The sequence below is a fragment of the Haliotis rubra genome, unplaced genomic scaffold, assembly GCF_003918875.1.
Source record: "Haliotis rubra isolate DU_JTF1 unplaced genomic scaffold, ASM391887v1 Scf387, whole genome shotgun sequence".
Classification (NCBI taxonomy): domain Eukaryota; kingdom Metazoa; phylum Mollusca; class Gastropoda; order Lepetellida; family Haliotidae; genus Haliotis; species Haliotis rubra.
The window spans coordinates 916,645-988,733 of record NW_025767065.1 but is presented as its reverse complement, the minus strand read 5'-3'; the positions used below and the strand labels follow the sequence as shown (position 1 = coordinate 988,733).

General features: G+C 41.4%; 4 protein-coding genes across 9 annotated transcripts in view; 2 read left to right on the top strand and 2 right to left on the bottom strand.

Moving 5' to 3' along the window:
• Nucleotides 1-16,915, top strand: part of LOC124286609 — a 67,529-nt gene extending 50,614 nt beyond the window's left edge. For 5 of the 6 annotated variants that reach the window (XM_046722985.1, XM_046722984.1, XM_046722983.1 and 2 more), the window contains exon 3: nt 16,429-16,915. In XM_046722985.1, the coding sequence (XP_046578941.1) occupies nt 16,429-16,613 (185 nt within the window). In that variant the 3' untranslated portion in view covers nt 16,614-16,915. Of the gene's footprint in view, nt 1-1,866; nt 2,245-16,428 lie in introns of those variants that run through there. The other variant, XR_006901079.1, reaches the window with a different exon arrangement.
• LOC124286607 (general transcriptional corepressor trfA-like) lies at nt 16,627-31,521 on the top strand. Its single transcript, XM_046722982.1, has 3 exons — nt 16,627-19,445; nt 27,992-28,024; nt 28,520-31,521. The coding sequence occupies exon 1, from the start codon at nt 17,099-17,101 to the stop codon at nt 18,782-18,784; it is 1,686 nt and encodes a 561-aa protein (XP_046578938.1). The 5' UTR covers nt 16,627-17,098; the 3' UTR covers nt 18,785-19,445; nt 27,992-28,024; nt 28,520-31,521.
• On the bottom strand, nt 23,318-24,691 carry LOC124286578 (leucine-rich repeat extensin-like protein 3). The gene has a single exon (XM_046722947.1). The coding sequence runs from the start codon at nt 24,689-24,691 to the stop codon at nt 23,318-23,320; it is 1,374 nt and encodes a 457-aa protein (XP_046578903.1).
• Nucleotides 31,522-54,939: 23,418 nt separating the features above from the next.
• Nucleotides 54,940-69,821, bottom strand: LOC124286586 (PHD finger protein 12-like). The gene is made up of 16 exons (XM_046722960.1): nt 69,465-69,821; nt 69,118-69,299; nt 68,380-68,455; nt 67,797-67,983; nt 67,479-67,587; nt 66,954-67,086; nt 66,025-66,195; nt 65,119-65,256; nt 63,952-64,732; nt 62,028-62,159; nt 59,467-59,607; nt 58,663-58,758; nt 57,839-57,921; nt 57,413-57,628; nt 56,220-56,908; nt 54,940-56,041 (listed from the first exon to the last, which is right to left on the bottom strand). Exons 1-15 carry the CDS (start codon nt 69,510-69,512, stop codon nt 56,684-56,686), a joined length of 2,718 nt encoding a protein of 905 aa, XP_046578916.1. The 5' UTR covers nt 69,513-69,821; the 3' UTR covers nt 54,940-56,041; nt 56,220-56,683.
• Nucleotides 69,822-72,089: the final 2,268 nt, after the last annotated feature.

Below are 72,089 nucleotides of genomic sequence, written 5' to 3'. Positions count from 1 at the left end.
CTCCTTCTCCTAGACTGGAACTACAGCAGTGATTATTAGTTGACATCATGATTTCTAGATTATATAATTGACAAGAACAAGATGTCCATATATAATTCAGCCATGATGTCTGCTTACCTAAACATACTGGTTATATGGATAGAATTACCAAATATTCATGGACTTATCACTCAGTACAGACTTCAGTCAGGGCTACCACTCTTCTTAATCTGGATTTGAATAAGCTGTTAGAACTACATGTTGTTGGCTTTGGTATCACACAATGTTAGCATTGTCCAAAACAAACTTGTAAGTGAAATGGGCAGTGAATATATGACTGTGTATTCATATACAAACAAAGCTGTAGCAAGAGTCACACTGTCTGTTGTAATGCTCCTGTCTAGTCCTCTGGAACACTGAGCCAGAGCTGATCCAGCATGTTCAGGTAAAAAACAAAGCAGTTGTCTGTCCAGTAGGGCTTCCGTGGATTGGTATGATGCTAGTTACCTGTGCTTGACAATTGGGACAACTATAATGACAGTGTTTTACCTGGTTGATGTGAGGTGTTGATTTTTGCTCTTGCTATCAACCACTGGTTTTTCTTGTCCGGAATAGATGGAAGGAAACTTTCTTACAAATTGGAATAAGATTCTTGAGAGGCATTTAGAAATTAGAAGAAGTCCTCAATCTGACATAAGAGTGCTCACTCACTCACTCAGTCAGTCAGTCGGTGGTATACATCCCCTGTCATATGATGGTATTTGTTACATCCCTCCTCTCTGCTCCACTCCTCCTCAATTCACAAGTTTTTCAAATTGAATACAACCCTTCTCTTCCGCTAAGGCAAATAAGTCCAATGCTTCACGACCATGATGAAATGTTTAGCCCAGAATATCTCTGTCTCTAAATGGGTAGATAATGGCTTTAGTTTCTAGTCCACATGAAGTTGTGGTGGGCAGATTCTCCCTGCTCATATGGAGATGCTATTCATCGATAGAGAGATATAGAGTGGTGTTTTCATCGTGCCATGTGATGTGGAAACTAGCATCAGTCAGTGTCCCAGTGAAAACTGAACCTCTTAGTCTGTTTTGCTCTGCATCACTGGTTTTAGATTCAGATTCGATCATGGGAAATAGCCATCAGAATAGTCTACAGAAACATTTCATGTGAAGATATTGTCATCGTGACATTCGTCTCCCACAGATTGCTGAAATTATGTGAATCAAGGTTCCTTAAGTGTTTAGCTTAAAATGAAGTGAAAATCAATATTCCGGACAGTTTGATTGGACCCAGTTCTTGTTAAGTATGTTTTTTGAAAGTGGAGTTAAGGGGAACTCCTGGCAGAGAATACAGACCACTGATATTTCTACCTGCCCTTGGGGGCTTTGTGTTTAACATGTTTGCTCATGATATCAAAGGTCCCGGCTCTAGTCCCCTCATTAATCTTTATTTCTGGGGTCCTGTGCCTGTGATATTGCTGGATTATTGCTTAAAGAAGTGTAAAAACATACTTCGACATTAATGGATAATCATTGTTGCCCCTTTTATTGTGTGTTTGACGATAAACCGAGTTTCAACTGTGTGTGCTTGGATTGATAGTGTGGATGTACTTGGCTATATTATGTATAATTAGTGCAACTGAGCTATTTATAGGTACTACAAGAGCTATGTGCACTGGTGACTAGTCTTAAAAATGGTTCATTATGAAGCCATGCTCCACATTCATCTGCTGACTCAGCTAATTTGTGGTGTGGTATTTCATATTGCAACAACATGGTACATTAGAAAGGCCATGAAACCATCTTATGTGTCCCTCCCTGCACCATGGTGTAGGTACATAGATAACAGTCATGTGACAAGCTGGGTGACATGACCAGGTCACATGACTGCACAGCCAGGAATAAGACTGTCCAAATATAGCTCTCGAGCTGCCTGTCATTGAGCTGAAGGTGTTGGTAGCAAGTCATCTCAACATGGCAGTAGACAATGTCCTGAATGTCGGGGATCCCTCAGCTGTTGCAACATAGAAAGGCTGTGGCTCTGCCTTCTCCTCCTCTCCCTAGTGAGAGAGAATGAGTGAGGACTGCACCAGCCCACCAGCCCTAAACCGCCCCACACCAGCTAGCCTCAACAAGCTCTCAGGTCTGCCTGCCTGCCTGCCTGCCTGCCTGCCTGCCTTGAGTATTGATTCTGTGGCTGAGTGGCCTTAGCGTGTATTATCATCAGCTCCGATCATTCTTCTGCCATCCACTCCCTACCTGAATTGTAAGTACAACATGATTTTCTCTGTGTGTGTCATGGAGTGTGTGTTCAGCACCCAGTTGGTACAGTGTGGACATCAGGTAGAGCAACCTTGGAGGTACTGACAAGGTCTAGTCCGTACCAGCCGGCATCAGACAGACTCGCCAGCTCACTCCATATGTTTACCTAACCCTGTGTGTGTTGTCGGATGTTACTCCTCAGAACACCCTTTCTTCACCCTGTCCCCATCTCTTTCCCTCCCCTCCCTATTCTGACCACCCACAGCCATGTCACTTTTACCTGGAACAGCCCAACTGTGTTGGCCTCCCACACATACCTCCAATTGCAGACAGTTGCAGTCACGCCCTACCCCTGTGTAATCAGGCTGTGGCAGCTATATATCATATCTATTCATAGCAGTGTCTCATGTATACTGGGCTCAAAGTACAAGTCATGCTGCTGCTGTAGACCACATGGACAGAGGCAACCATACTGTAGAAGACGATGTTTGATTGTAAAGCCCAGTTGCTTGAATATCTCGGTGTGATTGGTGAGTGTGATAGGACAGTGATGTGCGAGTGTTAACTGAGGCATGAGGGATTGGGCTATACAGGTGTGTACATCCATCCCCGACATCACTGCCTCGAGGGGATAGGATGTTCCCTTCAGTGGTGCTGTAGTGGTGACCTCGCACATTCCTCACAACGATAATAAAGGCTCCATGCATGCCGACACATGCCTTGTGTACAAGGACGGACACACAAGTGGAGAGGGACACAGGGCACAGACAGACTTGTATACAGCAACACAGGTGGACAGGAACAAACACACTTACAGGTGGAGAGACAGACCTGGTCGACAGACACAGACACTTTCACAGGTGCTAACAGACATGTATACAGGGATGAACAGACATACAACAGATGCAACAGACATACATATTTACATGTGGCGAGACCTACACAGGTGGGCAGACCAACCTGTACAGACAGTTAGACAAACTTAATCTGTTGGGACAAACACATTTACAGGTGGACAGACACAGCCAGATGGGTACACTTGTACACAGGAACACACAGACAGGCTTGACATTCAGGGATGGACAGGTAAACAGATACATTGACAGACACGTGCTTGTTAAGGACATACACACATGTACAGGGAGACATACATACCCTGACTACAGACATGACAAATGTACCTTAACAATCAGACAGGTACACTCAGGTAGACAGACACTTGTACAGAAACACACTTAGGTACTCACAAAGGTCTCTTAACTAAATATTTCAGTGTTTGGCATAAAATATTTCAGTGTTTGGCATAAAATATTTCAGTGTTTGGCATAAAATATTTGAGATGAATGTTTAGAAAAACAAAATATTGTCACCAGTGTGGTTATGGTGATATGAGCTAATGGCCACTGTAAGTACATACCATGATGCTGTGTCAGGGGCTGATCCTGTCAGCTACAGGGTCAGTCATAATAAACAGACGAGTCTAACTACAGTGTCTGTCATGCAGTCAGGTAGTAAAGGCAGTGTGTCAAGGTGACAATTATAGTTTTGTTAGATATTTGGCTGGATTGTACTAGTGGCCTGGACCTATCTGTGTATGCTCCTGCCAAGTCTCCTGCCATAGTAGTACAGTTTATCCAACTGTTTATGTAAGTAAAACTCTTAACTCCTAAGTTGTTATCAAATATGTCTATTCTGTACATGCTTTGCATTGTGGTGTTTCTTTGATTGTCTTATGACTTGTTATGATTCCTCTGAATAATCAACCTCTAAAACATCCCAGCCATAGATTCCCAGTTGTAGCTGTCGATGTTTATTATTTGAAGGAAGTGAATATTCCTGTCTCCACATGTGCAGTTGCTTTGTCCCAAGGATTGGGTTTACCTAAAACAAATCATGAGACAGTTTGGCTGTAAAGAGGTCTTAGAGGTTGTTGATGCTGTGGTAAGATTAGGATGTAGTTTGGGCAGGACCTGATGACAGTGTATAAATTTTCATTTCTGAACCAATTATTCGAGAGATTGACATCATGAGCACCAATATCTGTAATTGGGCTATGATAAAGCCACTAGTTTCATCTTATGGCAAATACGGGTTGCTGACCACCAGTTTTAACACAGATCCTCACAGAGGGTTAGAGGATGTAGACAATGGTCTAATAATTAAATCATACTGGACGTAATCTAACAGGAATATTAACATTTTTCAAAAAAGATTTAAACATTATCTGTATTTCGGACATTATATCTTTCACTGCATTTGACAGGGAACATGTTCCAGCTGTGTAAGGTGGGGTAGCCCAGTGGTTACAGCATTCTCTCGTCACGCCGGAGGCCTGGGTTCGATTCCCCACTTGGGTACAATGTGTGAAGCCAATTCTGGTGTCCCCTGCTGTGATATTGCTGGAATATTGCTGTCGTCCATATCTAGGCTATCTTTGAAGCACGAACTTTACTCTCTCCATTGATGTAATGCCCAGGCAGGGTTGATAGAAGGGACTTCGCAGAAATAAACAGCTGCTCTGTTTGATATGGCATTGTGATGATTGTTTTGCATGTGAAAAGGAAGACATAGTATATCAGATTACAGAACAGGATTTTAGATTACCAGTGAGTTTCCTTCACTGTAAGCAGCTAAATCAACAATGAAAATCATCGACCATTGTTCAGATGTTGTACAGACTATTGATGTGCTGGAGTAATCATTGGGTTTTCTTGTCATTGTTGAGAAGACTCCAGGCATGAAGAACTATTTACCTTCATGTTCTACTTTTTGTATTTGAATCAATGAAATGATTTAGAAGGGACTGGATTGTAGAAGGGACCTGGTCAATAAGGAAACAGCTTGCATATTAGAACTTTTTTGTTATTTTAATTATTTTGTCCTGAAAGTGACATGGTAGTGTTGTACATGTGTCAGTGTTGTACATGTGTCAGTGTTGTACACGTCTCAGTGTTGTACACGTCTCAGTGTTGTACATGTGTCAGTGTTGTACATGTGTCAGTGTTGTACATGTGTCAGTGTTGTACACGTGTCAGTGTTGTACACGTGTCAGTGTTGTACACGTGTCAGTGTTGTACACGTGTCAGTGTTGTACACGTCAGTGTTGTACATGTGTCAGTGTTGTACACGTCAGTGTTGTACACGTGTCAGTGTTGTACACGTCTCAGTGTTGTACACGTCAGTGTTGTACATGTGTCAGTGTTGTACACGTCAGTGTTGTACACGTGTCAGTGTTGTCCACGTCAGTGTTGTGCATGTGTCAGTGTTGTGCACGTCTCAGTGTTGTACATGTGTCAGTGTTGTACATGTGTCAGTGTTGTACATGTGTCAGTGTTGTACACGCCAGTGTTGTACATGTGTCAGTGTTGTACATGTGTCAGTGTTGTACACGTGTCAGTGTTGTACATACAGTGGTGATGTTGATCACAGATTATATTTGATCAGAAGCTGTACTCAAGGACACACTGAACTGGTTATGTGGCCCTCAAAACATTATTCACATTTTAATGCATAAAAATATTCTATCATAATTTGCCATAGAATTGCAATGCCTTTTTGTGGGTTTTATCACTGACCTGACTTTCATGTCAGTGTATTTAAACCTGACTCTGTTGACCCAGTTATGTTTTATGTTTATATAAACAAACTGTTCAAGTCATTTCCTGATCTGTGTACAGTCATCAACGGATGTGATTCACATTGAACCTGAATGTTCTGGTGGACTTTGTGTGTTGTGTTGTGTAGGTCATTAATACCAAAAGGGTAACATATAAAACCGATGTCTTTGCCTGCAGGCAATTTGGGAGAATAAGATAATATGTAGCTACTTGGACAGGGATGCACAATACTGTTATTTCCCTAAAACATATCTCAGTCCCTCTCTCTCTTTCTCTCCAGCCCCCTCTTCTCCCTCCTTCCCTCCCTCCCTCTCCTTCTCTCACTTTCTCTTTCACTCTCTCTCTCTTCTTTTCCCCCAAATTCCTATCCATCCTAATTTCCTCTTCTTCCAACCCTGGTCCACTCTGCATATTCCCTCCTCCCACCAAACATTTACCTACATTCCACCCTGCCCCACATGGTAACAGTTTAACTATATTGTTTATCCCCACCCCACATCCCATCCCATCAACTTTAATGTAATCATGGTCATACAATTAATTATATCCACCACACATTGTAATCTACATTATCCCTGGAGTTTGGCAAAGGTTGGCAGTAAATTGATATAACTGGTTCCTTAAGCTACCAGTAGGTGTCCCTTGTGTAGAACAGATTGTTAGTCAGGCAGGCATGGGGTCCGGCCTAGTCATCCTGGACAGACACTGGTACAGGTACGGTAGATAGCGTTATTCATGTTTAATTATAATGATGAAGGAGAGTTAGCTCTCAGATTATATTGACTTCAATGGAGCTAGTGTATTTGTCATTTACACAAGAAAGATACTGTTACACTTGATGGATGTGTACGTTTCAGGTTGCAGCCAACTTATTGATGATGTTAAGTGTACACAGGATTAGCCACTGCATCGTCCATGGGATCTGTGTTCTGTTGTGTATGTAGCATTTAGATGGTTATAGATGACGCCAGACAGGGAGGCGTAATACAGAACAGGATGCGGTATTGATTGTACTCCGACATTGATTGAATACAACTCCCATGTTGAAATGCCACCATACATTTTATGTAGGTGTTGTATTAATCATTCATTTTAGGCTATATCTCTCAAGGGCAGTCAACTGCTTCACCGGCCCTGTACCTGAGTGTGGGTTGTCTGCAGGCAGTGGCGGTGTCTGATACGTCTTGTATCGCATGCTCATGATATGTCTTATATCACATATCTTTACTCCTTGATATATTTTAATGGTGTGTGGTCTTGTGCATAGAGCCAATGTCACAAATCAGTTGAAGTTAAGCAATGTTGATCATGGAGTGTCCTTGGATTGGCCAGATCTGTCCTACCCCACAACGAAGCACTTATGACACATGTGATCTCACCTTAGGCAAGTGAGGTTTTTCAAAATTGCCTCTCTTCATCCAGCAATGAATGCGTACCCGGTGGGATAAGTCATATGACTATTAACCTTGTACTGCCTCACATACAGCTTGGGTTATCCGCGGTAATAATGTCCGTGATAATGTGTGCTCTAGGAGCATGCCCATGTGGCGTGGAGTTCATTGCTACATAAATGGCCTCGTCATTATTATTTTCAGTTACATGCCTTTTGTCACTGATTTTCTGTACTTATGCTATTTAGAATTTTGAGAGCTCTTGTTGTAATATATATGCTGATATATTTAATGGTGACGAAACTTCCCTGTTTTCACATAAGATACATGAAACATGATATACTGACATTTTGTAAATGAAGACATTTCTTTAAGGTAATTGCAGTGTTTGTGTTCTCAAAAGAACCTATACTCGCCTGCTGTTGGCTCAAGGAGACTAGAAATGGTTTAGGTTTAACTAGACTTGCCCTGGCTTTTAATATAAATAAATGTAAATATATGTATTGTCCCTGCAGAGGACTACGATTATAACATGTTGCTATTTTTCTCTAAATGTTTGTGTATGTATCTGCAGACATAGCCTCTGGCACTCAGTCGTTGCTCCAGTATATTACCTCCTGCTCATGTGTGACAAGAAAGTAAAATCTATTTTCAACTGCAAGAAGTAGTTGAGGCTGTTTAAAGACTGCAAAGATGTAATCTGCTGAGTGAGGATTTCTAATCTGGTATTTACATCAGTTCAGAATTTTTTTACAGCATCCAGAGAGGATGATGGTTTGCTTCCCCACATTCAGCTGCTCTGAAATTGATTATGATAAAACTGTTGACATTTGTACAAAAGCATTATCATCAATAAAGAAAGACTATTGATTCCCTGGAGAAAAATCTAATTGGAATCTGTAGAATGTAAGAGAATTTAGGCTTAACAGGACCTGCGCTATCGATTTTTCATCAAGGCAAGACAGGAATATCATAAGGTCAAAAATTCATTAAACGAAAACATTGGCTGGTCGAATTGAGGCTTACAATCAAAACAACACTTCAACTCCTCAGTTTTGAAAACAAATTGAGTTAATACTCCAGTCGTGTTGCTTAATATCCTTTTCATATGTGCAATATGCCCCTGCCGTGTTCAAATTAACAGGATTCCGGGAGTCCTTAGGGTGTGCTCCTATTGTATTTGAATTACGGAAACCTAAGTTTTCAATCACTAACAAGGGAATGGTAAAAAGGGAATGGATATGTAAGTGTCACAATAGTATTCATATCTTTACAAGCATGTCCATTTCAATATGGAGTAAAGTAATGATATACAATTAAGTCCTGAGAAAATTGTTATTGAAACATGCATTGATGTTCTGAAATTGGCCTACCGGGAATTGATCACAATGTTTCTGGTATCGTGACTTAACAGTATCATTTCACGGTTGTTAGTTATCACATGGAACACTGGTTTTGCATCCTATTCTCTGCAGCGTTTTAGGTTATGAATATATAACAGATATTCTTCATCTTTCCATAATGTAAAAAAAAGAAAGAAGGATTCTGATAATGTGCCGGTTGTATATTTAAACAGAGTGAGATGTATGATTATCTATATCCAAACCGCGTAGAATGATTAAGCTTATATTCAGCCTGTGAACCAGTTGGTTGCACCGAAAATGTTTTACATTATGAAAGTCAACATATAATGTGGAATCTTCAGTATGTCTCTTCCTGACCTGAGGGAGGGGGGGGAGAGGGAGGGGTGACTTTGGGCTGTCTGTGTCCCATGACCTGTTCACCTGATGATCAGCATCACAGGTGTATTTAGATATGCTGGCATGTCGCAGGTATGTGTCATAGAGATGCTGATAAAACACATGGGATTCCTAACCCATTATCTCGTATCCTGGTCAGGTCTAAGTCTTCATCCAATTACAGTTTTAGTTGCTATTTTTTATTATGTTGTATATAATGCTTTTGACTTGAACATTTTGTAGTTAAAGCTGTGTTAAGTGCACTTGTGTAAGTTTTCTTTGACACTGTCTTACACTTTATGCAGTTGGTAACAGATGAAACTAAGCAAATCAACTTTGAAGAACTGGTTGCATCTATAATGAACCATTTCATACCCACATGTCTGTTACTGAGTTTTTTCAGATGCATTAGAACATCCTATCAGTGTAAAATTGGCATAAACGACATGTTTCCTGTTTCATCACGTTGTCAACATACTCATACTTTGATGACATGGAACGCCATGCCTAGGACCAGGGTTCGATTCCCCACATTCATACAATGTGTAAAGCTCATTTCCGGTGTCTCCCACCATGATATTGCTGCAAAATTGCTAAAAGCTGCAAAACCCTCACTAACTCACTCACTCACTCACTGTTGGCATGTGTTCATGAATGACACCCTCCATAATTAGGTGACTCTTCAATTATAATACAGAGAAACATTCAGAATAATTCAGGATTATATTTCTCGTCCGTGTTTATTCTTTCTATCTTTCAAGGTAACTGCTTCATAAGGGCACCTGCACCCTGGAATAGATACTATTAGTCATATTGCATTAGTTGCAGCTCATGTCTAACTACTGTTTTTGTAAAATACCTGGATGTTTGTAGAAAAGAAATAGTCCAAAGGGATTTGACTGCGTTGCCAACTTAACCTGCTGTTCTTTATTTAGCCTCCAATTATTCCATGCATACAAATGTGTAAGTTCTATAGGTTTGCCAGTGGTGGGTGGAAACAGATAATTTCACATGATCTATACATCAATACAACAGCTGCTGTTGCTACCATCAGCGACGCCCACCTTAAATACTGCACATCAGTAACATTGACATTGTCATCACCACCATGTTGCGGTCCCATCAAGTTTATGGTTATTCTGCTCCTGCTCCTGCTCCTGCTCCGTTGGCTTAGGTGTTATTTCATGTCTCCACTTTTCAGTAAGTGTAGAGGCGGTGGGGTAGTCTAATGGTTAAAGCGTTGGCTCGTCACGCCGAAGACCCGGGTTCGAATCCCCACATGGGTACAATGTGTGAAGCCCATTTCTGGTGTCCCCCGCCGTGATGTTGCTGGAATATTGCTAAAAGCGGCGTAAAACCAAACTCAGTCAGTCAGTCAGTCAGTAAGTGTATATATGGTGTAGTGGAGGGCAAGGTCAGTGGTTCCATTGCCTGGTTGCGGCTTACTAAAAAATGGTACAAGATACTGCCTTTTGTTACCCTGTCTTGCTTTCTGCACTCATCAGGAATCTCATCTAGACACGCATGCACACACAACACGCTCTTGGGTTTGTTCATCAGTAGGCTCGTGGAAATGTATTTGATATGGAGCTATAGTCCAATATGTAGTTAGTTGCCTTATCAGGGCTCAATTTAGTGCTTGTTACTTGCACTGGTGTAACCCAATATTACAAAGTGCAACCTAGTTATTAGTCTAACTTGCACCAGGTGCAAGTCAATTTTTGAGTGGGTAAACTTCTGAATAAAACATCTACATAATTCAATAGCATATTTCTTTCATTACATATTGCAATAAAAGCAGTGCAACTGGAATTTGGCAGGTGCAACTAGGCTTTTATATTAGGTTGCACCTGGTTGGAAGTAGGTTAACATCTCTTAAATTGAGCCCTGTTTATATATGGTCCATTGGTCCTTAACTTCACTCGGCTCCATAGAAGATAAAGCTGTAGTCCATCAATCAGATTGGGCCTCCTTTCACAAAACACTGAGGTGATCGTAAGTCACTAAGGTAACCTTAGTGCAATGTTAAAGAATGGGAGTTAAGGTTAACCTTAGTAAAGGTTGCTTCGTGACAGGAGCCCCAGGTTCTTTCCTTGATACTTTTTTGTTGAAGAACTGAAGAATCTCAAGTGAGACTTTGTTACCACTCATCAGCAAGCCTGTATTAGCACCCTGCCATCACAGAACAGATAGATAATGTGTATGATGCAGCCAATCTATCAACAGACTCTGTCATCAGAGAACTCTGATGACAGCCTTTCATATGATGACAGGAACTGTCATCATCTCTGGCTGCTTGAGTTCATTGAAACAGTTATACCAGTAGTGCAGTTGGATGTTCAAGTTGACTGAAGCTCCATCCTCAGCATGCCCTTGATCAGGATCTCTCTGTAGGTTTCACTGGAGTATAGGAGTGTATAGAATGTCTATATGACTTGACAGAGATGCAGTCTGTGGTTAGCTACTTAAGCTCGCTCAAACGTACTTTGTGAATAACCTGTTTCATCATCAGCGTAAGTATTGGGATTGTGGGTGTGAACTTGTTTCGTTTGAGACCAGTTGTTTCTAATTACAGTTGTTCTTTCCAGTATTTCATCCTGACGTGTCCCAGCAGGAAACCAAGGTTGTAATATCAGTCTCTGGTAGCTTGTTGTAAGAGCAGAGTCAACAGTATTATATGTTTACAATGGTGACTCTTGATGGTTGGGATCATAAATTGTGCTACAATCACTGTCGCCAGTCTAGATGTAGGCCATCACGAGGCTGTGATATTGCCAACTGCTGTACAACAGCATTCACTCACTAGGTTATTCAACCTTGTGTGTGTGTGATCATATAAGGCCTAAAAGTATATACTACCTTAGTATAGTTAAGGACAACCTGGTTCCTTCATATCACTTATGTTGCTCAGAAGAAGTTCAGGACAACCTGGTTCTTTCTTATCACTTTCGGGGTGGTGGTGTAGCCTTGTGGTTAAAGCGTTCACTCGTAATGCCGAAGACCTGGGTTCAATTACCCACATGGGTACTATATGTGAATCCCATTTCTGGTGTCCCCCACTGTGATATTGCTGGAATATTGCTAAAAGCGGCGTAAAACTAAATTCACTCACTCACTCATATCACTTTCATATTGCTCAAAATTTGGACCATCCGATTGTTTCATATTACTTTCATATTGCTAAAAAAAAGGTTAAATACCATCCATTTCTTTCATATTACCTTTATATTACTCAAAAGAAGTGAAGGACCACGTGATTCTCTCATGTTACTATAGTCAACAGTAAATTGAAAGAATAGGTGACCCTTAACCAGATTTTAGTAGTTACAATAGTCATGTTTTCTTGTGACATTGTCATGGAAAGTGGTAATTCCATATGGATTAGAGCATGACTACAGCGTGGACATTGGAGGAAATCATGGCGATTACTGTCTGATATGGGGCTGCATGTCATAAACTCTGATCTGCTGAATATGGCTCAGTAGCATTTATGTGGAACCAGGGATGACATTTGTCAGAACTGACGCTAAAATCTACTGTCATTTGTGGAAATTGAACCTGCGGTCATTTTGATGTGTAATTCCCTTGGTTTCCTATGTGCCTAGTGTGTATGACATGAAAGCGCCTGGTTTCTGCAACTGGCGATACAGTGACTGATGAGGAGGTTCTGTGCATGTAACGAGTCAATGATATGAATATCACAGGCTGTGTTCCTGTCCTGTCATCTTCGTCATTCAGGCAGGTCATTTTGATGGTAATTTTATTATCCCCCGCCGTGCGTTTAGCGCAAAGCGGGGGATATAGTATTAGGCTCCGTCCGTACGTACATACGAATTGGAATATCTTAAGAACCGTTCACTAGATTCTTTTCATATTTGGTACCTGGGTTCATCACACTATAAGAAAGGGCCAAGTCAGGTTTGGTGACCTTGACCTTCATTTCAAGGTCACAAGGGGACTTTAACGTTTTACCTGGATTATGGCACCTTAGTGACAATGCTTGTTTCTTTGTCAGATAGGGTCGGTGGGGTAGCCCAGTGGTTAAAGCGTTCGCTCGCCATGATGAAGACCTGGGTTCCATTCCCCACATGGGTACAATGTGTGAAGCCCATTTCTGATGTCCCCGCTGTGAAATTGCTAAAAGCAGTGTAAAAGTAACTCACTCACTCTTTATGTCAAATGCCTGTTGTTTGTTGTCCATGTGAATGGTCAGTTATAGGGTTAACAAAATGGTGTTGGAATGACACACATGTGATGGTATCTATCCCTGGTTCTTGTCTGCCTTCACTGTATTATGATAAATACCTGGGGACATTTTTCACCATACCTTTGTATTTTAGTCAGGGTTGAATTATGTGCAAGAAACAGAAATAATTATTACTTCAGGCTTGTAAAAACCTCAGAACTTATGGAGACTTCTTATAGATAAGATAAGGTAATACTTTATTACCCAGTTTGGGAATTTGTTTACATTTGAGAAAAGCTCATAAATACCTGAAACATTTTACAGGTACATGTTAAGATGACATGTAATGTACATAAAGGGCTGAATCAAATTTATGACTTATTACAGTTGTATCCGTATTTCACTGAAACACGATTAGAACACTGAAATGATGTCAACTTGACATGTTAAAAGACAGTTACTCCTATACTGCTATACAATGGAAGAAATGTGTTGCAGTGATTCAGATCATGCATCATTTAAAAATTTGCAAAACATGGTTTTCATGAGGAAATATGGAGAGATACCAAAGCCAAAGCAGTTCCACTTATATGTTTAAACAGTCTTCAGATTCAATATAAGATGTGTCAGATCCTTCTCAGATGCAGTTTGAATGTGGGTCTGAGTTGAAAGTTCAGGAGAGGCATTTTGATTGGTTGTGCAAGGTTGGTGATAAGAAAGATGAGATTGGATATACCGGTATTGCTGCCAAAATGATGATGCTGGGGCAAAGGGCATTTCAGGATCATGGACTTGACAAGTACTGATATGCTGCCACATATCCCAAGTCACCACATCATGACACATATGCCCTGTTCCCCATTTGCCCTGTCTCCCACATGTCCCATGTATCCAAGGGGATTCCAGGTTAACTGACTGACTGAGTTTGGTTTATGCCGCTTTTAGCAATATTCCAGCAACATCACGGCGGGGGACACCAGAAATGGGCTTCACACATTGTGCCCATGTGGGGATTCGAACCCGGGTCTTCGGCGTGACGAGCCAACACTTTAACCATTAGGCTACCCCACCACCCCAAAATTCCAGGTTAAAGTAAGGTCCCTAATGCGTATTGCAAGAGTCAAGTAACAGGAGCTTTAGGAAGTGAACCCTAGACTGTCATTATATCCTGATGTGATGGACGTTAATCTGACCATCAATGTCATGCGTCCCCAGATCAATTAGTGGCCATGGTGATCGAAGTTGATGAGAATAGTTGGAAACACAAACAACTAAACACCTGACTTGGATCCTCTCCTCCATCCATCTCCCTTCCTTTTTCTCCCAAGTGTCTGCTTTCCTACAAGTCAGGGTTGGTGTAGGGGGTGAGGACTAGTAAGGCGCATGCAACATGGTTTCCCAGTCAGCATCAGCTAAAAAGTAGATCTTATGCCAGCAGGTGTATCGTGGGCATGCTATTTGTAAAGAAACCATAGACCTGGAGAGTGGCAAGCTGCCACTGGTTGAATGCTGACAATGTAAGATTAGTGTTACTTTCTGAAAGGTGTACAAGGACAGAAAATACACAGAAGTGGTTCAGTTACCATCCCTGGGGCTGGATAGGTTCTGAGTACCTTGTGTTCATCCTTAGAACCAACATGCTCACAGTTTATATGTGTTTCATCTTACCCTGACTGTGGAGGAACATTGCTTGTGGCTGCCAACCACTGGATTAACTTTTCACACACTATCTATCATATGAAGGAATGTAGCCAAGTTGGTGAATATATTTGATATAAGATACGTATTCATATCAGGTATCAGATATATCAGGAAAGGGAATGTAGATTGGTCATAAATGGACAGCCATTTGTTTTGTTTATCACACGTTAGTTGTCAGTAGTAAAGGTCATGTTGGATGACACTCTTTTGGTAGAGTATATATTCTAGTACTTTCGGTAGAGTGGTTAAAGCGCTGGCTATAATTCAATGTGAAGCCCATTTCTGGTACTTTCAGGGGGTTGAGTCCAATCAGGGATTTGAACCCACACTGTCAGAATAGACAGTAACAAATGTAATATTTGCCAGAACTCTTTCCTAGTAAAGTACAATCTGTGGCACTTTGGTGGTGGGCCTGGCCGGGATTTAAACCCACATTCTCAGAGTGAAGCACCAAATCATCAACACACAGTCCGTGTATTGAGAAGTCAGGATAATTTCATGGTGTTTACCAACGTGCTGCACCCGTGAAGGTCCGGGTTAGAATGAACCTTCAGTAACCCATGCTTGTCATCAGAGGCGACTAACAGTATCGGGTGGTCAGGCTCACTGGCTTGGTTGACACATGTCATCGGTTCCCAGTTGCGTAGATCGATGCTCATGCTGTTGATCACTGGATTGTCTGGTCCAGACTCGATTATTTACAGACCGCCGCCATATAGCTGGAATATTGCTGAGTGCGACGTAGAACTAAACTCACTCACATACACCACATACACACATCACCACAACTAAACTCACTCACACACTCCCATGCTGCATGCTTCCTATACAACTTTGATTTGCTGCATTGCAACATGGTGATTAAACAAACATGCTTATTGTGACTGTTTGCTGTGGAACTGGTTCTGCAACATTATTCCTTCCATTGATTTCCCCGTCCACAAAATGGCCTTTTCTATTTCACTCTGACATTTAGTTAATGGTGTTTTTGTATGGAAGTACCTGAGCAAGAAAAAAGAAATTAATTATTAAAAGACTTATCACACGCTTGTTTGAGAATCATACTGCAGACTGACATTTTTTCGTGTCCAGTGGCGTTTGACATTAAGGAATAGAGGGTAGTGCATCAGTGGCAGCTTGTACTGGGTAGTGTCAGTGGGTTATTGTGGAGAGAACACTAGCTCTGGCTCTCCTAGATGGGGTGATAACATCCACTCCAGCAGAAAAAAATCATTAAATCTAATCACAGGAGTGGAGAGAGGCTTGCTTTAACACTGTACAATGATCATCAGCATTAACTTCAGAACTAGGTCATTGGAGTAATACATCTGTTCTCTTTTGACCTCTCATCAGTATGTCAAATATTTTAAAACATGTGATCTTGTATATATGTGGTTAAAGTGTCTGACATTCTGAAAACCTAGTTTGATTCCCCACATGGTAATGTTTGAATTCAAAGTGTCCTCAGGGTATTGGTTGAATATTGTTAATATTTGTAAATTTCCCCATGAAAATTGTGATTTTGGATTCTGATTCTTTGTCTTCTATCTTCAGATGATGCCGATGAACGTGTGAGCAGCTCAAAGACCAGGAATAGTTGCCATGACATAAACGGAAACCCAATTGCACCTAGTGCCTACAGGCAAATGAGAGAGCCACCCAACAAGTCAGTCGAGGGAAGTCTTGTCAGCTCAAGAAAGCCTACTAATTATGGAACATATCCCCAACATCCCCCCTGAATTTCCACGTGAAACTGAATTTCGACCCTTTCCCATTTCAAGGGCAATCAGTTAAAGACTTGGAAGACGGGTCCTCAAGCACTGATCGCAAGAAACCTCGTAAAAAGACACATAAGGAGCCTGTGAAGCTTTCTGAAGATATTCCCAATTATGTTGGGAACATAGCTAGTGTAGACGATCTTGTCAAATTTATAGAAACACATAAATTTGGTGAAAAACAACTGAAAAAGAAAGTCAGTCAGAAGTCTAGTCCTGGCAGTGAGATTGCTGCAAAAGCAGACAAAGCAGCTAAAAAGAATAAGGAGAAGAAGATAAGGGTAGGTCAGGCAGACGAGACTAACGACTCTCACAACGAGAGTGTGGAACTTGTCAACTCTCCCACCGCAGTTACCAGTGAGGCCCTAGCATCCCCCATTCCTCCAGCAGACGCAGCTGCTGCAGACGCTTGTCCAGTTATTGCAGCAGACGAAGAGGAGGAGGAGGACATGGGCAACTATGGTGATAAAGCTGCAGCCACCAGTGTAGTAGAATCACAAGCTCCACTGGAGGATTCCCAGTCATGCAGCAAACCAGACACGAAGTTTGTGTTGAACAAAGACATTGAACCACTTGCTGACAAAATTAGTTCTTCCAAAAGTCCTCCTTTGCATAAGAGGGAGGTTGATCCGAAAGACAAGAACAAAACCAAAAACCGAGAGAAGGAGAAGTCTGTGGAGACTATTCCTCCATCTTCAGTGGAGAATAAGAAACAAAAGGGTAAGAACGGAAAATCAGAGGGTCAGCTTAGGAATAATAAGAAATTGGAAAATAAGAACTACATCATCAACAATTCCAAAACTCTAGACAAAATGAAACTTGAAAATGGTCCAACAAGGATGGTGTCTAATTTAGACAGTGATGATCTTGCCATCCCTGAAAATCATCAAGACTATATTTTCACTGACATTGATAACCTTCCGCCAGTTGAACAAGAGTTCACTTTGGTGAGTAAGAAAAAGAAACGTCCAGGTGCTAAAGACGTTGTGCCCGAGATTCCTCGCCAAAAGAATGGACCAAGGGAGAATCGGGGTCTTCCACAACCCCGGTCTGTAACGCCACCACCTATATCCTCACTGTTAAAGAAGGAGCAAGCTCGGGATCTCAGCCCGTCAGCCTTCCCAGCTCTTGGCAAGAAGGCAAATGCTGCCAAGTCTCGGCCAACTTTCAGAGAGGGAAGGAGGAACTCGTTCGGTGATGTTCCAATTGATACTCTGACTGAACTGAGGTCCCAGGATGACAGTGACATTGAGTCGGTGAAATCTCTCCCGGCTGCCAAAGGAGGCAGTTTGAGTGAGTTTGTGTCGCGTTTCCCAGTGTCTTATGCAAAGATGGCTGCTGCGCCTAAACCACCCAATTCACCCACCAGCCCAAAAGCTGAGGAAGAGGAGCCATTTGACACCCAGTCTGAAAATGCCAACTCCAGGAAACCTACCGTCTGGAAAGGCAGTCCTACTGAACGCAGACATTCAATCGGATCAAGCCCTGAAGATACCAAGCAAGAAAACAGTCCAAAGTTAACGCAGAGATCACGACAGAAAAGTGGTAGTCAAGAATTCCTTCTGTCTGACCCTGTGGTGGTCGATAAGGATGTGTCTGTGCCTGCTAGTGTAGACGTTGAAACCAGTTCTGTGAGTGTGAGTGATTCAAAGGTCATCTTGAGTAGTAGTAGTTCTAGCGATAACACTGTTTCAGAGGACACTCTGACAAGTGTGACTCCGTCGGGGGAACAACCCTCCAACTCCTCCAATGACAGTCATCCTATTCCAACCATTACTGTAACATTTGATTCCAAAATGCCTGGTATTCAAATTGTAAAATCTGAAAACCCAAATGGTCCTAAGAACGGGCCCCCAAATGGGCCTAAGAACGGGCCCCCAAATGGGCCTAAGAATGGGCCTAAAAATGGACCTCAGAGAGCTATTAAGGCGGAAGTGTTGAACTATACCGAAAGTTCACGATCTCAACATGCTGTGAATCTGGGTAGTGTTTCCAAAGATACCCGTAGTAAGCAAGTGTCTGTGAGTGCTCGTGTTGGTGGTAACAATGGCAAGAAAAATAATAAATCTGTTATCTTCCTGGACAAACGATTTGGTGAAGCTCCAGAAAACCTGGGCATTACGTTCCGGGTTTGATTCCAACTTTGAGCATGATGTGAAAAGCACCTGTGACAATGACCATGTGACAACTAGTGTGAACAATATTCAGCAGCAAGGGGCTTCTCCTTGTGAAAGGAAAGATAGTGTAAATCATAATCAAAGTGAACCTCAATCTATACCAGTGACGTTACCAAAAGACAATTCTAACAAATCAGAGCCAACTGCAGCCAAACCATCAGAAACACCATCACAACCAACACCAAACAATGGCGGTGGGGCGGAGGTTCTTCCAGGCAGTAGCATCAGCTCCTCCACATCCTCCTCCACAGCCAAGATGTCCAAGACGCGAGAGTGGGAGGACTCAACGGAGTTGTACTGCCGAAAACTCAGGGTTATAGAAACAGCCAAGGTTCTAATGCATTAAGGACTGAACATGCAGCAGCATCTAGTGAGACTAAGTTATCAGCTGCTGCTGCTACTGCTGCTTCCAGCAAAGATAATAATAAAACTGTGTTTGTTTTCTATGGTGACGGTATTGTAGCAAAACTTCAGAACTCCGATGTGTCTGTTGATTCCCGGGATGCTGAGCCTCCGCCCTCGCCAACTAGTCAACCCAAAGGACAGCTTGCATTCTCTCCTGACGCCAACCACAGAGGGAAGTTCAATGTGTCTGAGGCTGTAGCCTACTTGAAGAAAGGTAAGTTGTGGCACTTAGCAACAGCTTTGTGATGATGTCTGTCACTTTAGCCACCGAAGTCTGAACCAAGTGAAATTCTGTTTGGTCTTGTAAGCAGTAATCTTTTGGGATGTTATTTTAAGTGGCATTTAGGAGCTGGTATGATGGAGATAAACAAGTTATATGAGTTGACAACTAGTTTATTGCAATAGATGCAATGTTTCAGTGTAGATGGTAACACATTTGTCAAGCACTTAACTGGTATCTACACCGAAATGGCACATCTATTGCCATAAAAATGTTGTCAGTCCATAAAACTTCCTCCTCTTTTGGGATGTCATCGTATAATGCTATATCAATAAAAACATAATTAATTGTGACACTGTATTGGATCAAATATATGAATATTGATACTTAATTAGTAATGAACTGATGGCAGATGGCATAGATGGCAGATAAAACTTATAATCATTGTATGGTGACAATGAAAGTAAATTTTTTAACATTTAGTCTATTTTATTTTTACCATTAAATTAATTGAGTTCAGGCATGCATAGGTAATGTATATCTTCACAGGTGCAGAATAATTGTTATGTTTTTATTATGCAGTGATAATAAATAGTTGTATCATTTGAATATAGAAGTCTCAAAATATTGAAAGTGAAAAAAAAACCTCATCATATACCACTGCTACTAATGATGTAACACTAATTTCTACTGAAAGTAATAGTAGTTAATAGTGGTTGTTTATACAACCAGGCCTTTTGTTATAAGAATTCTAATTGAAGTAGTGGTTGTTTATACAACCAGCCTTTTGTTATAAGAATTCTAATTGAAGTAGGGGCGCTGGGGTAGCCTAGTGGTTAAAGCGTTTGTTCATCACGCCAAAGGCCCGGGTTCGATTCCCCACATGGGTACAATTTGTGAAGACCATTTCTGGTGTCCCCCGCCTTGATATTGCTGGAATATTGCTTAAAAACGGCGTAAAACCATACTCAGTCAGTCAGTCAGCCAATTGAAGTAAAATATTGTTTGGTTTAGAAAGCTGAGAAATATACCACACTAAAATGTACTGAAGTGATGCTAAGAGCCAAGTTCAGGCTAGATGACTTACTTATTAATTAAGTAGTATAATTATCTAATAATGTATTTTACAGTCAGTACATATAGCCACTTTAACAAAGCCATCGTAGCAATGGTAGCTGTTGTCTAAGTTAGGTATGTTAGTTATTGCTTGTCTGTGATACACTTCACTAAATGGGCAGTTTGTTCAAAAAGAACATTCTGGTCTCAAAATAGGTGGGTCACAAGGCCAGATTCAGCTAGACAAACTTAAGGAATTTTTTTTAATGGATTCTTCTCCTCCAAATACCTGATAAGATAAAAAGTAAATGCATAACTTAATTGATAATACGTATATTGTGGCTGTTTACAAAATGTCTTTCTCACTTTTTTTTATTGGCCTTCAGTTGACGTAGGCAGGAGAGGGCAAGCGAGTACAAACAAACAAAATGTAACTGTGGAAAAAATGTGGATCAAAGGTTACTGTACTCAATTGTAACAGGTTGAAGATTGGAAAAAAAAAAATAAATTAACTGATAAATAGCAACAATCTTTAAACAAGTAATTTAGTAAATAAAAATAAATACACCTAAAAACTGTAAGTGAGAATGAAACTGATGTTGTGAAAGCTGGAGGCAGATTCCTTAACCACTATTCTTAACCTGATTGTTGAGCATTGAGGACATTCAGGCAGTATAACTATCTTAGATTATTTATCTATGTAAGGCACAGATTAACTGAGCACGATCAGACACATTCGGGGTGATTCAACATCAGTCACATGACATCAAACCATGTGACCTGGTATCAGTCTGCGGTGAAGCACTTGTACTGTAGAGCGCAATCTGTCACTTGTCACAGTGCTTGCCAACTGAGGGTGATTTATACTGCGTTTAGATGGTAGATTTCCATTGAGGTTTGTGTACATGGAAACATGTTGAGGAAAACATATTGATACAGAACAGAGCAAATAAAGTTTTTTTAAATTACAATGATATATGGGAAAAGATTTCTGTGTATACTTTGAAAACAGCCAACAATATGAATGGGGGGTCATGTATATTGGTCACAACATGCTGCCTCCAGGATATTTTCAGGATTTGCTGAAAACTGGTTTCTTCAGGATTGTTTGCTCACAAAAATTGTTGTGTGTCAGTTGACTTGACATACTTCTGTCAGTCAGAATTTGAGCGATAATACAACTGTAATCTTTGCAAGGGGTCTGCACCCTGACTTTGGAATATATATTTTATGAAAACAAAACCAACCTAGATCCGAGGAGAGAAATGTTTGATACAATATTTCTTCTTACATGTTAGGGTCAGTGGGGTAGCCTAGTGGTTAAAGTGTTCACTCATCACACCGAAGACTTGGGTTTGATTTCCCACATGGGTACAATGCAGCATAAAAACTAAAAGTGGCGTAAAACTAAACTAACTCACTCACTTTCACATGTAGGTCTACCAGACATTGAACGTACCAGGGACTAAGGGTTTGTCAGATGATTGATGATTTGGAAGAATGAAGTCAGTTGAGGTTACTGATTGCTTTCAAAACCACTTCCTAGATTCACAGTAACATTTAGGTCAGGTGACAGTTGTAAGAAAATTTCAGTTGCCATAGTGAATATAAGTTCCAAATCAGTTGAAATGTAGAGCCTTAACCTTTCTGGTTTTGGTTTTGAGAATATGCGACAGGTGCTGTTTTTGTGTGTAAGAGATAAGATTGTGTTATCTATCTGAAAATGTTCAGACTTTACAGATGTGCTTTGAATAATAAGTGTGTTGAGTAATCACAGCCCATCCACCACAGCGTATCAATGACAGACACGTTAGAAGTACATCTGTTGAAACAAATACACTTGATCAACACTAGTATCAGTAGAGATTGTTGAAACAGTATAGACATTAGTTATTCATGTGGCCTGACAAGCTGCAGTGAACAGGCCATATTGTACACACGGGGTGGTGTGTTAAGCAGTGTGACACGGGGTGGTGTGTTAAGCAGTGTTTCTATATAGGAAGCAGTGGGTGAGAGTGGAAACTGGTGGGCAAGATGCTTGTGATCAGGCCATATTGTACGCGTGACACGGGGTGGTGTGTTAAGCAGTGTTTCTATATAGGAAGCAGTGGGTGAGAGTGGAAACTGGTGGGCAAGATGCTTGTGATCAGGCCATATTGTACGTGACACAGGGTGGTGTGTTAAGCAGTGTTTCTATATAGGAAGCAGTGGGTGAGAGTGGAAACTGGTGGGCAAGATGCTTGTGATCAGGCCATATTGTACGTGACACGGGGTGGTGTGTAAATGCGTGATCACAGGGAGAGTGTGTTAAGCAGTGTTTCTCATATAGTGAAGGAAGCAGGGTGAGAGTGGAAACTGGTTGTGATCAGGCAAGATGCACAGGGTGTGATCAGGCCAGTGGATTGGGCAAGATGCTTGTGATCAGGCCATATTATGGGTGGGTGTGTTAAGCAGTGTTTCTATATAGGAAGCAGTGGGTGAGAGTGGAAACTGGTGGGCAAGATGCTTGTGATCAGTTAGTCTGTCCCAGAAACCCAGAAACGTGAGGAAGTGCATGTTAGTCTAGAGTGGTTCCTAAACCATGGGAGAATGGTGTTGCTGCACAGTGTTCGACATTTTCTTCTGCTGCAACATGCTTGTGGTGCTAAGCAGCTGCTATATTTAGTGGGCAACCGGTGGAGACATTCCATTAGTGAGATGCATGAAACATACATGGAAACTGGTGGGCAAGATGCTCATCAGATCATGTTGTGGAGGGACACGTGGGTGGTGTGTTAAGAGTGTTTCTCTAGGAAGCAGTGGGATGAGGCCTACTGGTGAGGGAAGATGCTTGAGTTGGGTATCTGGTGAGAAATGTATTGATAGGTTAACAGGGAGAAAGGTTGGCAATTTCTTCTGCTGCAACATTCTTGTGGTGCTGGGCCGCCATGAGTGAGACATTCCATTAGTGAAGGTGGAGGGGTGAGGGCACATGGAAGCGGGAGAGGGGTAAGGGCAATGGGCATGGAAGGTAGAGGGTGAGGGCACATGGAGGAGGTAGGGGCACATGGAGAGGCACAGGGGATGATGATGGAGGTGGATGGGTGAGGGGCACATGGAAGTAGGGGGTGAGGGGTACAGCACATGGAGGTAGAGGGAGGGTGGATGGAGAAGTGAGGGCACATGGAGGGAGAGTGAGGGCACATGGATGCAGAGGGGTGAGGGCACATGGAGGCAGAGGGGTGAGGGCACATGGAGGAGTGAGGGCACATGGAGTAGAAAGAGGTGAGAGGCATGGGTGTACAGGGGGTGAGGGCACATGGAAGTAGATGGAGGAGTGAGGGCACATGGATGTACAGGGGTGAGGGCACATGGATGTAGAGGGTGAGAGCACATGGATGTACAGGGGAGGGCACATGGATGTAGAGGGTCAAGGGGAGCATGGATGTACAGGGGTGAGGCACATGGATGTACAGGGGTGCAGGGCACATGGATGACAGGGTGAGGGCACATGGATGTACAGGGGTGGGAGCACATGGATGTACAGGGTGAGAGCACATGGATGGAGGGGTCAAAGGGAACATGGTGTACAGGGGTGAGAGGCACATGGATGTAGAGGGGTGAGGGCATGGATGTACAGGGGTGAGGAGCATGGATGTACAGGATGAGGGTGGGACACATGGATGTACAGGGGGTGAGGGCACATGGATGTACAGGGGTGGATGGCATGGATGTACAGGGTGGGAGCACATGGGTGTAGAGGGTAAGGGCATGGATGTACAGGGTGAGGCACATGGAAGTACAGGGGGAAGGAGCACATGGATGTAGGCGGGTGAGGGCACATGGAAGTAGTAGAGGGGTGGGAGGATGTACAGGGGTGAGGGCACATGGAAGCAGGGGGTAAGGGCACATGGATGTACAGGGAAGGAGCACATGGATGTAGACGGGTGAGGGCACATGGAAGTAGAGGGGGTGTGAGCACATGGATGTACAGGGGGTGAGGGCACATGGAAGTAGAGGGGTAGGGGCACATGGATGTACAGGGGTGGAGCACATGGATGTACAGGTGGGAGCACATGGATGCTACAGGGTGAAGGCACGTGGATACACAGGGTGAGGGAGCACATGGATGTACAGGGGGTGAATGGAGGCACATGGATGTACAGGGGGTGAGGGCACATGGATGTACACAGGGGTGGGGGCATGGATGTACAGGGGTGAGAGGCACATGGATGTACAGAGTGGGAGCACATGGATGTACAGGGGGAGCACATGGATGTACAGGGGGTGGGGAGCACATGGATGTACAGGGGTGGGCACATGGATGTAGAGGTGTGAGGGCACTTGGATGTAGACGGGTGAGGGCACAATTGGAAGTAGAAGGGTGAGGGCACAATTGGAAGTAGAAGGGTGAAGGCACTTTGAGGTTGGGGCAGGTAAGTGGGAGGTTGTGAGAGATAGAGAAGAGGCAGGGGTATGGAGAGTGGAGTTGGCGTGACATTGAGTATGAGGGTTCGGATTGGTTAGAGATCAAGAGGATGTACAGTGGGGTAGGGGTGGATGGAATTCTGGGTAGATATGTAAGTGCATATAGCTTCAGGATGAGGAGGATGAATGGGGAGTGGGAATGTCAGTAGGTGAGACATTGTGACAGAAGAGGGGGAGGATTTACTTTGCTGAAAACACATTTCATATTCACTGACAGCATTTTATGTTGCACACATGGCTGACCATCTATTGACGTTAGTTGGAGTATATTTTTATGGGGGGACGGGGCAGTTCTAAGAAAGGTATATCCAGCCACCTTATGATCTGATTGAAGTTTCAGTCACTGATGTAGCTGATTTCGGGGCAGTATTGTGAATTATGCAAAGTCAAGGAGTCTCTGTCATTACCCACGTATCAGGTTTTTAAGATTGAGGAGGTCCTAGATTGAAATACCATGGGAGAAGACCTGAGCGACTTCGAGGACACCTTAATTTTGATTGTTACTGGGATGATGATAGGATGTATGGATTGATGGCTGGAAACAGAATGGAAATAAAGTTGAGAGCTAGTGCATCCAAGGCATCTTGCATCTTGTGGCTGAACCAGGAATACTGTCCTGTTCTAGTGTTTCTCTCGAATTCCTCCAGTGTGTGTTAAGCAGTGCCCCGCCCGTTGATTACTCTGCTTCTAGCCATGTTTCCAGCATCAAGTCATGCAATGATATTGTAATCAGAAATATGTTGGAAATGCTGGTCTGTTTTAATTCATCCAATAATGAGTGAGGCACTTTATGCCTGGTAAAATATTTCTAGGTTGACATTAACCAGACTTATCTAAGCTCCTTCAGCTGTTGTTTCTCAGTTGAGTCAAAGCAAATGTCCGTTTTCTAACTAATGCTTGATAGTGTATCTTTGAAGGGGTGACTCATTCTGAGGGAGTGTTGGTCGGAAATATGAATTTTGAGTAGACATGCTTCTGTTGGCCAGGGCCCCATTCTGAAAGCTATCAACGTTTTAAAGGTGACGTTAACTCACACAAGTGAACCTTGATATACGATCATCATCATAGTACTAAGATCAATTTGTAGAATGGGCATGGGTGGTGTTTGATTGCAAGGGTAGGCGATGGTCATTGAATAAGATGGTCATTGATTGGATAAGATTGTCATTAATTGGATAAGCTGGTCATTGATAGGTTAAGATGGTCATTGATAGGATAAGATGGTCATTGATTGGATAAAATGGTCATTGATAGGATAAGATGGTCATTGATTGGATAAAATGGTCATTGATTGGATAAGATGGTCATTGATTGGATAAAATAGTCATTGATTGGATAAGATGGTCATTGATTGGATAAGATGGTCATTGATTGGATAAAATGGTCATTGATTGGATAAGATGGTCATTGATTGGATAAGATGGTCATTGATTGGATGGTCATTGATTGGATAAGATGGTCATTGATTGGATAAGATGGTCATTGATAGGATAAAATGGTCATTGATTGGATAAAATGGTCATTGATTGGATAAGATGGTCATTGATTGGATAAGATGAGATATTTCAGGTTAACAAATGGAGGATGGGTGTAGACACCTGAGATCAAAGTACAACTTTGTTGTCTTTGTGTTTGTGTAGTCAAGCGTTTTACAGGATCATTCGGGTCAAAAACCTCATCAACTGAAAAACGCCAATCCCTTCATCAAATGATAACTTTAGATTTGTATGCATGAACAGAAAAACATTCAACCCATAATTATTATTCCAGTTTTCCAGTATGGTTTGTTTATTATTTTTTCATATACTACATGTATAACATCTGTTGCCTGGCATAAGTTATTCAGTATGAAATGACATAGTATCCCTGTTACAAATGATACAGTATTTATTTATCATCCTGTAATGCTTCCATGATATAAGCTGATATTATTTGCACCATTGTCCTGATTCGGTTGACAATTCGGTGTTGATCATGTGGAGAACTGAGTTGGAGGGAAGAAAAACAAACCACATGGAACAGCTGCAAGTCGTAGGTAGCTCAATCAATATGGCACGTGTCTAATATCTAAATGTGTCAGTATCGATACCACTAGCCCTTTAGTTTGACATGGATGTTGTAGAAATGTACGTGGAAATAATTATAACATTGGAGACAAATTAATGTAGATATAAATCAGGAGTAGTATTTATGACATTGGAGACAAATGTCTGTGTTACAATGTGTTGATTTTGGATCAGTATTAATATAACAAGTGGGGAAAATGAATAGAGAATATTTAACTAATTTCAGGCTGAGTGCGGTGTAAAACTAAACTCACTCACTAATTTCAGTGCTAACCCAAAAAGATGGAAGGGTGTGGGTATTATTGAATGTGATTTGTTGACTATTTTATTAAGTTAAAATTTGTTTAAAAACTGATTTTTGTAGTTATTGTCCAAGTTATTGTGAGACCACACTTCCTGTTGGCAAATGAAAACATGTCAAGATGGTACCAGTTAAATTGTCGCAAAATAGTGAAAACACGAAAATAAGCAATTGCATGTCCCATCTAGCACAGTTTGGATCAGGGACGAGATTTCTTGTGGCCAATACTAGTGTCACTAAGTTGAGCATGCTAGCTTTACCCTGTATCAGTGTAAAACATGTCAAGCTTATGAAGCAATTAACCTTGAAGTATGCTGCCACAACATGGGTTTATCTAGACTTGCTCTGATGATGATATTGGGCCACAAGTAGTCAGCAAATGTCTATAAAAAGTCCCAAATTGGAATTCCAACTTTCCAGTTCTAATTAATTATTCAGTACTGTGGCTTTGTAGAGATTACATTGGATTTCACTGAAGACAAGACTTAAACACATATTGCTAAAAGCACTGTCAAGTGTTGAAGCACAGTCCACCCCTTCTTTGTGTGATCTGGATTAATGTGAATATTTCACTGGTGCAAGGAGGATCTCGCTGTACATGAATATTGATTTCTGAAGCTGTATTGATGATATTATGTTCTTTTTTGCAGAGTGGGACAAGGTGCTTGAACAGAAAGATAAAAGTAAGTGTTTGCAGTATGCATCATTTGCTTGATAACGGTGTTAGGATCTTCACTGAAATGTCACATCTATTAGCTCTGCGGAGTTGTATCCCTTGGGCACATCTGGAATCTATGATCATGGTGGAAAACCACAATCGCGCGAAGACCCAGGTTCGATTCCCCATATGGGTACTGTACCCAATGTGTGAAGCACATTTCTGGAGTCCCCTGCTGTGATATTGTTGGAATATTGCTAAAAGCGGCATAAAACCATACTCACTCACTCACTCACTCTGAGACTTGCATCACTTCAGTCTCTCTAGCCTTGCTGCTAGGCTGTAGTGAGACTTGTGCAAATCCACAGGCTCTCCTCCACCAAGCTGAAACATAGGGACTTGACTGGAATACTGTTCAAAGCTTTGTTTAACGCAACCAATTCACTCACACTATGCGTTTGTTGACATGTTAGATACTAGACTGAACCTGTGACACTAATGATCGTTTGTCTGATTTCAGATCCCCAAGCAGTTCAATATTATGATGGTCAGTAGATCACAACCACCACCAACAGTCCAAGACATGGGATAAGCTGGTCATGTGATCTCTCACATCACATGTCGATCATATGACAGCAGTGAGTGGTGTACAACAACCACGTAATAGCCGGGAGAAAGCAAGTGTTGATGACATGGACTGAGAAGAAAGTGTTTCTTTTCTGTGTTGATTGCTTGATATCTTTGCTGAAAGAGAAAATTAGAATTGAATGGAGGAAAAAAATGAGGAAAAACAGTTAATATTTTCTTTTGCTGTATCTATTTTTGTGTGTGGAGAAGTGGCAGCAAAGTTTTTTGTTTTGTTCATTTTGTTTTTTAACGCAAGAAAAGCATTTACAAGAAGCTATCCCATGATTGTTTGTTGTACGGAGTTGTTTTCTGTCAAACCATGCATCTTGTAGACATGATTTGTTTGATGTGAAGGCGAGATGACCCACATCATTGTTATATTTATTGACTACAGACCAAACATCCACTGCAGTCAACGCACATTTTACTGTTGGTGTCACACGAGTGCCACTGATTACATCTTCAACCATACATTCACTGGGCATTTAACTCCTCTGACAGATGGACTATCTTGTGGGTCACTACTGAAATACAAGCCTCAACCAGTAATCTATCTCATTAACGACATTCAACAAAGGATGACAGCGATCATGTACATGCTCCCCTCAGGATATGTGCTGTAGCATCTGTCTGCGTAGATGTGTGTAGTCCTCCCATGCTGCTGCTGCTGCTGCCGCTGCTGCGTTGGATCAAATTGAGAACCATGTCTGCCCACAGGAACACAACCATCTAGTCTGTACCTGCTGCAGGTGGCATTAGTGATAACTCAACCCTGGGACAACCATTTTGACACTTGAGACATCTTCGTAATACCAAATGTTTTTGTGACAAAGATGAAGCGACATTTTCATCAGGCAGGCATTTATGTTGAGAAACCATTCGTAAACAGCACAAGCACATAGTGTTTTACCAACCAATTTATTTTTTGTTTGAGAGAAGAATCTGTGAGTCTTGCTAAAGTGAGTACTTTCCTCTATTGAGTTCCGTTCTCCATCTCCGTGCCTTTATGTTCCGTTGACTCTCCTCTCCGCCGCCGCCGCTGCTGCTGCTGCCACCGCTGCCAGCTCCGTCATCAAAACCTGCAAGGCCAGTGATAAACTTTCAAGAAGGCCGACACCCGAGGGACACATTTCTATAGTATCTCTTCTCTCGCGACGTGTACGCTTTACATCTACGGTGCTAACATGGACGCTAGCCATTGACTGTGATACCAGAGATCAACTCTTATTGGACGTACGTGACGACTTGTATGTGAACACTGGTGTTTTCTACTTCCTGTGCGATGATACTTGGAGAGCTATGAGTGTGCAGTTCAGGCAGCAGCCTACACCAGCCTGTGTCTGTCCGCACCACTGGCATGTCTGTCTGTCTGTCTGTGTCTTACACCACCATTCGTGTGCAGTTTGTGTTGAACTACCCTGGTCTGTGATGAGAGGCAAGCTGTGTTGTTGCCCTATTTGTGTTGTCAATGTATAGTACAGACATCTGTGATCCAACTCAGTAGATGACGATTCAAAACAAGGAAACGTGAACTAGCCACCTGCCAACAAGCAGAGATTCCTTAGAGGAGAGTACCAGTGTTAGACAACATGACAACTAACTGCCTTGGTAGTGGCTGTGTGTGATTTCATCAGCTGGGCATTCAAGCTGGTGGGGAAACAGTCCTCATTTATTTGTAGAGCAAGCTACCACTGCCTGGCACATTGAAGCTAGTTGTCATCTAATAGTATTTGCTGCAAGAGTCAGCATCCACCAAATGTCATATGTCCATGTTGAACATGTCTGTCAGCCTCCAGACCTGGATAGAATCCTGGTCTGGGTCAGGATCCAAGCCTGGGTCCGAGTTCCGACAGAGTGAAGTGTACATTTGTATCATAACCAGAGCTATTACAGCTTGTAGACAATAATTTGACTGTTATTTAAAAAACAATCCAAAAATTGAAAATCATTCCGTGTGATGCTGTAAGCATGTAGGAACTGGGGGTTCTATAAGGGAGGGGTACACTGTGAGAACAGTTCAACAGATTAACATATTTCCATAGGATAATTTGGTCAGAATCGATGTGTTTCTACCATACTTCTGTGTGCGCCATCAGGACCTGTGATGTGATTTCCAGTAATCTTTGTTTACAAAACGCTTAAAAAAAATCATCAACAAAAGCAATGACGCTGATGAGAATTTTCCAGACTTCAAACTGATAACAATTTTGTGCTGAGCCAGGGAAAATGTCAAAGTCATGCTGTATGTTTTCTACTGGTGACTTTGGGTTTTCTACAAAACTCAAAATCCAAAAAGAAGGAGAAGCAACCGTTGTATGTCGAGTGGGATGGCCAGAGCCACGCATTGACGTGGGGCTGGGGCAGCCGCTGTGTGAGATGTGCAGAACGTGCATCGTGGGTATATGTGTAGTAATGTGGTAACCTGTCATACTTTGTACGTTCAAAGAAAGATGAAGAGACTGTTACAAGGTTTCAGGGTGGGCTGTAGTCTTCTATTGCACAAAACAGCCATTCAAGTAGATTAGATATTTATTTTGTATAACTATTTAATTAACGTTTGTAACTATTTAATTAACGTTTGTTACTATTTAATTAACATGTGACCTCTTTGGTGTCTCTGCTCTGAATGTATTTTCTGTTTATTCATTTTGAATATTTTGGCATTATTTTGAGATTTGAATATATTTAAATGCTTATCAGTAATATTTTTCATCATGGAATGCCCTGTCATCGAGTTCAAACCAAAATGGTCGCAATCATGTCTGTCATTTTGGGTATCTTTTGTGAGAATAATAATTGTCTAAGTGCAACTTTAAAGACTACAGCTTGCTCTGCCTATTCAGAACTGTTAAAAACTTGTTATGGTGAAGAAGAAAATAAACAGCTTCTGTTTCAGCTATTTTGTGTATTCTTTAACTCACCAAAAAATGGTAGATATATATTTAGTGAGTTTGTATCGCTTTTAGCAATATTTCAGCAATATCACGGCAGGGGACACCAGAAAAGGTGTTCACACAGTGTACCCATGTGGGGAATCAAACACGGGTCTTTGGCGTTGACGAGCAAATGCATTGACCACCCACCGCCCCTGATAGATACAGGCAATATTGTTGAGTATGTTACTGTTGTCAGCGATGAATGTCTTAAGACAGAGGTGCAGATAAGCTGCGTATCTGCGTAAATTACGCAAATATTTAAGTGAAATCTGTTGCATAATTGTGTACAAGTATGCCTTATTTTTTGTAAATGCTCAATAAATTTGATCTTACGTGCGTACACACAAAAATGTCAAATCATAGCTTACGTACCGGTGCATAGATAAAATAACTCCGGTATATTCAGAGGTTCTATTTGAACACATGAACTTTGCAACTTTCTTATCGTTTCTCATATTACTGATCCAACAAAAATAACATTTAAACTTTATTATATTTTTACAGTTAATGAAAAGTGGCAAAATACCCAATTGAGTTTGAGTGAGGTGGGTACAATTTATTTGGTTACACAAATAAAAAAATTAGGATACCCAATGGAGATGAACTCAAGCGAGTACATAACTCAATGACCCAAGAAGTTATCTGTAGCCCTGTTAAGACCTGCATCACTTCAGTTTCCCTCCCACATCATGTTAACAGGCTGTGAAACAGGTGGATACAGCTTTTAGAGAAAGCGGAGGTTCACACTTCGTTTTCACGTGAGTTTCAATGGTCATTTAACAAACTCTCAGCACAAAATGGGGAGTGTGCACCCCTGCACCCGCCCTCTGGATCCGCCTATGTGAAATACTGTTCAAAGTAGCGTTAAAACACACTGTTTGGTTTTTCGACAACCTTTATTTACCCTCCTTAAGGAGTGAGTGGCCCAGTTGTGTGAGGTGCTGCAAGGACTGCTGCTAGTTTGAATCCAAGATTTGCCCAAATATTTATATCAGTCAACTTGATTGATTCAAAATAACTTCAATATTCATCATTTTGACCTGTATCACACATTGAGCAGAAATGCTTTCCAAAGCCATTTTAAACTTGCCATATTTCCGTGTAGATGCCCAGATTTCTGTTAATTTTGGGAAACCCATTGACCAGGTATCAATTACTTTTACAGTGGCAATTCAACCTCACCAAATCCTCTGGAGGCATAAAAAGGGTACATTTGCAGGAAATTGTTGAAGTAATCATTACATGATTGTAGTAAATGGATAGGAATCACTACATTTCATCAGATGCTTGACCAGGCCTTGAATAGATGCACAGCTTCTTTCTTCTGGTCGTCACGATATGGCTGAAATATTGCCGATGTGACGTTAAATTTTAACTCACTCACTCACTCTTCCTTCTGGACAGACCATATGATATGGCGCCAGTTAGAGGTCAACAGGTTTTGTTTGCTCTCACTCTTGATTAGGATCCTGAATATCAGAATATCTGGACAGTTGATTATTTCATGCATAAGAATGTCATTTGAAAGTTGGATGGGGTGGTTCAGCCTTGTGGTTTGAGGGTTCAATTACCAAGTGGGTAAAATGTGTGAAGCCCATTTCTGGTGTCCCCAGCTGTGATATTGCTGGAATATTGCTTTAGGTGGTATAAAACCATACTCCGACACTCATATGAAATCTTCAGCATTATCTGTAAAATACTAACATTCATAAACTTCCTTGTAATCAATATGTTTGCAAAGTAAATTCTGATGTCGCATATTCCATGTTTGTGTTTGTACACTGCAGCTCAAGATTTCTCTCCATCACGCTGCCATGGCAACCATCAATATAAGCATTTGTCGAGAAATTACACGAGGGATTATTGACACAAAATTTAATTGATCACAGTATTCTTGCTGATTTGTTCAATACCATATGTAATTCACCTTGGGATTAAGGAAAATATGACTGCGTGAAATGTAAATTTAAAAATCCAGTTTAGCGGAGGTTTACTCAAAGATCACATTTGCAAAATATGAAGCTGTCTTCAACATGACTTGTGAGACAGGTATTTGGTAGAAGTTGACTGATGAAAAAGCAGACACAATTTATGTATAAGAACTTTTTCAGTTTACTATTATTCAGAAGCAAAACAGACAAGGTGTAGGTACCACTAATGGTACATTAAAGTAGTTGTTATCCACAAATAAGTGTCACACAAATATTTGTTTGTTTCATAGTATATAAACTACTACTGATACATTCGAAAATGATACTTGATCACTAATAAACCAACCCAGCAAGAACTTCACTGAAAGCCAAGCAAGATTTTTTGTGTCTTAAATAAACATCGCCAACATAAAAGTGTGTCATGTTCTGAATGTTTTATGACTGAAATATGTTGTAATAGGTCAAGATGATGCTGAGATGGATGGGGGAGGAAACCCGGAAGTGATGCAGTAACTGAGTGTTTGTCACAAAGAGGAAACTCACAAGCATATGTATGGACTGACAAACCCACCCGTAAAAGTTCTGGGTTAGAACTGATCTTCAGCAGCTCATATTTGTTGTAAGAGGCGACTGACAGATCGGGTGGTCAGGCTCGCTGACTTGGTTGACACGTCATCGTATCCCAGTTGCATAGATCGATACTCATGCTGTTGATCACTGGATTGCATGGTCCAGACTCGATTTTTTCAGACTGCCTTCACATAGCTGGAACATTGCTGACTGCAGGATAAAACTAAGCTCATTGACAAACGGTTTGAAACCAAGGATCGGAATGAGGGAGAGTCAATCCCCAACCATCATCATGCAGGAGAGGTAACTCCAAGCCATCTGCACTCCCCAGCACAGGACAAATGCTTCACAACTGGAAGAACAATAAGCACTGCACAGATGTCAAGTCCAGAACAATGCTGGTTATTGGTGTATAGGTCTTCAAGATATATAGGAGCAGGGCTCCAGATAAGGGCCGTATCGGCGTATGTACGGATAAAAAATTTGCACGATACGGTAGGAAATAATTTATAAAACGTAGCAGATACGCACCACGGCAATGGTGTACGGTCTTAGAATCATTTACAGACGTATTTATCTGAAAAAGTATTGTTTTATTGTTTCTGACCTGTTTACACAAGAAGCAATGTTGTGGTGCATATATGAAACGAAACACAAGACTACTGATACTCCATTAAATTCCATTCAGTACTCTTAAGGTTTTCGAGTACTCCTATATTGAAAAAATAAGGAGTACGTACTCCTGGTGTTCAAAACTTATCTGGAGCCCAGTAGGAGGTTGGTTGTATTCAAGGGATCGCCCCTGGACCCATTAGATATGTTGTATGTGAGGCTACACGCTTGAGATAGCAGGGATGACCCAGTCATCTACGGGTTGGCAGTGTGCAGAGTTATGTCCCTTGGGCACGCCAGAAACCTGACCAGGGTACAAATCATTGTTTGCCCCAATTTTATTTTCAGGATTGTATGCACCATACAGATGTTCATAGGTGTCAGCAAAGTTTGAAAGTGGACACCTGCATCACATCAGGTGTCCTCACACACTGATGAAACTAAACACAACCTGATGTAACTGGAATACTGTTCAAACCAGCACTAAACCCAACTCACAATCTCAATCTCTGCTCGTACACGATTCCCCCATGAGCATGTAATCAAGCACCAATCCAACTGAGTGATGGTTGGACATTGATCGGCTTTCATAGCCAGGCCTTGTACAAGTGAGAACCCTGGAGTCGTGCAAAGACTGGGGAATCTCCAGATGGAATAGACATTTTCCTGAGTATTAAAGCAGGTATAGTAATGTGATGGATCTCGAGCGCGGGGTTGCACAGCCCCTTATTTCAAATACCTTGCATATTATCTGTGCACTGAGGAAATTCACTTTGTGACATGTATGTTATGCAAGCACATTTTTTTAAAATCCTTATTGTGTCTAAAGATATCGTTATATATCTACAGTGTGAAATATTATTTCAGCAGCACAAACAGGTTAGCAAGATCAGCTTTACTTGCCAATTTTAGTATTCAGGTTTATATTTTCTCTTCTCGATGAATATATATCTTTGTCGTGTTGAAGACCCCGTTTGATTCCCCACATGGATACAATGTGTGAAGCCCATTTCTAGTGTCCCCCCTATGATATTGCTGGAATATTGCCAAACGCGGTGTAAAACCATACTCACTCACTCACTCAGCCGAGTTCTAGCGAGAGGACAAGCTGTAGCCGATGCCACATCACTAGTTCTTCCATTGCTTAGATCGATGTTGATCACTGGATTGTCTGGCCCAGTCTGGTCACAGGCCGCCGCCATAAACCTGCAATATTGTTGTTAAACAAATATCATATAAAACAATTGATAAACTCAAGTAAAGCACAGCCGTATGATAAGTGGAATCAATAAGTTTCACAGAGAAATGGTTCACAGAGCTTAATACGACCTTCCTCGAAAGTGTGAAAATCAGGGATGACACCCTTCGTACGTGTGTCTACAATAAACGTTAGTGAGTGAGTTAAGTTTTACCCTGCACTCCGCAATATTCCAGCTATGTGAAGGCGGTCTGAAAATAATCGAGTCTGGACCAGACAATCCAGTGATCAAGATCATGAGCATGGACCAATACAACTGGGAACAGATGACACGTGCCACCGGATTCCGTTAGTCGCCTCTTACGACAAGCATGGGTTACTGAAGACCAAGTTCTTCACGGGTCTTATTGCATAGGATGTTTCTTGCAAACACTTATCTTTGTTCTTATGGTGTAGTGGTTAGAGCGTCCGCCCGGAGAGCGGAAGGTCGCGGGTTCGATCCCCGACCGCGTCATACCAAAAGACGTTAAAATATGGTACTTGTTGGTCCCTGCCTGGCGCTCGGCATTAATGGGTACAACAAGGACTGGTCGGCTCGGAGTCAGTATAATGTGTCTGAGTGGGGTATTCATGCTTCACTGCGACATGGCATCTGAGTGGGTTAGCACTATAAAACCAGCTTAAGTCTGGGCTAGTACAAGCAGCCGCACATACACATACATATACACATACACACGCATGCACGTCGTCATATGAGCGAAATATTCTCAAGCACGACGTTAAACCCAATTTCACCTCTCCTCATATGTCTTGATCCCTACTTAAAATAAGTATAAACAGTGCCTTCGTTTATTCACTTCATGCTTTATGCAGTCAATTGGTCTGTAAAAGTACCCGTGTAATCGCATTAAATTCAATAAAAATGAAATACGTCATCTTCCAATACTTATTCGTGGAAACATCTCGAATTTAATATTTGAGCTATGACACGAATGCGACTGACAATAAATATATATATTTAGATTGAATATAACGGACAGCACAATAACCAGATTATCACAGATTGGATATAACAGTAATTGAGAACATTTAACGTGTTATTTATGTCAACAGCACATCATGACACACAGAAAAGCACTTTTTTCAATTTTTCATCTGTAAGTGATGGTTAGGAAAACCACAGCTTGATGAAAATCCTCGTCGTGGGTATGTTGCAAACGGTTATGGCGTAAAAAGAGCTTCCAGACATTTTTATGTTCATCAATACACAATATAGTCTCTTTGGAAACGTTATCTACAGCTGGACAATCATGAGTCATCAACAGGGCAACCATATTTGGTTTGTGCATCCTCGGAGTCGATACCAAACTTCCATACTAACAGCAGGGGCGGTTCCTGGGTTGAGACCAGTCAGTGGCAGAACCGAAAGCAATCGGTAGAGGGAGCACAACATTTGTTCCCAGCGACCAGGGAAACGTTTTGCTTCCTCCATCTTACCGTCAGGCGTGCCTAACTTGGTGTAGACAGCATTTGAGGTTCAGAAGACAACACAGTGACTGTCTACTGTTGAGTCTAGGTTTCGGGTCAGCTGTTATGGACGTGCAGGCCATGCCTGAATAATGATTCAGCTCTGCTGGCGCTACTCGTCAGTATTAGGATGGACGTGTAATGATATGACGTTCACACCTGATGGGAAAACACATCATTATTAATGGCAATTTGATGTGAATGCTGAACACTATCGGCACCCATGAAGGTCCCGGTGAGTAGTGTTTTCGTTTTACTGGGGTTTTGTTGTTGTTGTTGTTGTTGTTGTTGTTGTTGTTTAACGTCGCACACAATATTCCAGCTATATGGCGGCGGTCTGGACCAGACAATCCAGTGATCAACACATGAGCATCAATCTAAGCAACTGGGATACGATGACATCGGTCAACCAAGCCAGCGAACCTGACCACCTGGTCCTGTTCGTCGCCTCTTACGACAAGCATGGTCGGGGTTGCTGAAGGCCAATTCACGGGTAAGAATTGTCTTAAGCAATTGACGCTTGTAACAGGCAACCAGGTGGTGTCTGGTTCGCTGATTCGGTTGATGCTTGTCACGTATCTAAATTTCAAAGATCGATGCTCACAATGTCAGTCACACGATGGTCTGGTCCAGACTCATAACGCTGTAACATTGCTAAGTAAGGTGTAAACCCCCTGGATGACAGAGGGACATGTATGTCACTTCTATTCAACCTACACTTTGAAGTCGAATAGAATTCAACATACACCACGCACATAAATGCGCCTCATAGTTTTGAATTCTGCAGGAAATTTCCTGTATCTTGATATCATCCGCTACCATCATAGGCAAAGCAAAAGTGCTGAAAATGACCTCTAAACATTGAGTACATGAGTACGCATTACGAAATCGCGATTCACGGCGTTATTTGGTGTGTGTTTTTAAATGTAAAAATCGAATAATTACTCAGAGGATGGAATTTCCTAAATAGAACATTAATATTAATTATCACTGTTTTTCTTAAAATTACCAATGGTAATTCTGAGACATGGCCTATGAACCTATAAACGGTTGGGATGTTGGAAAATACACAAACACGAACGCCGAAGTGAGCTTTCCGCCATATTGGATAGTGTTTACAAAATCACTTTAGATGAACTCAAAGGCAATATATTGGCGTGAAAACGAACGGTGTGCTCGTAAGACTGTTTGTTTGAAATGTAAACAACAAAAAATTATATTTTACACTGTGTAGCATTTTCTCAAATCTTCACACATCCATTCGTCTAGTCGCTGAATACATAGGCTCAATCTTTTTAGAATATGCACAGGAAGAGTTTTGTAGCAAGAATTAGGAAACTATAAATAGATACATTACAGCAATTTGGTGAATTCAAACGAAATTATCAAAGTTTCCCCTGCGTGAAGTCATGCACAACGACAACGGTTACCATCATTTCTGTCAACCTCTGTTTGTTACAATGAAAACAATTAGAAGCAAATAACAATACACAGATAGTCAGAATGTTTCTGATTGCTTACATCACATATTTATGTACAAACGGTTCCCGTCCTTCGCAAAATCCTGTGTACCGAGATCTTGTATACCCTGACCGGAAATTAGGTGAGATAACTAGCGATATATTTCAACGATACCGATATGAGCCGGCTGTGACAACTATCAGCCGATGTCGGCCAGATATCGGCCCGATGATGGCTTATGCTATCTGGGATTACAGCTCTGGCGCTTTGTCCGCCATTAGCGTGGTTTTATAATTTGCAATAAAATACATTTAAAACTTACAAAAATGAATATATATTCACATCATATACAGCTGGTTATTGGTATGTTCGACATCTTATGTTTGGAATTTGCATTTTTCAGCACAAATTTGCATATTACTGGGAGCAGGTGTCGTAAGTTGGAGAACTTGTTCCCAATTCCATCCGCCTTTTGTGAATACAATATGTTTAAAACAAAATAAATTTATATGCCAAACATGTTGTTGTCACATGGGTGTTAACGGTGTCTTCAGTGAATTAATATACTTTTTTCACAAAATTACCCAGCCACAAATTACCCGCGACTGGCTTAGTCTGTTAAAATTACTGAAACAAGCAAGTCCTGTCAGAAGTTTTGTATATTTCACGCAGGCGTTCACCAGATTTGTCATGTGATGTCATGGTTACGAGTTTGGCCAATCGTGACGCACTTCCGTTGCATGAGTTTTTCATGAGCGTTATTCAAACTCAGCGGATGGAAGCAGACGTGTTTCAATTCGACTTCCTGTCGTGCGTTATTTGGTTAGTTTGGAGCAGACGTTGAAAATTTCCGAACAAGGTACGTGTACCAGTATATATACTGTGTTTGAAAACATATATAATGTGTAATGTATTAAACTCTCCAAATGTAATATTTAGGGTGAAAGTGATTCAATGAATTTAGGGCTAAACCCTCTGAATGCCAAATGGACGTATATTCAACCTTCACTTTGAAGTCGAATAAACTCCGTCATATATCATGCACACAAAGCCATGCTATGCTGGACTTTCCCTGTGAAGAACATGGTCAGTAGATATAGGGGGTGTATTTTGCTGGTCAACTGTTCCGAGTAGCGGGGAAAATATAACCTTCCGCATGCATGGTGAAGTGTAAGAATGAGTTGCAGGTGCTGTCCACGCCCAATGATACCCCAGTTACCGTAGAAAGGCAGTTGTGGTGTCAGCTGAGGTCATCTGGAAGTATGATCGTTTTTTGAACGCATGCGCGGATCCAGAGGTGTGTGTGTGTGTGTGTGCGTGTGCGTTAGCGTGCGTTACGTGCGCGCGCGACGCAGACATGTCACGCACGCACGCACGCACACGTGTTCCACACACGCACACACACACACACACACACACACACACACACACACACACACACCAACGAAAATCCTGTATCCGCCCCTGGAACGCATATCAGTAAAGATTGAATAGCTTCATGATACAGGCAGAAACGAATAGAAAAGCTCTTTTGGTAAGACTAATAATTTAGCACTGAGGACCCTGCAAATATTTTCAGTTATAGATGTGTTTTGTGCATGAACGTTCCAGCATTGAAAACGCTTCAGTTTCAGCTAGAACTAAGAGTTAATCTTTTCATGTTTCATTTACATGTTGCATGATGGTTTAATCTTGTAATGTTTCAGTTCCGGCTGAGAGGTATAACTTCCACATGTAGCGTTATGAGTTAGCGTTCTAATGTTTCAGTTCCGGCTGAGCGGAACAGCTTCTATATGCAGTATGATGATTTAATCTTGTAATCTTTCAGTTCCGTTCAAAGAGCACAACTTGTAGAGATGTTGTTTTATGAGTTAGCCTTCTAATGTTTTAGTTCCGGTTTAGGGGCTGAACTTGTAGATGCTGTTAAATGGGTTGGTGATTTAATGTGTTTGTTCCCGTTCAGGCGCACAACTTCCACATGTAGCATAATGACTTAGCTTTCTTATGTTTCAGTTCCGGTTGAGGGACACAGCTTCTACATGCAGTATGATGATTTAATATTGTAATGCTCTGTTCTGTTTGAAAGGCACAATTTCAAAATGTAGTATCGTAATTTAGTCTTCTAATGTTTCAGTTCCGGTTGAGAGGCACAACTTGTCGATGTTGTTTAATGGGTTCGTGTTTTAATGGGTTAGTTCCAGTTGAGAGGCACAACTTCTACATGTAGTATGATGATTTAATCTTGTATTTTTTCAGTTCCGGTTGAGAGGCACAACTTCTGCATGTAGTATAATGATTTCGTCTTCTTATTTTTTAGTTCCGTATTTGTTTCAGCAATTTCTTTACATTTGAAGATAAGGTTGGTACTCTGTTAATAGTGCAACATATAGTGTTAATAGTCAAAATACATCTACACAACGAAGAGAGTATGGGAATCTAAGAACTAAATTACATAATAGATACTGGATTATGATTGGTTAATTAAAGACATTCAGAGGTATATAATCACGTTGTTGATTTTCCAACTCAGTATGTATTTTTAAAAATCTTAACGCGGTTATGGTAGAATGGAGATAAACGCGTTACGCGTTCGGTTTTAAATCAAATTTAGAAGTATAATATAATTTTGTTATATACGTCTGATTTTCCAACACAGTATGTTTATCTCCTAAGCATACAAATCCATTTCGTATACTGTTATGTCGTTCAGATATCAGGCAGTATTTTATTCGCTCAGTTTCCCTAAAGATGCCAGATAAAAAATCTTCGCACTGTGTACGATAAAACGCGGAGAAATGTACTTTTAACGCATAACCAAATTGCGGCAATGTCTAAAAATGCAATTCCAGCAATATCACGGCGGGGGACACCAGAAAAGGGCTTCACGCATTGTACCGATGTGGGGAATCGAACCCGGGTCTTCGGCGTGATGAGCGAAAGCTTTACAAATACAAGGCTACCCCGACGCCCCTTGCTCTTGTTTGAGGCAGCATAACATCGCAGGTTCCGAACAAGCCGGTAATGCTGTATCTTCGGTCGACATTTGGAATAACATCCCTCAGGTTGTTTTCAGTCATAGAGAGTCGTCAATGCGCTGCCGCTGCGCCGTCTGTACGAATGCAAATGGTGGTCACACCCTATATTGACGTTGTTGATTGAGTTGTTACACCGCCTCTCTGTGAGGCGTCTCCTGTTACCAGGTATGGGTTTTGTCAATGAATTTGTTTGTGATAAAACATTGATCGCATTGAAGACCAAATATGTTACCTTCATAACATGACACTTCAGATCAAGTTCCGTTTTCTGTCAGTATACATACAAATTAGCAGGCCTGACAAAATGGATTATTTATGACCACCCGTCGGGGAAACAACTTAACTGTTTCCATGACAATCTGAAATCAATGTTTCAGTGCTGCTGGTTTAATGTTTGACAATATTTAAATGCTGTCTGACCTGAACGAATGTCAAACCATGATCCTTGTTTATCACTAGATATTGTAATCGTTTATGGAGTTGCGTCCCTTAGCCGTGAAAGGATTCATGTTTGCGGAGCCTGATCTCAGGTGCTCCCTTTGATCTTGAGTCTGTCAGCGTCCCTGCCCAAGGTTTCACCAGGATAGTGAGTCAGTGAGTGAGTGAGTGAGTTTAGTTTATTTTTACGCCGCACTCAGCAATATTCCAGCTGACACAGGGCAAGTCAGCGAGCCTGACCACCCGATCCCGTTAGTCGCCTATTACGACAAGCATGGGTTACTGAAGATCAATTCAAACCCGGAATACAGTCAACTTCGTTGTGTCGAAGTTAAAGGGACCTAAGTAAATATTTCGAGGTAACCGGGGTACGACACAACCGATATTTTTACTGAATAAGGAATAAGTAGGGATCTTCCTTTCATTTCGAGACAACCATACGTTCGACACAGCGCTGTTTGACTGTACGCCCAGCTGTCACACGAAGCTGTGTTAGAACTGATATAGACCGCCTACATGGTCTACCGGACACAGCGTTCGTCCGGGAGGTGAACGGTCGGTGGATCGATCCCCGTCCGCGTAAAACAACAAGTCCGTAAAATATGGTATTTGTTGTTTCCCTGCACGGGAATATGGGAATAAAAGACTGGTCAGAGTACTGTGTCTAAATGGGGTATAATGGTTAAACTGCGGCATGGTATCACCGGATACGTACAAGCACACACGGACACACACGAACCCTGTAACAATCGCTACATATGTATGTCTGGACACAATAATTTTCAACTGGAGGTTAAACACTATATCTCCTCACCGAAAGTGAAATACGGTTCGATCCGTGAAGGTCTGGATTAGACTTGGTCTTCAGCAAACCCAGTTTGTCGTAAGAGGCGACTAACGGGATCGGGTGGTCAGACTCGCTGACTTGGTTCACACATGCCATCGTATCCCAACTGCGCAGATCGATGCTCATGATGCTGATCACTGGATTGTGTGCTCCAGACACAATTATTTACAGACCGCCGCCATACAGCTGGAATATTGCTGAGTGCGGCGTTAAACAACAAACCAACTGAAATACGGTACGGTTACGAGGTGAGTTAATCAAACTATTAACGCTATTAAACCACGTCAGCAATATTCCAGCCCTTTTGGTGACTGGACAAAGCAATGCATATCTATTTTCGAGGACGCTTTCATCAAAGGACAGTGAGATAGCCAGTAACGTATGTATTTATCTGAAATGAATATTTAGAACAAACTTACCCGGAACCATAAGTAAGCCACCATACGAGAGTCAAAAACACTTTCGGTTCCTCTGTCACGTCATTTCTACCCCGGGGGCACGCCGAATACACGGGTTCGATTCCCTACATGGGCACAGTGTGTGAAGCCCATTTCTAGTGTACCCTACCGTGATATTGTTGGAATACTGCTAAAAGCGGCGTATAACCCAACTCACTCACTCATTAGTACCCAAGAATGATTTCCATTTGTTGACCATTTTCAACAAGCTAAGACGAAAATTAAGCCAGTAAATATTCTACAATTAAAAGAGTGGCGTATATACAAAATTCATTAAATGACATGCTTTCAACAACACCCCTGAGGTGCAGTAATGCTGCTTTAAACCTATCTCACAGTCATATTCTGGGTTAATACGGACATTTGGAGTTCAACATGGCCAGTAATGTAAGAAAATAGCAATTCCTTCCCCAAATATTTCAAGATTTAGGCAGAAAAACAATATTTTCTTGATGGGCATTTTAGAAAAACAACAGTCAAAGAGATCACCGAGCATTAGCTGTTCTTTGCCATCAGGATCACTGGGAACAATTTGAAGGATTGTAACATCCAACGGTTATGGTTATTCAGTGTTAGGTTAGTGCTTGCTTGGGTAACTTCAGTTTCTATTGATTTTATGCAGACTTGTCTGTTTGTGGTAAACCTGTCAAACTGCACTCCCAGGTCGATAGAGGATTTGCATTTACTGCCAGTGAACATGTGAAGCTTTACTGAGATTGTTTGAAAGCAGATTCTCCTCCATAAAGGCCTGGTACACTGTACAACAAGGTGCCCCTGAAAATCATTATCACCTGGGGGAGAATCAGATGGTGACAGACTGTATCCCATGGAGGAGGGCGAGATGATGACAGACTGTATCTCATGGGGAAGGTGAGATCGTGACAGACTGTATCCAGTGGGGGAGGGTGAGATGGTGACAGACTGTATCTCATTGGGGAAGGTGAGATGGTGACAGATTGTATCTCATGGGGGAGGGTAAGGAGGTGACAGACTGTATCTCAAGAGAGAGGGTAAGATGGTGACAGACTGTATCTCATGGAGGAGGGCGAGATGGTGACAGACTGTATCTCATGGGAGAGGGTGAGATCGTTACAGACTGTATCCAGTGGGGGAGGGTGAGATGGTGACAGACTGTATCTCATTGGGGAAGGTGAGATGGTGACAGATTGTATCTCATGGGGGAGGGTAAGAAGGTGACAGACTGTATCTCAAGAGAGAGGGTAAGATGGTGACAGACTGTATCCAGTGGGAGAGGGTGACAGACTGTATCCCATGGGAGAGGGTAACATGGTGACAGACTGTATCCCATGGGAGAGGGTGAGATGGTGACAGACTGTATCTCATTGAAGAAGGTGAGATGGTGACAGACTGTATCTCATTGGGGAAGGTGAGATGGTGACGGACTGTATCTCATGGAAGAGGGTGAGATGTCGACAGACTGTATCCCATGGGAGAGGGTGAGATGGTGACAGACTGTATCTCATGGGGGAGGGTGAGAGAAAGTATCTCATGGGGAAGGTGAGACGGTGACAGACTGTATCTCAAGGGAGAGGGTGAGATGGTGACAGACTGTATCTCATGGGAGACGGTGGGATGGTTACAGACTGTATCTCATGGGGGAAGGTGAGATAAAGTATGTCATGGGGGAAGGTGAGATGGTGACAGACTGTATCTCATGGGAGAGGGCGAGATGGTGACAGACTGTATCTCATAGGAGAGGGTAAGATGGTGACAGACTGTATCCAGTGGGAGATGGTGACAGACTGTATCCCATGGGAGAGGGTAACATGGTGACAGACTGTATCCCATGGGAAAGGGTGAGATGGTGACAGACTGTATCTCATTGGGGAAGATGAGATGGTGACAGACTGTATCCTATGGGAGAGGGTGAGATGGTGACAGACTGTATCCAGTGGGAGAGGGTAAGATGGTGACAGACTGTATCTCATTGGGGAAGGTGATATGGTGACAGACTGTATCCCATGGGAGAGGGTAAGATGGTGACAGACTGTATCTCATAGGAGAGGGTAAGATGGTGACAGACTGTATCTCATGGGAGAGGGTAAGATGGTGACACACTGTATCTCATGGAAGAGGGTGAGATGGTGACAGACTGTATCCCATGGAAGAGGGTGAGATGGTGACAGACTGTATCTCAAGGGAGATGGTGACAGATTGTATATCATGGGGGAGGGTAAGATGGTGACAGATTGTATCTCATGGGGGAGGGTAAGATGGTGACAGACTGTATCTCATGGGAGATGGTGACAGATTGTATCTCATGGGGGAGGGTAAGATTGTGACAGACTGTATCTCATGGGAGAGTGTAAGATGGTGACAGACTGTATCTCATTGAAGAGGGTAACATGGTGACAGACTGTATCCCATGGGAGAGGGTGAGATGTTGACAGACTGTATCTCATTGGGGAAGGTGAGATGGTGACAGACTGTATCCCATGGGAGAGGGTGAGAGAAAGTATCTCATGGAGGAAGGTGAGACGGTGACTGACTGTATCTCAAGGGAGAGGGTGAGATGGTTACAGACTGTATCTCATGGGGGAAGGTGAGATAAAGTATGTCATGGGGGAGGGTGAGAGTAAGTATCTCATGGAGGAAGGTGAGACGGTGACAGACTATATCTCAAGGGAGAGGGTGGGATGGTTACAGACTGTATCTCATGGGGGAAGGTGAGATAAAGTATGTCATGGGGGAAGGTGAGATGGTGACAGACTGTATCTCATGGGAGAGTGCGAGATGGTGACAAACTATCTCACGGAAGAGGGTAAGATGGTGACACTGTATCTCATGGGAGAGGGTGAGATGGTTACAGACTGTATCTCATGGGGGAAGGTGAGATAAAGTATGTCATGGGGGAGGGTGAGAGTAAGTATCTCATGGAGGAAGGTGAGACGGTGACAGACTGTATCTCAAAGGAGAGGGTGGGATGGTTACAGACTGTATCTCATGGGGGAAGGTGAGATAAAGTATGTCATGGGGGAAGGTGAGATGGTGACAGACTGTATCTCATGGGAGAGTGTGAGATGGTGACAGACTGTATCTCAAGGGGGAGGGTGAGATGGTGACAGACTGTATCTCATGGGGAAGGTGAGATGGTGACAGACTGTATCTCATGGGAGAGGGTAAGATGGTGACAGACTGTATCTGATAAGAGAGGGTAAGATGGTGACAGACTGTATCCAGTGGGAGAGGGTGAGATGGTGACAGACTGTATCTCATGGGAGAGGGAAACATGGTGACAGACTGTATCTCATGGGAGAGGGTGAGATGGTGACAGACTGTATCCTATGGGAGAGGGTGAGATGGTGACATACTGTATCTCATGGGGGAGGGTAAGATGGTGACAGACTGTATCCGATGGGGATAGGTGATATGGTGACAGACTGTATCCCATGGGAGAGGGTAAGATGGTGACAGACTGTATCTCATAGGAGAGGGTAAGATGGTGACAGACTGTATCTCATGGGAGAGGTGGAGATGGTGACAGACTGTATCTCATGGGAGAGGGTGAGATGGTGACAGACTGTATCCCATGGGAAGAGGGTGAGATGGTGACAGACTGTATCTCAAGGGAGAGGGTGATGGTGACAGACTGTATCTCATGGGGAGAGGGTGAGATGGTGACAGACTGTATCTCATGGGGAGGGTAAGATGGTGACAGACTGTATCTCATGGGAGATGGATGAGGTGAGACAGACTGTATCTCATGGGGAGGGTAAGATGGTGACAGACTGTATCCTCATGGGAGAGGTGTAAGATGGTGACAGACTGTATCTCATTGAAGAGGGTAACATGGTGACAGACTGTATCCCATGGGAGAGGGTGAGATGGTGACAGACTGTATCTCATTGGGGAAGGTGAGATGGTGACAGACTGTATCCCATGGGAGAGGGTGAGAGAAAGTATCTCATGGAGGAAGGTGAGATGGTGACAGACTGTATCTCAAGGGAGAGGGTGAGATGGTGACAGACTGTATCTCATGGGGAGGGTGAGATGGTGGTGAAGATGTCTGGGGAGGTGATCCCATGGAGGAAGGTGAGATGGTGACAGACTGTATCCAGTGGGAGGGAGAGGAGATGGTGGTTACAGACTGTATCTCATGGGGAAGGTAAGATGGTGACAGACTGTATCTCATGGGATGAGGTGTGAGATGGTGACAGACTGTATCTCATGGGAGAGGGTGAGATGGTGACAGACTGTATCTCATGGGAGAGGGTGAGATGGTGACAGACTGTATCTCATGGGAGAGGGTGAGATGGTGACAGACTGTATCTCATGGGAGAGGGTGAGATGGTGACAGACTGTATCTCATGGAAGAGGGTGAGATGGTGACAGACTGTATCTCATGGGAGAGGGTGAGATGGTGACAGACTGTATCCATGGGAGAGGGTGAGATGGTGACAGACTGTATCTCATGGGAGAGGTGAGATGGTGACAGACTGTATCTCATGGGGAGAGGGTGAGATGGTGACAGACTGTATCTCATGGGGAAGGTGAGATGGTGACAGACTGTATCTCATGGGGGAGGGGTGACAGACTGTATCTCATGGGGAGAGATGGTGACAGACTGTATCTCATGGTGACAGACAGACTGTATCCAGGGAGGTGGGAGAGGGTGGGATGGTGACAGACTGTATCCATGGGGAAGGTGAGATAAAGTATGTCATGGGGAAGGGTGAGATGGTGACAGACTGTATCTCATGGGAGAGGGTGAGATGGTGACAGACTGTATCATGGGAGAGGTGGAAGAGGGTGAGATGGTGACAGACTGTATCTCATGGGGAGGGGAATGAGATGGTGACAGACTGTATCTCATGGGAGAGGTAAGATGGTGACAGACTGTATCTCATGGGAGAGGGTGAGATGGTGACAGACTGTATCCAGTGGGAGAGGGTGAGATGGTGACAGACTGTATCTCATGGGAGAGGGTGAAGATGGTGACAGACTGTATCTCATGGGAGAGGGTGAGATGGTGACAGACTGTATCTCATGGGAGAGGGTGAGATGGTGACAGACTGTATCTCATGGGGAGGGTAAGATGGTGACAGACTGTATCCCATGGGGAGGAGTGATGGTGACAGACTGTATCCCATGGGAGAGGGTGAGATGGTGACAGACTGTATCTCATGGGAGAGGGTAAGATGGTGACAGACTGTATCTCATGGGAGAGGGTAAGATGGTGACAGACTGTATCTCATGGGAAGAGGGTGACAGACTGTAGATGGTGACAGACTGTATCCCATGGGAGAGGGTGAGATGGTGACAGACTGTATCTCATGGGAGGGTAAGATGGTGACAGACTGTATCCTCATGGGGAGGGTAAGATGGTGACAGATTGTATCTCATGGGGGAGGGTAAGATGGTGACAGACTGTATCTCATGGGAGATGGTGACAGATTGTATCTCATGGGGGAGGGTAAGATGGTGACAGACTGTATCTCATGGGAGAGTGTAAGATGGTGACAGACTGTATCTCATTGAAGAGGGTAACATGGTGACAGACTGTATCCCATGGGAGAGGGTGAGATGGTGACAGACTGTATCTCATTGGGGAAGGTGAGATGGTGACAGACTGTATCCCATGGGAGAGGGTGAGATGGTGACAGACTGTATCTCAGGGGAAGGTGAGATGGTGACAGACTGTATCTCATGGGAGAGGGTGAGATGGTTACAGACTGTATCTCATGGGGGAAGGTGAGATAAAGTATGTCATGGGGGAGGGTGAGATGGTGACAGACTGTATCTCATGGAGGAAGGTGAGACGGTGACAGACTATATCTCAAGGGAGAGGGTGGGATGGTGACAGACTGTATCTCATGGGGGAGGGTAAGATTGTGACAGACTGTATCTCAAGGGAGATGGTGACAGATTGTATCTCATGGGGGAGGGTAAGATGGTGACAGACTGTATCTCATGGGAGATGGTGACAGATTGTATCTCATGGGGGAGGGTAAGATTGTGACAGACTGTATCTCATGGGAGAGTGTAAGATGGTGACAGACTGTATCTCATTGAAGAGGGTAACATGGTGACAGACTGTATCCCATGGGAGAGGGTGAGATGGTGACAGACTGTATCTCATTGGGGAAGGTGAGATGGTGACAGACTGTATCCCATGGGAGAGGGCGAGAGAAAGTATCTCATGGAGGGGAAGGTGAAGACTGTATCTCATGGAGGAAGGTGAGATGGTGACTGACTGTATCTCAAGGGAGAGGGTGAGATGGTTACAGACTGTATCTCATGGGGGAAGGTGAGATAAAGTATGTCATGGGGGAGGGTGAGAGTAAGTATCTCATGGAGGAAGGTGAGACGGTGACAGACTGTATCTCAAGGGAGAGGGTGGGATGGTTACAGACTGTATCTCATGGGGGAAGGTGAGATAAAGTATGTCATGGGGGAAGGTGAGATGGTGACAGACTGTATCTCATGGGAGAGTGCGAGATGGTGACAAACTATCTCACGGAAGAGGGTGAGATGGTGACACTGTATCTCATGGGGAAGGTGAGATGGTGACAGACTGTATCTCATGGGAGAGGGTAAGATGGTGACAGACTGTATCTGATAAGAGAGGGTAAGATGGTGACAGACTGTATCCAGTGGGAGAGGGTGAGATGGTGACAGACTGTATCTCATGGGAGAGGGTTAGATGGTGACAGACTGTATCTGATAAGAGAGGGTAAGATGGTGACAGACTGTATCCTTATGGGAGAGGGCGAGATGGTGACAGACTGTATCTCATGGGAGAGGGTAAGATGGTGACAGACTATATCCAGTGGGAGAGGGTGACAGACTGTATCTCATGGGAGAGGGTAACATGGTGACAGACTGTATCTCATGGGAGAGGGTGAGATGGTGACAGACTGTATCCTATGGGAGAGGGTGAGATGGTGACAGACTGTATGTCATGGGGGAGGGTAAGATGGTGACAGACTGTATCCGATGGGGGTAGGTGAGATGGTGACAGACTGTATCCCATGGGAGAGGGTAAGATGGTGACAGACTGTATCTCATAGGAGAGGGTAAGATGGTGACACACTGTATCTCATGGAAGAGGGTGAGATGGTGACAGACTGTATCCCATGGAAGAGGGTGAGATGGTGACAGACTGTATCTCAAGGGAGATGGTGACAGACTGTATCTCATAGGAGAGGGTAAGATGGTGACACACTGTTTCTCATGGAAGAGGGTGAGATGGTGACACACTGTATCTCATGGAAGAGGGTGAGATGATGACAGACTGAATCCAATGGGGGAGTGCAAGATGCTACAGTGAGTGTTGAGGACAGTCCTTCGCTTGTGTCTGCTTACTGTAGGAGGAAAGCTGTCTCAGACATTTACCATGGCTCAAGTAAGGTTGATTCTTCAGTTTACCATCATACAGCTGGAACTGTGCAGAGTGCAGTGATAAACAACACTCTCCTGACCCACAGGCTGATGGACATAATGACATCCCAGCCATCATGATCGTGTGTGTGTGAGTTAGTCTTACACTGCACTCAGCAATATTCCAGCTATATGGCGGTGGTCTGTAAATAATCATGTCTGGACCAGACAATCCAGTGATCGACATCATGAGCATCATTCCACGCAATTGGGATACGATGACATGTCAACCAAGTCAGCAAGCCTGACCATCCGATCCTGTTCGTCGCCTTACAACAAGCATGGGTTACTGAAGACCAATTCTAGCCTGGATCTTCATGGTTACCAGGATTGTGACTAACAAACAGCTGTTCAAAAGAACAATAACAAAGGATGAAATCTTGGCATAACTTTTAATGATACAAATGAGAATGGTCACAAGCCTAAGATGCGCACAATGGGGACTTGTGGGTCTATGCAACATGCAGAAGTCTACAAGGTCAATGTATGCTACTTACATATGTACAAATACACACTATTTACAAACTATGTACACATAATAAATCCTCTAAAAGCCTGCAGTACAAAACTTTAGGGGAACTCAAATAAGAAAATTCCACTGGGTTCTACACCATGATTGGTAGAAGATGAGTGCTCACATAACTTACAGCAAACACATTTAATAGTTGCTGGTTTTATGGACAAGCACAAAGTACCGGTAACAAATATAATTTAAATAAACAGTTTTATGAAAAATCTTCTTTCTATTAAAACTATTTTGTCTATTTGCAACTAATCTTGGCAAACCTCGAATCACCCCATAACAGCTTAGCTTATACTTCCATCCTGCCTCTAGGCATTTTCAACAGGAAATTCCATTAACAAGGAGTGTCATCATTTTGTAAATGATAAATGTGATTTCCAGAAACAGTAATTCAATTATTAAGTACACAAGAAAACATGGGACCTTTCTTTATTTCTTCACTTTGATTTAACAGCTATCTTAAAAACACAGCATAATAACGGATATGAGTCACCAAATGGACCCCCATCGAACAGGTGGTACCACAAGATCACAGGTTAGTCCAACCTAACACAACCTCCCCAAAACATCTCAATTATTTAAAAGGCAAATAAAAACACTTGATTTTGGCACATAGGGAAGAATTCACAGGGCTCACTAGATGTAGTCTCTAGTCTACTCAGTAGGCCCCCAACAGAACAACAGCTATCACTAGTACGAGGTGCATAGAAACACATGTGTCACAATAGTTCACATACACTGCGTGTATCAATTAAAGAGGCTGGTCATAAATTCCAGAGGAGTGGAGATTGGTAACTTCACAAACCACTACAGAGAAGGCGAGATGAATGGATTTAATATTCAAGTTTAAGATTTTTGCATTCATACAGGACGTATACTATCTGGCTGTGTCAGTTACATAGTACCAGCCAACTGAGATACCATGCCACAGTCTTTTTTTTTACAAATCTTGGTGAAACGATGAGAGAATCGAAACACCATCTTCCACCAAACCACTGAAGTGATCAACAAGATGAAAAAAACAGCCATGTCAACACTCTTAATATCTAGAAATAACCACCCACTTCAGTTGTACCCAAATTGTACAACAGTTTTTTAAACTCCCATGCTTTGTATCAGTGAAGTATCGGATCACACATTCTCCTCTGTAATAAATGACCAGTTCCCCTGCTGTTAGAGACAACTGGTATGTCAATTTCTATTTTTATAAATTGAAGTGATTTCTGTGAAAACTGACAAAGAAAATTACTTATATCCCAAAATGTAAAGGAGTAAAAACTTACAAAAGAAAAGAACATTGGCAATTATGTTTGAAATATATTACCACGTTGGCGGACCCAGATTTAAGAAATAAAAAACCAAGAAACAATGACTTAAACCATAGACTTCTTTCTATATTTCAGCAGACACATACATTAAGATTGAGCACTTGAACACATGTCATCAGGAGCAAAAGTACTTACTGAAGTAGTGAAATTACAGCCCTAAAAACCTGCAGCACTTACAGCCATTATCAAAGTCACTGAACACAAACCAGCCTGAGAGCTGTATGTAAAAACTGAACACAGATTGTAATCCCAGATTTTAGTCAATGGGTTAGAGACAAACAGAACACATTTGAAACAGTATCTGAAGGCATACAGTTAAACTGCACTTAAAAAGCTAATGTTGTTTTAGTTCTGTAGATAACTATCAGGTCTGATTAGCACTGAGAACAATATGACACGACATAATAAATACTGTAATTGATGGAATATGCACCTTTAAATTAGTACTCACATCTTCAACCTGCAATTCACTTACTCAGATAACAGATTCATATTTTTTTTTACCATCATACCACACGCTACAATCTAAAACAAAAACGAAATTGAGAAGCGTGTGTTGCCATACTGAAGACCATTTGTTTAGGGCTTGGCTCTGTTGATTATATAATCAAATATGTTAATTATGCAGTAGTTTCACACTGAGGACCTTGAGTTTCAGAGATCAGTAGTATGTCAGATAGTAGGTATATTGTCCTGTACACTGCTTGTAGCAGGTACCTGGAAATCATCAAAATGTCAATAACAAATCAAATTCAAGTATTTCGTATAGAAGGTAGAGTCATTTAGCATAGTTAAACACAGTAGGTCTCCCTTGAACACCTTCATTACTTGGAACACTTCACTGAAAACAGTTAATATACTGCTTCCAATTTCATAATTCTTTTGATAAAGACATAAGACTTTTATGTAATTTCCTTCAACTAACAAGCTATCAGCAAAATTTGTCACAAAACGTGTTAGCCATGCTGAATTATCAGCTTGTGGTTGTAGAATTTTTTTAAATTCACAAATGTCCCATAAAACTGGTTATTTCCTTTTCTCAAATGATTGTCAACACATTATCAAAAATATAACTCTACCTCAGCCCCATTCCACAGAGTCGTCTAGGCACTACGATCGTAATTCCAATTCTTAAACGTGGACTTACAACACTCCGAGCTTTGTTCAGTGGTGCCCAGATCTTCACAAATGATCTTTATTTTCAGATCTTACTCCAACACTCAAAACATAATGCACTGGTTAAAATAGCTATACCTATTTCAAAAATACAGATTAATTTAAATATCTCCAGGAAGCTTAGATCTATTTTCATTTGGATCATTCAGATCAAACGAGTTCACAAGACAGTAACTGAGAAACATTTATCTGACTTATATTTCATAATATCATTGTGATTATACGGACTTTGGATTGATCTAAGTTCATTACTGACAAATTTTGGTTTTATGACGCTTTATTGCCATGATATGGTCTTGTGGAGCTTACAGTGAAGTGTTTACTGTTTAGTGACTCAGATTATACCTAGATGTTACAAGTAAACATTTAGGTAATTCATTTGTACCTTCATGAGAAATTTTTGCAAAAAATTCCATTTTGAAAATTCTGTAGAAGTTATGACTATAATACTCAATTACAAAACAAATTCCCTATAAACAGGACTTGAGTAAAATAATGAAATCATCTATCATAATATACTACCCATCATAAGTTTAGACTCTCTTAAATCAATCACTATATGTTATGTATGTACATATGGTTACAACGAAGATGAATTTCTCCACTAACTTGGGGAAAACATCTGCAAACCGTATGCAGATAAATTGCACGAGGATCATGCATCAAATTGCTGAAAAGCATGAGCAAATATTGTGCATGTGAACAGATGTGTTTGGGTGTAAAGTTTTGATAAAAATTTCGCCATTTTTCACTGAGTTTCATCATTTATTGAACACATGACAATAAACTTTTCAACGTTACGAATTTGTTTTACAATACATCAGCTCTTGTATAAACAGTACCTTTAAACTGTATGGATTATTTTACAAAATCTAGTTCAGAACAGTTGACTGAAGTCAGTGGCTACATTTACACTAGTGAGTCTAAAGTTTTGATGGGGAGTATACAAGACTCTCTTTACTTTCATTCAAGATTCAAAACAAATCAGCAAACCTTTTGTACTGACTACTTTACGCAGTATCAAATGAGCTGGGCAATGTGACAACTTTTGACAATATGAAATACGACAGTAAACACATACTTCAGCACAGCTGTAAGGGGAGACAACCCTTGTCATGATGAGCGCACCTTAAAACCTGAATATGGCACAACTTTTGAAGAATTTCTGTGAATGGTTTGATCCATTATGGGACAGCAGATTGGTTGTGTAGAGAAACAGAATTAAGAAATGCTATTATTTTATATACATTTCATTTTCTTCAAATAGTTTTACAATAGAATTTTCATGGACAGATATTCATAAAAATATACTGTATAAAACTAGTCATATCGGAAAACTTAAGTACAATTATTTAAATTAAGTTTAAATTTCCATATACATATAGTTAATAGTTAGCAATTTTTCACATTCAGTGATAACAGTACTTCATGTTTTCTAACACTCAGCTGCTCTGTGAGTGAATCAGACATATTTTACGCTCGTTTAAACAGTATGCCAGTTCTCTCCCATGTAAATTTCATCTGCAAAGCAACGTAGGTCAAAGACATTTATAATTTTGGTGAAATCAGGGAGTCATGGTGATGACAAACCTAGAAACAACAATCCAACCGAAGATCAATAACATCAGCATGTCAAGGGGACAGAACTCTGCAGATCAAACTGAAGCTGCTTACAAGCGGGTCACCATGCCCCTCTACAGCTGCTAAGATTCTGAATATGATCACATCCCTGAAGAACAAAACCTGAGATGAACAAATTACACTATATACTTAGAACCTGGCAAGGACATATTCCAAACTTACTGGCAATAGACATTCTTAAGTTTACAGCCTGAATTTTCCTCGGACTTGGTTTGCTATTGTGCATATTTCATAACCACTTCAACAAATATGCTGCTTACATTTCCACTTCATATTAATTGTAATTAGACACTAATAAAGTGGCAATAAAACAGGGAAAGATTTATGATTATACTGACTGACTGAGTTTGGTTTTACGCCGCTTTTAGCAATATTCCAGCAACATCACGGCGGGGGACACCAGAAATGGGCTTCACACATTGTACCCATGTGGGGATTCGAACCCGTGTCTTCAGCGTGACGAGCCAACGCTTTAACCACTAGGCTACCCCACCGCCCCTTATGATTATACCACTTCATTATTAATAATGTAATCAAGTGTTCAGTGTAGATGATAACAGTGTTAGCATGTACACTGATATGTTGCTTCCACTGATAATAAAGTTGTATATCCAAAGAACTTTACCCGTTGTTCATCACCTCAATTTCTAAATGCCACTCAAAGAAGACAGCAGTCAAATGGTAGTTTCAACCAGATTTCCTCCACTGCATTAGATATGACTGTTGTGTAACATATGATTAACAGTAAGTACAGAGGCAAGTATATTTCACTTGTCATTTGACAAACGAAGGGAAAGTTAAAGACGAAAGTTATTGAATCTGAAGACAGTATTAGAAAATCATGACACAAGAATAAATTAATGTTAGCTGTAAACTAAGCAACTGTTATTTAACAAATATTTCCATAAAAGTCATAGAAAAAACAACAAAAACCTAAGTAAAATGTTTACGGGAAGATCCTTACATGAACTCCTGTTACTGAGCTGCTGCCTTTAAGTGAGTTTTTAACAATGACATAGATTCAACTTTTTTCTCTATTATGGGTTCTGAAGCCGCCTGATCGACAATGCTGAACACAAACTGGAGGCATCCCACTTTGATGTAGCTCCCATGATGCAACAGGGCCGTGCCCTCCCAGCCAGCACCACTCCCTCCGATGAGACTTGAGCTGCTTACTCGACAGTTGCAGGGGCGTGGCAGCTGAAACAGGGAAATCGTTGCAATGGGGTTACTTGGAAATAGGCAAAACTAAGATGAAAATGCATACTTGGTCAGTTCAAAATACAGCAGCTTCCATATTGCAAATTACAATTGAATCTAAAAAGCACACAAAGACATCACAAAGATTACCCTGGTTCTGGACTATGATTTCATACAAAAGCTTCCAAAATAGATTGAAAATCTGTATGAATGATTCTCATAAAAACACTTAACAAATGTGTTCTACTTATGTGATTGTCTTCAAACTGAGTCTGAAAAATATCAGAAAGTTTAATATATTTTTTATTGTAAGCAATGATCCCTGCCATCAGGTTATGCTGACATGCCAGGTGACTCAGTCTAACCAACCTGTGACCAGATAAGGTTGCTGGGAATCTGTCCCAACCAGAATCCTGACACTATTAATCTCAAATAGACCAAAGGAAGACCAGTCATGTGTTAAAAGGGTAAGCCATAAGCTTCAGTAAGTCATGTCATACTCACATCGTGAGCTTTAGCTGTCATGGTGTGTTTTTCTAGTTTTTCAGGATCAGAATCAGATCTCCGTCGGGCTTTGCTGTTGATCTCCCTCACAGCAGCCACGATAGGCGAAGGCTGTGGGGTGGTCGCTGGTTTGTCCGAGAAGTCACACGAGTACAGCACATTGTCAACCGTTGTTCCGTGCTCGCTGTAGTTCAGCAGCTCATAGTGACGGGTCATCTGGAGATGGGACAGAGGTTATATAGATACACTGAGGAATGCTATCAACAATTTCTAATCAATGGTAGATCAGTAATCAATGCGTCATCAGCTATCCAATAGATATATTTCAAAACAAACACTGACAGGCGGAATGGCGATCAATTACCATAATATCTAATTAAACACGAACAAATAGCAACATAAAGAAATGTTTTTTAAAGAATTTACCTCATCATAAAAAATACAGGCATGTTTTGCTGAGACGAAGTTGCAGTTTCCAAACTGACTGAGGGACACATCCATGTCTGCACCTGAAACAGTCATCATAAAGCACTGACAATATTTAGATAGATCAACATTCAGGTCACTAGTTTTGAATTCAATGCACATCATCACTATCCTGCACTTAAACACATCTATACCAATGAGTACTACAACAGCTCTAGAGTCAGCAAGATGGTCCGACATTACTTTGTGTTACTCCTCATAAATGGATGACATTCTGGGTCCTGGTCCCAAACGTTCCTACTAGGGCTGCGCAATATAACTGGTTTACCGGTATTTACCGGTTCAGACATGAAAACGATATGTATTGCGATATGCTGATCGAAAACCGGTATTTTGACTTGCATTCGGAAAACTTCGTAACACTCGGAAATGTTCGGATATGTCCTTGTTTCATTTGTGCCAAATATTATTCACATTTTTATGTTATGATGATTAAAAGTTGTTATTACAGCTTAATAAAGCCTAGTGATATTGTTGTGTTTTTGCTCTATAAATCAAGAAGTAACTTGATAATAAGTAGTTTTTGTTTAAAAATACTTCATGCAATATATTGCAATACATGCTTTCGCATCGCAATAGATCGCAATATGAAAATTCTCTGCAATACCCAACCCTAGTTCCTACCTGTCGTAACTCTATAGTTTATCATTGGCTTACGAATGTTGTAGTGCTACGGACATTCCATGGATCAGGGTCGAGGACTTTTGATAACTTTTCTTGCGAGCCCTATCTGTGCAAGCTTAACTGCAGATGAGAAAGTTTACCTGTGCCAATACTGAGTGTTCTGTAGGGCATCGGAACGGCCTGACCCTTCCCTGTGAGTGGACACAGCACAGCCCGTGCTCGAACATCGCTGGACCCTGTAAAACACATCATTTTATCAAAACACATCAATATTCCAGCAACATCACAGCGGGGGACACCAGAAATGGGCTTCACACATTGTACCCATGTGGGGATTCGAACCCGGGTCTTCGACGTGACGAGCTAACGCTTTAACCACTAGGCTACCCCACCGCCCTGTGTCAAAATAAGTCAACTCAGTCAACAAAATAACTCAGTCGGTTCATTCAGATACAAATATCCACAACAAACGTCACCTCACTCTTACTTTTAATAAGCAAACCCCCCTTGTCACTATTTACAAAGGCAATGGTGGTGACTAGTGCCACAGAATGGTGTTATGCCGGCTGTTATAGAGATAGAGATAGTTACCTGGTTGAGATAGAAGGCCATTGAGAAGACTCTTCTTGTTCGGTGGTGATTGGGACTTGTTTGATGATGACATCAACTGCTGTAATCGTTGCCATGCAAGGATTTGGATCAACTTCTCATCAATCTTGTTTAACTCACAATCTGAAAACCAAGAGCAATGTAACCTAAAATGCAATAAACAAACCCATAAATAACTCAGTCAGTTCATTCAGATACAAATATCCACAACAAACGTCACCTCACTCTTACTTTTAATAAGCAAACCCCCCTTGTCACTATTTACAAAGGCAATGGTGGTGACTAGTGCCACAGAATGGTGTTATGCCGGCTGTTATAGAGATAGAGATAGTTACCTGGTTGAGATAGAAGGCCATTGAGAAGACTCTTCTTGTTCGGTGGTGATTGGGACTTGTTTGATGATGACATCAACTGCTGTAATCGTTGCCATGCAAGGATTTGGATCAACTTCTCATCAATCTTGTTTAACTCACAATCTGAAAACCAAGAGCGCAATGTAACCTAAAATGCAATAAACAAACCCATGTGCCATGCCCATTTTGGTAAATCAAATAAGACTGCGGGAAAAAACAAGAACCCAGTGATACAGATAGTTACATAAGGAAGCTTTTCAAATGTAGTGAGTGAGCGAGTTTACGCCGCTTACAGCAATATTTCAGCAACATCGTGGAGGGGGGACACCAGAAATGGTCATCACACAATGTACAATGTAACCTGGATCTTCGGCGTTATGAGCGAATGCTTTAAAAAGTGCACATATCTAGTTTAATGCAGGATAAAGATAGTAAACAGATTTAGGTGGCATGTTGGCTATTTGTGTCTTTATTAAAAAGTGCACATATCTAGTTTAATGCAGGATAAAGATAGTAATCAGATTTAGGTGGCATGTTGGCTATTTGTGTCTTTATACACAGGCACTCGTACTCATTAGCACTGTCACTTTGCAAGGTTATTACTAGTGGTGCACCGATTGATCAAATAATCGGTTTATTGATCGTTAGACAATCAAACTTCGAGTATCGATTTTAAAAAAATTCAATCGATAACACTGAATACTATCTTCAAGAATAACAAGTGTTTGCCACTGATATGGCAATGTCCCCCGCCGCTAAAGAATGGAACATCTATATTTACTACTTTTTATTTTTTGGTCACATACAAGATGCCTGAAATGACCGGTGTCTGCATAATCACCCAATGTAGGCTGTCAACATACTTGAAAACATTGGGTGCAATGTTTTATGAGAAATCGCCTTTAAAAAGCGGTCAAAGTATCGTGGTGACCTTGAAGATAAGGTCAAAGTCACCCAAATAAACTGGTGTCTGTGTAATACCCCAATGTAAACTGTCACCAAATTTGAAGACATTGGGTACAACAGTCCATGAAATATCACATTAACAAGAGTTAAAAGCGTGCAAAGTGTCATGGTGACCTTGAAGATAAGGTCAAGGTCACCAAAATAAACTGGTGTCTGTGTAATCCCCCAATGTAGGCTGTCACCAAATTTGAAGACACTGGGTACAACAGTGCATGAGACATCACGTTAACAGTTTGAAAAGTGGTCAGTGTCGTGGTGACCTTGAAAATAAGGTCAGGGTCACCCAAATCGACTGGTGTCTGCGTAATAACCCAATGTAGGCTGTCACCAAATTTGAAGACATTGGGTTCAACAGTTCATGAGATATTGCGTTAACAAGAATCGGGACGTACGTACGGACGCCGCTGAATACAGTCCCCCGTTCCGCGTTGCGGCGGGGGACAACAAACGATTGGTGTACATGCAAGATTTGTAAATACCTCCAGGTAGGCTCGCGATCGCAGCCGTAATACAGGAAGTCAAGTCTATTTATAGCTTGCCGAGGGAGCAGTCGTTTTCTTCTAGTGCACGTAGTGGCTTGCAGCGTAAAAACAGTTTTAACGTGGATGCATATATTATTCAGACCCATGTTTAATTACATGTTTGAATATGCAAGCATTGAGGAAGGTTTCGTAAATGTAGTATGTTATGAAAACGTGGCTTCAAAAAAATCCTGAGAAATATAACACGTGATCGAAACAAGCAGTTTGATTGGCTGAGCAGACTGTCAACAAAATGCCTGCTCTCCCACACTTGTGTTTGCTTCGAGAAAACATTTTGTATTTGCGAAAGGCTCATTTCTCGTCGAATTCACGAACAAGGTTGGAAATGGATAGCTTTATTGATATTTGGGCCGATATTTGTCACATCTACTCTTAGATCTATAGCCCTTCTATTCTGATTTCTTTATCGAAGTCGACACATAGATCTTGAGTTCAACCTTTCTCAATTTTCACACACAAATAGTTGACGGACATATTGTTTAGCTGTAAAAAGCGTGATCTAAATTCATATTGTTGTCAAATACTCCATGATTTTCAATTAAGGAGATACAAGTGTTCCACTATGTTCGCAAGAGGAAGGGGACAAGCTAAAGAGCATGAGTCAGGATAAGGAAAAATGTGTTTTTTAAACCATTTCTAAGAAGAATGGGTTACAATCTCATGTCATATGACAGATCTTAATTACAAGCGATCTTGTAGCAGTCGTCTCATCCAGCTGGTCTTGTGGTCATAAATCCATACTTGCAGTCAATCATTTATCGATAATTGATCGACAGAAGACATCGATAGTCGATTATGGTTTTAGAGGTCGATTCTCAACACTAGTTATTACTGGATACAAGGCCATACATCTGTGACATACATTAATTGCATATATCAGTTGGTATGCGGGCTATGTGTCTCTTTATACTCAGTATCATTGCTAGATGGGATTGTAAGTAGGGCAGGTTATCAATGAATGCAATTATAGTACACTCAGCACAACTGGGCTATATTTCACTTGATCCACTTCCTCCAATCAGGCTGTCATCTTACCTTGATTTCCTTCTATTAGCTGCTGTAGAGTAGAGTTGACATTGATGATTGTAGGCAGTGAGCTCAGATTACTTGAGTTACTTCCCTTTCCCTGAGATATTGCCACATTGCTGCTGCCGGAAGATTTCACTCCTGTAAGTGAGGGTTGAAATATAGTCATTCACATTTAGACATGGCTAATTGTTAACAAAACATTTGTGATGTGAACAGAACACTAGGGTGGCTACATTCCAAAAAAACATAACAACCCAGGGATAAATCGAATTGCACATCCTGCGTAATTTATGCACGAAAATTCGAAAGGATGCACGAATATTTTATATGTGCATCCCTGTGGACACATACATACTAGTATAATAAAGTTCCCGTAAATCCAATATATAATTATTGAAATGAAGTGTCTTTTTAAGTCAAGGTTAAAACACATCAAGAATGACGTTTCTACTTGTATCGGTATATAGTATCCCTAACACTTACAGATAGAAACTAATTCAGTAACAAAGTATTTGAATGGCTGTTAAGAAGTTTCTGCTTAAAATTGAACCAATCACAACTGACGATACATTTTTTATTGTAAGTAAGGGTAGTAACTCTCAGCATTCACGAAGTCGGCTACAGAAAACACACGCTCTTCGAAGAATAGTGTAGACTAGATTAGTTTAATTTCATCAATGAACAGAAAATTAACAATCGAATTCAATTGTCATTAATCATGATAAAGCATACCCTAAAATCATTTGAACATATTTTCATTGATTGACTTTGAATGCAAAACGGAAACAACAAATCTGCCGATTTCCTAAACATGTGATTATTTCTTTTATTGTCAAGTATGATAGTGTTTCATCTCATTGCAGAAAATAATGGTGGAATAATTAATTTTTTTACGAGATCTTGGTTTGTAATTTCTATTAGTGTTGGGAATTGGTTAAAATCTCATAATTGATGATTGGTCCATTACAACTGATCAATAAACGAAAATAATTGGTTAGCGTCATTTATTAAATGTTCCTGCTATCTTTGTTAATGCACACACACAAAAAAGAAAGAAAAAACATGTTGCATTTGGGTTTTTTGCAAATTGCACAAAATCCATTGGCAAATATCGCACATTTAAAGGATGATTAGTATGTAAGGAACACAGATTTCCTGGATTTTTAAAGATAAATTCAATCATCACTTGGAACGAGCTTGTAGTGCTTGTGAAATGTAAATATAATGACACAGACAAAACCAACCCTGTGTAAAATATTGTTGATGCAAACACGTGTTCCAAAATTGGTTGTGTTCGATTATGAGAAAGCACAATCGATTGCTTGGTCGTTTAGGCACTGCGACCAATCTTCGATTATTTCAATTAATCGGACCACCACTAATTTCTATCAATTTACTATATTAGTTTTAAAAGCCCTAGCTACATAAATCGCAACAGTGCATTACATTCAAAATTGTTTCCGTACACAAGATTTGTTTATCATGCCATAAATGTTATCCCCAAACATTATCATTTAATTTCCTGTAATTCGATAACCACTTAAATGTGATTACATTGATTTATCATAGAACTTAATGTTTTAGTGATTAATGTAATTAACATCTTTGCCCCAACCAAAGATACATACTGACCAGACCAAAACTGAAGCATGGATGTGAGTGAGTTTGGTTTTACGCCGCTTTCAGCAATATTTCAGCAACATCACAGGTGGGCCACAAAAATGGGCTTCACACATGGTACCCATGTGGGGAATCAATCCAGGGTCATTGTCGTGACGAGTGAATGCTTTAACCACTTGGCTACTCCACTGCCGTGGAGCACTGGACCTATGTTCTTAGGAATCACATTGACATTCTTACACAACTAAAAGTGTGAGGATACTAGATGAAAGAAAGTGCACTCTACAACAACCCCAGATTTTCGTCCTACCTGAAGGAGAAGCAGATACTGTGATGACTTTAGGAGTGGATGTAGAACCTGAGCCAGTTGATGAGGGTTTACCCCCAGGGGTGGCAATCTTCACAGCTGGCTGCATTGTGACCCGTGGGGAGAGAATTGAGGTAGGGTTACTGCCACTCACATTCTTGGCTGCCATATTTGCTGGTAGCACAACCTTTCCCACCTGACTGGAATTGGGCAACACTTTTGTCACTTTATTAATAGCACTGATTAAGATATTTTTCCCTTGTGTATTTGTCACTCCACCAGAAACCTGTTTTTCACCACAGGGCCATGTGACCTTGACCACATTGGGAGAAGCTGAGTCAGCACTATTACTTCTTGTCCGTATCACAACAGCATCAGGCTTCGTTTTCTGAACATCTGCGTACTCCATCTCACCATTCATGGCGCTACTGCTGGTTGTTGCAGTGCCTCCATGGAGGAGGGATATTGCTGCTCCCTTACCGATCTCGAATGGGCCGTTGGGTAATGTCTCCTGTGGACTGGTCAAGCCAGATCCATTCAAGCTATTAGTCCTATCACAGTCGTTGCTATCCTTGAATGTATGTGAGGGTTGGGCATCTCCAGCTGCCAGACTACAATGAGCATTGTCTGTATCTCGATGTATCACCGGAGCCACCGACGCTGTGGGCTTACCGTGTTCACAGCGACCAGAGTCTGATTTAGCACTATCAGATGATTTTTGTAATTGTTTCTGAGCCAGGAATTTGGCAATGCTTGTTTGAAGAGACACAACAGCTGTCAGCCACTGAAATAAATCCAAACAAAAACATTTTACTGATGCCAGAAAAAATAACATTCTTTCCACTGAATACCCAGTCTCAACCATGTTCCAAAAGTTTCCACTGGGCACAAGACAAAAAAAATGAAAATGGTGAAAATTATCATGATCAGTTATGACACTGATGTCAGAATCTATTTTTTATTTTTAAAAGCCTGTTAACTAGACCCCAAAAAAAAATAAAAAATACTTCAAATACTAAATAACACCAAGACTGCACATGTCTACAAATGTTTCTATGCATGTCCTGATCACCCCTTTGCCTAATATTGTTTGCCAGTGATCCAGCATTAGACAGTAAATAAGAGCAAAGTGGTAGAATACTATAGCAAGGTGCAGTAGAGCAATGTCACCTCCTCTTGTTCTTCAAGTGTTGCCTCTGATGATGATGCAGCCTGGCTGGACGTTTCCACACTGCCAAGTGTTGCTGTAGCTGCCCTTGGAAGTAATGGGGGAGGATTGTTGTAGTGATCTTTTATTGCTTGCGGTATCTGTAAACAAGCAGAGTTATTGATAAGGCAGTGTTATCCAAGGGAGATAACCTGACCACAAATCCAATACTGGGGAAACTTACCCCTGATGTTTTCACCTTCATGCTGTAAAGCAGAGAGAATCATGCAATCACCTTGCAGTGTAACCTTACCAAAGTAAAGCCAATACACATTTGATTGTAATTTCACTCTACTAACAACTAACATTCTTAGCAAATAATTCAGGTCGTTTGTGGCTCGTTACTAATGTGATATTGTTGCAGTTTCATAGCCCACACATCTCATGATCTGCAAGTTTCGTGACTGTTGTCAATTGTTGCAATAACATTCAACTAAGTTCAAGGAATCACAACAAAATGTAGTAGAAATAAATAAGTATAGATTATTTTCTTTCAACATAAGTGATGAATATTGGAACATGTCACGACTTGTCATTGTCAACAGTGACCCTGTTTTTGTTGAATTTATGTCCACGACAAGCCATATTTTTTTATTTGCCTGTCTTACTGCTGAAACTGTCGTACTCAACAAATTCCCTCCATTTCCTACTAAAACTAGAGTTGAGTAACTCTAGCCTAAAGATGTCTCAATCCCAACTATCAGCACAGCGAGTTTTAAGATCAACAGCAAAAGTTTTCTGACAAATACTTAATGTTTTATTTATAACACTGTTGATGTTATGCATACCATGAACCACACAATCAGGGTGTATATTCCTACATACTACTACAATCATTTCACACACTGCCATCCTGCGAATAAACTTACAGTAATAGTCTTCCTTGATGGGAGTCTTCTCTTGAACCTGAAGGGAGGATTCTGGCGATGCGCTTTGTGTAGGAAGTTGACCTTGACTGCATGCTGGTCCACATGACCTGCTGACCGGTCCCACAGCTTCACCCTCTCACACAGACTCAGAGACTTCAACAGGTACTCATCCTGAAACAACCAGTTCCCATCATTGCACAGCAGTACTTGCACAAACACAGGAATGAGGAACTTCTTGCACGTCGAGAATGCCCCAAAGCGTATATGTTTGGTTTTATGTCGTTCTGAACAGTATAATTGTCATATGTACAGTGTGCATGTTTGATAAGGAAGTAGACGTAGTGGGAGACAGGTCTTTGATTTTTATTACCTTGTGCCAACAAACCAAAACATGTGATCAGGAAGAATCTGGGATTTGAACATACAATCAACTGTTACTAGGAAGTGGAGGAAACTAGAACTGATTATCCTTTCACCTGGTACAATTTCATTCTTTTTGGAGTGAGTTTTTGGAGTTTAGTTGTACACCGATTTCAGCAATGTTCAAGCAATATCATGACGGGGGACACCACATATGTGCTTCACACATTGTACCCATGTGGGGAATCGAAGCCGGGTCTTCGACGTGACGAGCGAACGCTTTAACCACTAGGCTACTCCCACCACCCCATGCTTTTTGGAAGTTACTACTAATGTAATCACTAAAGGGGTTCTTGATCTCAACACTGTATTGGTGGTAGTGTTTGAATTGGGCCTTATGCCACTTTTAGCAATATTCCAGCAATATCAAAGCAAAACCAGAGATGGGCTTCACTCATTGTACCCATGTGGGGAATCTAATTCAGTCCTTCTGCATGACGAGCAAACACTTTAATCACTAGGCTACCCTCATCCCTGTATTGGTTTAAGTACAGAGTACCGCAACTCACCACACTCTGCTCCACATGGTTGGGGCACATCCACCTGCCTGTGGGGAAGCTGGTAAGAGGTGGGGCAAGACAGTCCAGGTGGAACAGTAGTGGGCAATAGTCACACTGGATCAGGGGGGCCACCCGACAACTCCTGAAACACATAAACACTTTCATTTTTAAGCTACATATCCCGTTACACTCAACTTGACAGGTTAAATAAAATTGACAGTTTAGGTCTGATAGAATCAAAGTTCACACTATCACCAACACTCCTTTAAAATACTCACAAAGATTATCAAAAATAATGGGAAATACAGATCTGTAAAAATTACAGAAAAATCAAGCGAGCCATAGTGGTTTCAATAAATATGGCTGGGAACCCCTACAAATTATTTCTGATTGTACTTAGGACTGACAAATAAATACACTATAATTCCTCATAAAAATGGTCAATAACCAACATCAGTAATGAATTGCAGGAAGTTTAGATAAACGGCTTTAAGATGTCCAAGAACACAAAAACAACAGTCCAGATTCACACACCTGCTGCACTGGAAGCAAACTTTAGCTGGTAGTGGCACCATGCCATTGTCCAGTTCATGAGGAGCTTTTCGACTGGGTCCTCGACTCCCAATTCTTCTTTTGCTTGATCCTACAAAAAATTATCAAAACATAAACAAACTTCAGTTAATTTTCAGTGAGAGAATACATATAGGTATTGTTGTCTTATCACAGGAGTTTTTTCAGAATAAAACAATATTACGTGTATATATTCTCTAGAACACTGTCACATTGCAAGATGTGTTTACATGATCAAAGTATTGCAAGATTTATTATGTATGTAAATAAAGATGAAATTACCTGGAAGTGGAATAGTGCATGCAATATCCTTTGTCAGATCAAACTGAATGGGGTTCATGAGACGAGCAGCTTTTGCAAGGGTCTGAAGGGGGTGTTCTGGCACATCTTTTTCATCTTCTTGAGAATGTTGCCTCTTTGGACGACCTCTTGATCCAGTAGATGTACTTGGAACTGGATCCTCCTTGCTCTACAATATTAATAGAAGATACCACAAAACATGTATATTTGCATATACGATCAGAAATGATATCTGCAATTAAAAAAATATGCTAATACTTACAACTATTTAGTTTACTTTAATGGCTTGTCAGGAAAAACATGTAAACACCATCACTATGAAAAGTTCAGAAATTTATGATATGCATGCTAATAACTTAAGGTAGATTTTAACAGAAGTGCAAATACAGTCACTGATGCACAGTAAACATTTGCTCCTCAAAATAAAAAACCAAAACATTTCCATTGGGAAAAAAAGACATGTCTGTGTGTACAGAGTCTAAAATTACCAAGTGACCAGGAGGAGACAATCCTGTTTTTTTCTGGTTTTGAAAACTACAGATGAGCTGGGTGTATGTACACAAACCTGGTTGTCAGCGATCCGGCACCTATGACATATCCATTCCCCTGGAGGCAGATCATCTTCCTCTAATGGCGGATCACTTAAAGATTTAAAAAAAAGTTATTTCAGAGACTCCAGACAATTTTATGATGAGGAACCAAATCACTTTCAAATATGGATGTTGAAACTGAGCACTGACCCTAAATTCTGATTAAACCGTTTTCTTTCTGCTGTATTACTTGAGTTACTAAATAATAAGCAAGACACCAAATGACATATCTCATTCCATCACAAATTTGATTATAAGTTCAACAACACTGACAACTACATCACCTCCAAGTTTAAAACAAGGTGCTGCTCTTCTAAAAAATGCATCCATCATAGACATGTCAGAGAGAGAGTACACCAGCAACAATACCTTTATACTGACAGATAGCATCTACAATAACAGCCTCCTTGCAAAATATAAGAAACACTGCATTGAGACAACACTGGGGCATAATTATGGCTTTAAAACTGAGTTAAGGCTATCTTTATTACATCCTTCTTTGGTCATAACAAGAAGACAGTCATAAACCCTGACAGTACGTTGCATTTCACAATGGCGCCCTTGTAAAAATGTGCTGGCAAACAAAGTCAGCCATCTTGGATTTCTTGAGGAGAAAACTGAAGAAAGCTTTCGTGATCCATAGAAAACATTGTCCGAAGTGAAACATCTTCGTCAGTCATTCGAACGTTTAAACTACTGATTAAACTACTCACTGGCATTGCAAATGAAAAGCTGCTGGACAACGATCACAGCAGAGAAGATCGCCACCTTCCTTGCAGCTGTCACAACAGTCATGGTTGACAGAACGACCGTGTCTTCGATGTTCACGGTCTCGTCTTCTCATTCGTCTCGCATACTCTTCACTGACAGGTGGTGCAACAAGCTTCTGGATTTGCTGCGAAAAGGAAAACATATTATGAACCACATGGTATCAGGCATAATTTGAGAAAAGCAGCAAGTTGGTGTATGTCAAATACGAAGAAAATTCTTTTTCGTTTCCCGAGCAGTTATTTTCATCAAATTCACTCATATATGTTTAGAAATGACATACTTTACTTACCTCCATCAGTCCGCCAGACGTATCCAAATCATATTCAACAGTAGCCATCCTGATTTGTATGTAGATTAGCCCATGCACGTCAGATATAATTCTTCAAAATACTGCTGTCACAAGTCGAACTCCATTCTCTATTCTCGACTACATCACCTTCGACCGGATCACCCACTTCAGAGCAATCTTGCACTTGAACTGGGGCTGATAGGACCAGTTCCTTTACATCACTCAATTAGAATTTCACTGTGTTTTGCATTTTAGCCACTTGCGAGTTAATTTACACCCACTGTTATAAAATATAACAGTTTTAGTAGTTGCAGTATCTGACAAACCCAGAAAGTTGGCGCAAAATGTCCGACATTGCCTTTGCGCATGTGTACATCCGGGAAATTTTAGTTTTACGCATGCGCAAATCCCATATTATTTTCTAAAGCGGAAGTGACTAAGGTGAAGGTCGATGTTATTTCACATGGCGGGAAAAAGGCTTACGGGTCCAAATTTGTGATAATCTGCCGAAAAATGTTCTTTTACCCTTTTTACATGTTATTTGTAAATTCAATCAATGAACATGTAAAATTAATTTGTTAAAAATCAACGAACATTAAATAAACATCGGGCATGTGATTTTTTAATGGTCTTGCACCGATTCTTTTCTGTACATTTTATATGAATGAGGTTGCAAATCCCTCCATCACTCTTCTACGTTTGCGAATAACATCGAAATTTTCATTCTGAATCAAGTCGCTCACCTCTGAATACCGAATAATATTTAAGACAAATATCAAAACCATTTAAACTTCAATTCCTGGACAATTAAAAAAAACAAGCCGGATGCAAGGCGACATTTCAGCGTCAAAACGGTATCGGGAAAAAAAGACAGATCTATGACATCTTGACAACTAAGACAATTACGTAGGTTGGACACAGTCCTTTTCTTTGAAATAAAAACAAAAAACAAAAATACATCAATTAAAGGTGTGGATAAGCTCAATGGAATTACAAAGCAAAGATCAAGTAAAAAATATGTAAGAATAATCAGATGTATCGTGTTGATTACATTGTAAGATATATACATGTGTTTGTATTAATGGATACAGAGAACATCATGTTTGTTGTCGTTTCCAGCAACGTGGTCGGACACAGTGAGACGTGTCGTCTATTGTTGTGCCTAACTGCCCTCTATAGCGATCACCGTGCGATTTTTCAACCCTCAGTTTCGCGTTTGTTTACATTGAGATTTTGAACACTTGGTGACATTTTGAATATTGATGCGCCCAAATAAAATTCTAATTTTGTTAACAAAATATGTCATTATAATCTAGACGAATCAAGGGATGCGACTATGTACAGTGAACGGCTGGACCACCGGTGTTCCCCGTCATCATAAGAAACAAGCTGAGGTTCATCTTCCTCATCTCAACAACTCAGATGTGTGTACGGATCCAAGCATGCCTTTTAAAGGAATTATGAAGCAATATCAGCAAAGTGAGGTCATTTATGAGCTTTTAGCAATATTCCTGCAATATCATGGCGTGGCACACCAGAAATCGGCTTCACACATGGTACCAATGTGGGGTATCGAACCTGTGTGCCTATCGAACTCTAGGCTATCCAGCACTGATTGTCATTTATGCAGAACTCCACCTTGTCCCCAGGTGAAGATCCGTGAAGATCCGGGTTAGAATTGGTCTTCGACAACCCATGTTTATTGTAAGAGGCGACTAACGGGATCGGGTGGTCAGACTCGCTGACTTGGTTGGCACAGGTCATCGTATCCCAGTTGAGTAGAACAATGTTCATACTGTTGATCACTGGATTGTCTGGTCCAGACTCGAATATTTACAGACCGCCGCCGTGTAGTGCAGTGGTAAACAACATACAAACAAATCATCTGGTGAGTGAAAGCCAGGAAACTACCTGTATACACTTTTCCAAAAAGAAAAGAAACACACAGCCGTTTTCAGCATGCAGTTCAGTTCGATACATTTTGGCAGCAATCGTCAATGAGACAATTCTTATGTTTGAATCCCGTTAATCATGTCATCGTTGTTGAGTATTGCACTCTGCGCGCAAACGCATCCCAAAATGTGTTTTTAAACGTTTTCCATAAAAAATTAAAACAATACATGTGCAGGAAACGTTTTCCACGTAATGCACGTGCAATGTGTCGGAACATGAGTAGAGACATCCGTTATAAAAGGCCAAACCAAATTCATCCTTTCATTACGAAATTTACGACGTAAACGAAGAAAAAAGGGAAGCAAGGGAGTCCTACAGTTTGCCGTTGCAAGACACTTCAGCGTCCAACACAGCATTATAGCTCGATTATGGCATCGATATACCCGCTTCAAGATCTTCCCAGAAGTGGAAGACCAACATTGACCGTTCCTGCTCAGGACCGATTCATCCGGGTGTTTCACCTACGTCACCGCTTTGCGACAGCAACGGACACTGCAGGACGGGTGGCTGGTCGTCGAAGAATTTCCGATTCGAGCATATCGACCAAACGTTGGACCTATCCTGACACCACTACTGCACCACGTCCAATGGTACAACATGGTACAGGCATGGAACCTGGAGAACTCGTGGGACATGTTTGGTTCCGCGATGAATCGCGTTTCCTCCTGCAAT

What these genes read in the sequence shown, in the direction of transcription:
- LOC124286607 (XM_046722982.1), top strand. Translation starts at nt 17,099, where the DNA reads ATGGGCAACTATGGTGATAAAGCTGCAGCCACCAGTGTAGTAGAATCA.
- LOC124286578 (XM_046722947.1), bottom strand. Translation starts at nt 24,691, where the DNA reads ATGCCCCCACCCCTGTGTACATCCATGTGCCCTCACCCCCTGTACATC.
- LOC124286586 (XM_046722960.1), bottom strand. Translation starts at nt 69,512, where the DNA reads ATGGCTACTGTTGAATATGATTTGGATACGTCTGGCGGACTGATGGAG. An exon ending in AGTATCTGCTTCTCCTTCAG is followed by an intron (nt 62,160 to 63,951) that starts GTAGGACGAAAA and finishes CCTCACTTACAG; the next exon opens with GAGTGAAATCTTCCGGCAGC. An exon ending in TGGCCTTCTATCTCAACCAG is followed by an intron (nt 58,759 to 59,466) that starts GTAACTATCTCT and finishes TGTGTTTTACAG; the next exon opens with GGTCCAGCGATGTTCGAGCA.